Source organism: Eretmochelys imbricata, chromosome 24 (genome assembly GCF_965152235.1).
Source record: "Eretmochelys imbricata isolate rEreImb1 chromosome 24, rEreImb1.hap1, whole genome shotgun sequence".
Classification (NCBI taxonomy): Eukaryota; Metazoa; Chordata; order Testudines; family Cheloniidae; genus Eretmochelys; species Eretmochelys imbricata.
The window spans coordinates 8868217-8939115 of NC_135595.1; the positions used below are offsets into that span (position 1 = coordinate 8868217).

Consider the following 70899-nt stretch of genomic DNA (forward strand, 5'->3'; position numbering starts at 1 on the left):
AGCTAAAGGCAGCTTCCTTTGCTAGCCAGAGGAAGGACAGACATAGGGTGAAAGCACAAGACCGGGAGTTAGAGATTCTGCCCTATGGGAGTTCTTATCCGACCCTCATCACTGCAGTTGGGTATTAAGAGAGGTCACTCACAGCTGCTATGTGCAGTTTGATCTCTCTGACTCTCCCCAGAAGAGTTTAATTTAAGTGTTACTGTGTCCAAGATCTGAGTGATCTGGTAAAACTGAAGTTCTGTAAAAAACAGGGAGTTCAAGATTTTCATAATCCAGAAAGGATGTTCCTGAATTTGGCGGCACTAACCCCATGTTTGGCTTATTGAAAGTCTTTGTCCGTGCATCGTCACAGGGCCCTGACTGGGATTCCTACATGCTACTGTAATACTGAAGAGAAACGCTTTGCTTCAGCTTCTGCATTTGCTCAAGATACAGCTCGAATACTACCCCAGTCCAACTCCTAGCCCCACACAAAAATCTCAAGCCCCATTTAAGTGGCACTTTAAACTTCAACTAGCCTACTTGTAGGGGGTAGGGGTTGAAGGTCCAGTGCTGTAGATGCTCAAGCTAGTAACACAGTGGTAACTCCCGCTGTAACCGGATCCCAATGACCCATCAGCTGCTAAGCCGGTCACTCTGCCTGGCTCCAGAGGTGTTTCGCAAGATGGTTGCTCTCACTGGAGTGGAGTAGCAGGAATGCACCATTGCATTGAAGACCTTGCATCAGCATCCCCGGCTGTGAAATGCGAATCATTAGATTGTGCAGAACACAGTGAGACTGGAAGTTTCTGGGACTGGGAGGGTCTTTTCCTATGGGAGTACAGCACCTACTGGGTCCTGGTTCATCCCTGGTGTTCTTAGGTGCTATCTCAATGCAAACAGACCCTCCTCCAGTGAAAGGAGAGGGGCAGAGAACTGCTATTTTCAGGGTGGCTGTTTGGTTACTGATAGGATGTAACAGCAGGGAATTTGTTCATTATCTCTTTGCAGTTCAGATACAGAGCTGAATTGGTCCCATAACTGGGGAAACAAACGTAAGTGACATGCCCCTGCTGTAAGTCCCTTAAAGTGAGCACTGTTACACCAGGGATAAACTGGCCAGGACAGGTCGGACTTGAGCTCACCACTGCATCACGGTGAACACAGCCATTCAGATCAACTAAGTTAATTAGCACTTGATAACCCTCAATAATAATGTGTGCCAGGGCCGGCCCACAACATTTTGGCACCTGAGGCGGGGAGCTCAAATGATGGCCCCATGCCCCCACGCTTGGGCCAAAACTTTGAAATGCTGGGTCCTAGTGTTACAATAAAATTGTTTTAAATGTTGATGCTGCAAGGTATTTGTGTCCTTGTGTGCCCTCATTTGTCCATCTCCACCTGTTGTCTCATTTGATACTTAGATTGTCAGCTCTTTGGGGAAGTGACTGTATTTTTGTTCTGTGTTTGTACAGCGCCTAGCGCCCTGCGGTCTTGGTCCATGACTGGGGCTGCTAGTACAACACAAACAAAAATAAATACGAGATGCAGGGGAAAACTGCAATGAGATTAGCTTCAGCATGTATAAACTTTTAATTTTAAAATACAAGTTGAAGGGCATATGCAAGAGGAAAACAAAGTTACATAATAATCAGATCATCTCTCTCATATGCTGCTATACAAGCAATCAGAATCCACAGGGGCATGAAAGCCACTCTGCAATGAACGCTATCAGCATGGGACTTGAATCAATCCTTCCCCTCCCTGGTCTCAAATTCCTCTTACATTGGGTTTTATTTTAAAAAAGCAAGTTATCCTCGCAGGAGATCTCAGCAAGGATTCCCTCTCCCTCCCTCCCTCCCTCCCTCTGGCCCAGCCTCTGCAGAACGGCCTGTGGAGACCACCCGTAACCCAGGCTCATCCCTGCATGTTTCTTGGGGGGGACATGCAGGCGGCTTGTATCTCTGATTCAACTGCCAGGAGGGCAAAGCCTGGGGCCCACAAGAAAATTCGTCCAGCTTGGCAGCGAAATATCCTCTTGGTGTATAGAGCCACAGAGCCAGCCGGAAGGCAAGGCCCAGCCTCGCTCAGTCCTCACTGACCAGGCAGAAGAGGGGGAAACGGTGCCCCAGCTGCTGCGGGATCCCCACGCACATTGCGGGGTGACAATCGGACCACACAATTCTGCAGCTCCTTGGCTCTCGCTGCCGCAGAGTATCAATGGGCCCGTTACCCTAGGGCAGCCCTGGGAGAAGCGTCACTGACTTCCAGGTGGTTGTTCTGCATTTACAGCAGAGGGAGGGGGGAAATTCCAGCACTGAGCTGGTCCTGGCCTAGTGTCACTCACTCCAACCAGCCACACCCATGCCTGCTGCTAGGGTCTGTAATGAACGTCCGTGAGTCCCTTAGCAGCTCTGAAGCAGGGCTGGCTCCCATCAGGCTCCTGAAGTGGGAGGTATGTTAGATCTCAAAAAAACAAAAACAAAACAAACCCCAAAACTCTGCTGGGAGGACCATCTTCTTGCTCCATGAGCCACACAGCTCATCTATGGCTGTTTCTCGAGAGTCTCACGTCCCATTACTTTGACGGCTGGTGGGGGAAGGGAACCTTAAATTCCATCTCCTCATTCCACCCCTACAACCTCCCTTTTGAAGCTGCTGCTTCACTGAGCAGCTTGCCCGTAACAGTGCAAGGGGTGGGTCTCTGCATCCATCAATAGAGCCCCGATGAGGCATCTGCTGTCTAGGGAGACTACCCTGGGATCCAGAGGCTGGCCAGCTCTGGAGAAATGCTCTTGGTTAGTTCCCTCTCTGCAGCCCCCTCCGGATCAGGCGGGTTTGGAGGAGGAGCAAAGCCAGGCGCAGAAGGCGGGGGCTGCCTGCAACGAAACCCACCCAGGCCCTGCAGATGGAGAGTGAAACAGGACAGCCCTCAAAAGGTGCGGATGGCAACCTGGTTAGTGAAACCTTCGCTCCAGCTCCTTTGCAATGGGCACATTCCTACAGTCACAGAGCATCACAGGTTCAGGCTGTCGTCATGATACAGCTGCACCGATCCAGGGCTTTTTAGGGGGTAGGCTGTGTGTGTGTGTGTGTGGGGAAGATTCCCCCCACCCATCTGTGGGTGTTTTAATAATTGAAACAAAGTTTCCTTGTTAAGTGCCCAGTGTGAAGAGTCCCAATCAAAATCCAGAGAGAAAGAGACCCAACCCACCAAGATCAGCTGAAAATCCAGCTGTTTGAAAGCTGGGGTTGGATGCTCAGCTGGTGCAGATCTGCGGTCTTCCATCCACGGCAATGGAGCTACTCCCCTTCACGCCAGCAGACGATGTAGCCTTGATTCGTAAGTCAAGCCTTGATTCACCTGCTCTTCCTCAGTGGCGGCAGCCTCTAAACAAGAAAAAACTTGGCTCCCTGAGCAGATTCCTCCCCAAAACCTCATGGTGGAGAGCTGGAGCTGGTTGGGGTAGGCTGAGAGATTGCAAAGGTGTCTCTGAACCACTGCATCCCAGGAGAAGGTGACAGCACTGGCTTGTCGATGACCTGAGATGCATCTTGCAGAATTTATCTACTGAGTGTGTTTGTTTTCGGGGGGGATGTTCACCTGGAAACGCTAGAGCCAAACACCTTTTACATCTAGATCAGCAGCTTTGGGAGGTCCCAATTAGGGGCAGCTATTTAAATGGTCCAAGCAAGCCTCAGAGTGGCTCTCTGGGCTGCGTGACCAGCACGCTGCCATGGAGCAGATGAGAACTCCGAGGACTTGCTGTTCCCATGGCGTTTTGCGAACTGCCAGGCCCATAGCTGCAGACGTTCGAACCAAACATCAGGACAAAAAACAAGCATCCAAAGCACCGTCTCATCCGCGTGGCTACGGAGACCTGCTCTAGGGCAGCATGCCGAGCAAGGCAGGGCAAGCAAGCAAGGCCCCTGTTGGGAGCAGAAGGGCGTGAACACTAGTGGAAGCTGAAATCATGCAAGACAAGGCAATGGTTATATTTGGGCATTGGGGATTTTTGTTAGACCTTGAGCTCAGACCGAGCATCAGGGTGTATTTGTCACCTCCCTACCCCTGCTCCTGTCTCTTGCTGCCTCAGGCAGGGGGCATGTGCATGTTAAATCGGGTTATTTTAAAACATAGGCATGTTTAAATGTTCTACCCCCAAGTCCGCTTCCAAGCAGAAATTCACTGGACTAAGTTTCCCCCACTGGACACTCCCCATTAAGGCACGACGGTCAAGGCCTGACTTTCAAATTGCTCTGAAACCCCTGAGCTGGTGAAGTTTAAAAAGGTAACAGAGGGAGACTGAGATGTTAGCAGCTCAACCCACAACAGAAGCGGGGGGGGTCACACACTCAGTGGAAACGCCCCCCTGCCCCGCATATGTTCCCAATCTATAAAGCAGCACTTTAGGAACAGGTGCAAATTCAGCTACAAAACGAGGCTCAATGGGAGCTGAAAGGCAGGTTCGTTTCAAGGATACATAGGTCTCAAGCAGGGCTGGCCCAGTATTGTTCTTTCCTCTCTGAATAGGCTGGATGCATTACAGCCCAGCCCAGCTCACACTCCACTGATTACAACTGCAGCTGGGTGAGTGAAGCAGGAGCAGCGTTTGGGGACATGGAGGAGCTTGAAGGTGAGAGAATTTGGCTGCTCAGCCCATCAAGGCTAGTACAGCCCCTGCTTTTCATTAACATCCGCAGCACACGTGCTTCCAAAGGCAGGGGTTTGCTTTCCCTGGCTGGTTTATTGCCAAAAAACAGACGCAAGAAACTGCTGGAGAGGTGCAAGATAGGAGGGGCCCCCAGCAGGCAGACCCCAGGTGTTTGTTATTAACTGCATTGGAGACAGCCCTGGAGGCTGGATGTCCCTTTATACAGGACAGCAGAATGTGGACAGGATGGCCAGGCAGCCCTGCCCTGGATGGACCCCCAGGGTCATGCCTCATTTCATGATTGATCGCTCGGCTCAGACAGGTAGAGGCAAGCTCTCATGCTCATTAGTTTCAACAACAAAGTGCTATCATGTCAGATAAAAATCTCAGCTATTCCAAAACCTGTTTTACTTCTTCCTCCATGGGCCAGCTGCGACGGGATTAGTGTAATGTCACTGACAGCTGGGGACTGGACCGAGACCCGCCACTTCCTCTCACACAGGCCATGAACCCTTGGGGTCCCAGTCAACCTGGGCGATCTCAAACTTTTCCTGACCTACATCCCCATCCTTGGCCTCCTCCCCCAGAGCAGGGCCAACAGAAAGGGCCAAAAATGTGCCAACAGAATCCCTTGTGAAGCACACTAGCCCCATAGAGTTTCGCAAGCCTGAGGCTCCCACTCCCCATCCTCTGTCATTACGAAGTCAGAGCCATCCTTCAGCGCAGCCACGTGCTCACAAATGAAGAGAAGGGAAGAGCAGCACGTAGGCCCCACGGATTGATGGGCTGGCCAGGAATTTCTCTTTAACAGGGCGTGAGGAAATGAAAGCTGCAAAAGTCCTGGAAAAAGCAGCCGCTGGATTTTAGACCCAGGACTCCATGAGGTTGTCTGTAGACATTAAAGACACTCTCAGAGCAGAACCCAGCTTTCCCACACACCCGGACCGTCTCCTCAGACTCTGGTTGCTGACGGTAACCTACCACGCTTCCCCTTCTGGCAGAGAAAAGTGAACTCCCACGGTGCCTGAAGAGACAGGTTCACCTCTTGTTTATGAGCCACAGAATATCATCCTGCCTTATTGCACATCTGTTTCCACCCCGCACCCCCAGTATACAGACAAACATTTGGTTAAGATACGAAACATCTGGAATTTAAGCAGTGCCCTGAGAATCACAGAGAAAAACAGATTAAATAGAATTTTCTGGGGATCTTAACACCCAATTCTGCCCCACCCTCCCTCCCAATTTAAGCAGAAAACCTTCCTGCACATTGTTCTCAGTTCTTCTGCTCCTGGCTCCTCTCCAGTTAGCTGCTTTTTGGAAAGGACGCATGTGTCAGCCAACTCCAATCCAAGGATCGCTGGCCTCCAGGGTGTTGTTTTTCCTCCTAAAGGGACTGGAACGTCAGTGGATAGGGGACGCTCCCCCGTGGAATGACGCCCTGCACCTGCCTCTCAAGGAGCCCGAAGTAGTTCTGACTGTGGGGAAAAGGGCGCACCCCAGGAGCCAGTTAACGACCCGCGCTAGCTGCTAGCACGAGCTGGTCTGCAGGTTCCCCTCCGTCAGCAGCGAGGCGATGGAGGACGGGCCGTAGGCGCTGTCAAACTCCTCGTCCGAGCTCAGGCGGTCGTCGTCCAGGGAGGCCTCTGCAGCCGAGCGGGTGGCCTTGCGCCTGGGTGGGAAGAGGACGAGCCAGTGAATGGCTGCGGTTACCTGGCCCTGCTCTCTGGCCCCGGCTGGCTGATTCCCACTAGGGCCTAGAGCAACGGGGAGATCCCTGCTCTAAATCAGGAGCTCCCATCTGCCCACAGCCCTGATTGGACACCCTGCACCCCAAACACTGTGTTAGAGGGCAGCAATGAGATGAAAAGATCAATGAAATTCCGGAAAGGAACCGTTCCAAGCCTGCTGGGCTGAGACTTCCATGGAGCTGAGGCAGGTCAGTGCCCAGCCTTCGCTTGACTCTCAGCGGGACCGGGGCAGGATTGTTTGACTATCCCTGCACACCGCGCTACGGACTTCCCTTGGCCGCAGGCTCAGTGTGAACGACCCTCGCTAGGGCACTGGAGTATGGCTTAGATTATGGGCACACTGCTGCTCTGCTTCGGGGAGGTCGCTTAGACCAGATTCCTGCTCTCCGAGAGCAGATCTTCCTCGGCGCGCCCAGCGCAGAGCTATGCCTAGCTACAGGGCTGGAAGGAGGGCAGGGGACAGGCAGCCTGCGATTATTCCTCAAGGGGGAGTTTTCTATGGTCACATTTCTGCTGGAAGATGAGCCAGGGCTTCAGCCGGCCGCATAGGGAGACTGGTACGGAGAAGAGCTAAGTTGGGATGCGTATTGTTCCAGGAGCCCCTTACCTGTGGGGACCCCTAGGACACCAGGCTAAGGAGGGGATTCTGCAGCACACAGTTGGGACACACCTGACCACCCACCGCACCCACTGCCTACCAGGCCTCCTTCTCCAGGGCTTTGACGCGATTCTGCAGCTGCTCGTTGAGTTCGTGCTGCTCCTCCAGCTCCCGCTGCGCTTTCTTCCTGGCGCTTTCCAGGCGCTCGATCTCCTCCTCGGCCTCGTCCATCTGGCGCTTGAGCGCCTTGACGCGTAGGCTGAGCTGCGCGGGGCAGAGCAACGGGGGCGTAAGGGGAGGGGCATGTTGGCTTGTGGCGCTGGGAGGATGCCACCTAGACCCGGACACCCAGGGCAGTGCTGGAGGGACCTCACCCCCACCTCTACCCCTCTCCTCCTGCCCCAGGACGCTCCGGGCCTCTGCTAGCAGCAAGAGCCGTTCACAGCCACAGCAGTGTCCTGGTGCTGAAGGAGGGCAGAGCAAGCCGGGAACCAGCCATGCTCAGCCCCCTCTGGAGGTTGCAAGCAGGATAAGAGCCTAGACACACTAGGACTCGCAGGGACACATCCCACAGTCCTTAGCTCTGCGGTGAGCGGAGCTGCTCTAGATTCTTTCCCAGTGAATTGTGGGAGAACTTGTCTGGCCTTCAGGGCATAGGGGGGGGGATGTGGGGGGAATTGTGGGAAGGCAGTGGAGGTCTGTCAGCACTATCAGGCGTACAGCCTGCATCCTAATTTCGAAGTGGAACCTGAGCCCTCACCCGCACCCAGGCCGGCATGATCACCCTGACATCTGCTGGGAGAGCAATACAGCAATGCACAGACAATCCAAGAAGTTTCTGGAGAGTGTTGGGGACAACTTCCTGGTGCAAGTGCTGGAGGAACCAACTAGGGTCCGTCTTCCTCTTGACCTGCTGCTCACAAACAGGAAAGAATTGGTAGGGGAAGTAGAAGTGGGTGGCAACCAGGGCAGCAGTGACCACGAGATGGTCGAGTTCAGGATCCTGACAAAAGGAGAGCAGCAGAATACGGACCCTGGACTTCAGAAAAGCAGACTGGAAAAATCATGGAGCAGGTCTTCAAGGAATCCATTTTGAAGCACTTGGAGGAGAGGAAGGTGATCAGGAACAGTCAACATGGATTCACCAAGGACAAGCCATGCCTGACTAACCTGATTGCCTTCTATGATGAGATAACTGGCTGTGTGGCTATGAGGAAAACAGCGGATGTGATATATCTTTACTTTAGCAAAGCTTTTGATACGGTCTCCCACAGTATTCTTATCATCAAGTCTAAAAAGTATGGATTGGATGAATGGACTAGACAGGTCGATTGTCAGGCTCAACGAGTAGTTGATCAACGGCTCGATGTCTAGTTAGCAGCTAGACATCAAGTGGAGTGCCACAGGGGTCTGTCCTGGGGAGGGTTTTGTTCAACATCTTCATTAATTATCTGGATGATGGGATGGATTGCACCCTCAGCAAGTCTGCGAATGACACTAAGCTGGGGGGAGAGGTAGATAAGCTGAAGGGTAGGGATAGGGTCCAGAGTGACCTGCACAAATTGGAGGATTGGGCTAAAAGAAATCTGATGAGGTTCAACAACAACAAGTGCAGAGTCCTGAACTTAGGATGGAAGAATCCCATGCACTGCTACAGGGTGGGGACCAACTGGCTAAGCAGCAGTTCCTGAGAAAAGGACCAGGGATTACGGTGGATGAGAAGCTGGATATGAATCAGTCTTGTTGCCAAGAAGGCCAATGGCATATTGGGTTGTATTAGTAGGAGCATTGCCAGCAGATCCAGGGAAGTGATTATTCCCCTCTATTTGGCACTGGTGAGGCCACATCTGGAGTACTGCATCCAGTTTTGGGCCCCCCACTACAGAAGGGATGTGGACAAATTGGACAAAGTCCAGTGGGGACAATGAAAATTATTAGGGGGCTGGGGCAGATGACTTATGAGGAGAGGCTGAGGGAACTGGGCTTATTCAGTCTGCAGAAGAGAAGAGTGAGGGGGGATTTGATAGCAGCCTTCAACTACCTGAAAGGGGGTTCCAAAGAGGATGGAGCTCGGCTGTTCTCAGTGGTGGCAGATCACAGAACAAGGAGCAATGGTCTCAAGTTGCAGTGGGGAAGATCTAGGTTGGATATTAGGAAAGACTTTTTCACTAGGAGGGTGGTGAAGCACTGGAATGGGTTACCTAGGGTGGGTGGTGGAATCTCCATCCTTAGAGGTTTTTAAGGCCCGGCTTGACGAAGCTCTGCCTGGGATGATTTAGTTGGTGTTGGTCCTGCTTTGAGCAGGGGGTTGGACTAGATGACCTCACGAGGTCTCTTCAAGCTCTAATCTTCTATGATTCTGAAGCACCAAACTTGGGTGAGAGGGTTTTGTGGGAGGGGGACCAGGGTCCACACCTGGCTAAGAGCCCAGGCGAGCTCTGCAGGGAAGAGAGACTTTTAGAGGGTTAAGAAGCATCCAGGACAGGAAGGAAGATTTTTTTGTTTGAGTATGGAGTCAGCTCCATGGACAGAAGTAAGGTTTGTGGGGGGGGAAGGGGAGAAATAAAGATGCTCAGATACTGATCAGAATTCGTACAGTCTTCTAAGTTACTGTACGTGGGCTCCCTCTGCACCATGGACAGATGCTATCCTATCTCCTTACACTCCTATAGATCCATCCGCACTCCACTGTGCCATATGCATCAGCCACAGCTTGAGGAAACCAGGCGTGATGAGGACTTTCTCCACAAGGAATCTGGGTGGAGAAGATGCAAACTACTGTCCCACCAGTGTATTATGTGTGGAAGCTTCAGGCTCTGGGAACGCCACCCAAGACATGCTGTATGCAGGCAGATCTTGGCTAGTGGCTCAGTTTAGTCAGGCAACGAGAGGGGTGTTTTTGTTCCCTCACGTTTTGCTCTCAGCGAGCCACGGGGAGGCACGGTCAGTAGAACCTAAAGGATCTGCCCCCAACACCAAGAGAGCAGCTCAAGTAGGCCAAAGGGGGGAGCAGAGAACCGAAAACGAAGAGCAGGCTTGGGAGATATGATGGCAGACCAGCCGTAATTAGGCAAGACGGAGCGGCAACAGAGACCAGGAAGCTGAAGCGGATTCTTAAAATGCTTCTACAGGACTATTCTGCATGGGGTCTTCCCCCAAAACCCTGCCCCACATGCCCTAAAAGGACATGAGACGGGGAGACACCGAAATATTAGGCTGTAATCAGGATGGGGGGCGGGAGGGGCTTGATGAGGCAGAGAGAATGGGGTGGCTGCAGCTGGAAAGGGGGATGGCTCTTGCACCAAGAGGAGAAAGATGCTGCGTGAAGGAGCAGAGAGGAGATGTGTGGGAGATGAGCCAAGATCAGATCCGTGGGTCTGACCCATGGTTTCCATTGGTACCCAGATTGGATTGGCCAGTAGGAGAGCTCAGCCCTGAATTGGAGCCAAATCACTGTCTGAAAGCGCATATGCAAACACACATGCATGTACACACACACACACCACACACACACACACACACACACAGAGCTGAAGAGCTGATGTTCTAGAGTCTGTGCTATTCAGCAGCTGAGCTGGGATCAGCAGTGTAAAGGGTCACACACACACACACACACACACCCACCCCCCTACACCTCTCCGGCTGCACAGAGCCAACTTGGCTGAGATTTCCCCATTTGTCTGCCAAGCAGGTGCCAGAGGCTGTGGAAGCCATTTAAACAAATAAAAATTGGAAGACAAGAGTGGAGGGATGAGAGTGATGCCCCAGGGCAGCTCCAAGAGTCAGAGTGTGTGGGGTGGTCGGGGGTGGGGGGAAGACAATATAATGTCATCTACACACCTGGTCCTTCTGGTCATTCACATGCTGCCTTTCGTCGTCGATCTGGATCGTCAGCTCCTTCACTTTCCTTTCCAGTTTGCGGTTTGAGGACACCAGGACGTTCTTTTCCCTGAAAGCACATTGGGCACAGCTCAGCCGCTGCTCCGCTCAGACACACACAGGATCAGTTTACCTTATGGTGGCCCCCAGAAGCCCCTATTGAGACTGGAGCCCACTCTGGTGCTGGGTGCTGCACAGACAGCCCGTACCCCAGAGAGCTCACAGTCTGAACAGGGAAACTGAGACCCAGAGAGATAAAGCGCCTAGCTGAAGCTCACACAAGCAGTCAGAGACAGAGCTGAGATTTGAACCCAGAACCTCTGAGTCCCAGTGCAGCACCCTAACCACTAGGCCACCCCTTCCCTCTGCCCTTTGAGGGCAGCATGACTTGCGCCCACAATGACCTGGGACGAGCTACCTTCAAAAATTAGATTTGGCTCAAGAAAAATTACAAGGGTGCACGAGGATTTAGTTCTGGTTCAAGGTGCCAGGGTGACACGCCTGGAAGCAGACACCCTGTTTATCTACAACAGGGACAGCTCCAAGGCAGATAGCGCTGGGCACGCTTCCCCCAGACGCCACCAACAAGGTTATTACGCAATGCCAAGCACTACGTCAAGCCTACTGTGCACACAGGTCAGCGTCCAAGAGGGGTGGCTCTGACAATGCCAACCTGAGCTGGAGAAGAGTTGCCTGTGGATGGCTGAGTGTCTCAGTCCCCTTTTATACAGCAACGATCAGTGCCACACCTTCTGGATGATGTATTTTTCCACTGCATAACACTAGGCAGCAAACAATGAGCCGATTCAGCCATGTGAGTTACACCAATTAGGAATGCCTGTTTTTAAAACTCTAGTCTGAGATAGGGACACACCCCCTCTTCCCCCCCCCCCCCCACCAGGCAGTCTTTAGAGACTTGTCTACGTGAGAGACATGCATTTCAGCGGTTATTTTAAACCAAATTCTGTTAAAACACTCGGATTTCAATGTATTTACATTTTAAATAAAAAACGTTCACATTGGGGAACGCTCAAACTGAAACCAGGGCATCCACATGGGGGTTGAAGCGGTTTAGCTAAAATCAGTTTAAAAATTGGTATTAACTGAGTGTGACCCACCGCATAGATGGTTTTCTTTTCACCATTTTTTTAAACCTGGCAACGGCTGCTCTTGCTGTGGAGAGCCCTGTAGCAGGGGCTGTCCGCACAGCTGGTTTTTCTGCCTCCTGCCACTAGGGTAGTTCAAACCCAGCCAGAAGCACAGGTAAGTGAGGTACTGGCCCTCTCCTGCCAGCTAGGAGAAAGGCTTCTGATTCGATATGGCAGACAGCCTCCTCCACACCCGCACTGATTGGGAGTCAGTTCCAGGCTGCCACGCTTGGTACCAGACTGCTGCTGAACTCGCACGTGCCAGTTAAAGGGTTAACCGCACATTCTCGCGCCACTTTGCACGGGAATGTTGTTGACGCTAGATGATCATAATGGTCCCTTCTGACCTAAACATCTATGAATCTATGACACTTACGCAACCTCTGAGCTCTCCTGAAAGCGGTTACTACGAAATTGAGCCTGGGGAGGTGCCTGGGAGGCAGATCAGGCCGAGGTCTGTTTTGAAAAGGGGCGCGAGTGAGAGAAGTGGGGCTCAGGATGGAGAGGATTCTGGGCGTGAAGTCCCACGGAGCAACACCAGTATTACCAAATGAAACCCCTTCCTGAGGCTGCAAAGCAAGATCAGGGCACAGATGGGGCGAGAACCCATGCACTCCCCTGAAACTGCAGTTCTGTGCAAAGACCCTTGAGCTTTCTGGGTAGTGCATGTCGGGGTAGGGGTGGGTAAGCATTCCTATACACCAATACCAGCTCTGCTACAGACATCGGAGGAGTCACATGCCTGTTGTATGCCTCAGTTTCCCTATCTGTAAACTGGGGGTGGCGATTCCCTCCCTCTCTGTGCAGAGGGGCCGAGACACTTATACTGGTAAAACTTTCCAGTGTAAACCAAGGCTGGCTGTCAGTTCAGGGATGAATTTTTACTGATACGGTTATACTGGTGCAACCCCTAGTGCGGACACAGTTATACCATTATAGCTTATTCTCCTTTCCACAGAGGAACAGCTATCCTGGTCGAACTGCATCCGCTCTGGGGGGTGTGAAGGGAAGGGTTGTAGCTCTCTATACTGTTAGAGTGATATAACCTGTGTTTAGACAAGGGCTTAGCATTGAGTGCTTTGTGTTCTTCTGCCAGACGGGGCCAGGTCCAATTACTGTTTCCACATCTTTTACCTCTCTTCTGCCTGCAGCTTATCCTGCAGTTCCTGGATCCGCGACTCCAGCTGAGACAAACTGGCGCTCGGTTTCTGCAAGCCTTCCAAGCTGGCCAGTCGGCTTTTCAGGTCTTTGTTCTGATGGGAGAAATTACACCTGATTAGTCACCCAAGAAACCAACAGCCAGCAGCAGAGTGAGAAAGTTGGCCTTATAAACAAACAGAGAAAGAACGGAGCGTTATGTAAACCTCAGCAGTGAGTCAAGCTCTGCGAAATCCCTTTCACAAATAGGAAGCTTAATGCGTAGGGTTATATAATGGCAATCATTTTTCCTGCATTAAAAATGTTCCCAACTGAGCGTAGTTTAAAACTGTGTGTGGAATTCAAGCGCTCAAAACAGGTGAAGACAGTTCTTCTGCTCTGCAAAGCCAATGCTGTCAGAACATGCTGGCTGGGGATCACAGGCCAGGGAATAGCTTACATCTCCATTTAGGCTGTTCCTCCCAATGCTCCATCACAATCAGCAGGAAAAACCGCACACCTCCCCCACAGAATGGAGTTTACCTGCCCACAGTCCTGTACGGATACAGGTTTAGCAGCAAGCCAAAGCTCTCCTGGCGGGGACACAATCCAGTGCAGAACTCAGATATTAATGACCAGTGTATTTAATAGCTTCCTCAGCCCAAAGAGCTAAATTTGCCAGCTTCACCTCCTTCCCTAAGAGCCATCAGAGCTCCTCTAGCCTGCTCCACACGAAGCGACAGCAGAGACAACACCAATATTAAACACGCCTTGGTAACTGGCAACGTCCAGGAGGGAGAAATAAGGCTGAAAACTTTTGAAGAATGAGCTCGATGCACTGCAGGGAACTCTGTGACTTTTTGCACTACCTGAAGTCAGCAGCTCAAGCAGAGTGTTGTTTTGTCCCTGTTAATTACATGCAGAGAACAAGAACAGCTTGAAGGATTTGCTTTTTTGAGCCAGCACACGCTTGTGTAGCAGAGCATTTGGCAACACAAGTCCGGGCAGGTAGCTGCTGCGTGTTCACAGCAGTCCAGGCTGTAGTTTACCACCACGTTTTTAAAGAACTTTGGAATTAAGAGCCTATCTACGAATTAAGGTGCATCGCGGCAGGGAAAGCTGTCTAGGAGGCATCGGCGCGATTTCGTCTTAAGTCGCCCGGTTCCTCTAAAGCACGGGTCAATGAGTTCTGGGGTTCCAAATGGATTTGAACCATGAGTCAGTTCGGGTCTGCAGATAGACCCTGAAGATGTGGGCCTTGTAGTAAGATGAAGCCCTGAAACATAAACCCTTACATCAGAGGCCCGGTATGAGGCCTGAGGCCTAAGGCCTGAGGCCTGAACTAAAGTAATGGTCAAGACTTTGCTAATATAAAGCAAAGTTAAGCTGCGAGCCGGAGGCAGGCCCGGCTCACAGAAGCTGGCAAGGAAAGGGCTGATGTTGCAAAAATACACAAACCTACAAGGCACTGGATGCTAGAGAGATAAACATATGCTAGGACGGTACCAGAACACTCCGATACTTGCACATTCCACACAGATAACAAGGAACAGGTTGACTCATCCTAAAGACAAGGGCAAAAGAATACTATGATGGATAGAGTTGTTTTGTTCGAACCAACATGAACAAGGTGAGAGGCGGCACCTTACTGCATAGAGGGGTTGTACCTTGCTACGTACAAGGGTTGCACCTCAATGCGTCAGGAGTGATGTGTAACTTGTTTGTACCCGTGTATCAGAATGCACCCCTGAGGGGCTGTCTTTGTCCGGCCTAGGGGGCAGTGGAGTATCCCACCACGGACTAGCTGGTCCATTGTCGGGGGCTCATATTCGTACTATGTCCTGTAGTGTCTGTGGGGAACCATTCCTGTGCTTCATTTGACAATAAACCTGGCCAGGTGTCTGGGTACCTTATTGGAGTCCGTGGTCATTGGGGATTCTCTTGGGGTCTGCTGCGTCAGCGATCTGCAGAGCCAGGGCAGCACACAGAGGGAACACACGCACGCAGCCGACTGTTATCAACATTGAACAGAGCAGAGCACCACACCAGTGACGTCTGACGGCAGACCTCAGGTCTGTGTTTCTGCCCAGCCCCACTGCCGATTGCCCCGGCATAAGACTGGTGGAGATGCTCTGTGCCACATCCCCCCTAAGCGTGTCTAAGGAAGGAAGGGGCGAGGGCAAAGAACTCTGCCCTCCGGCTAGACGATGTTGCTACATGGGGCCCTGTTGCAGCCAAGGTGCATGTTAGAGCTGTCCTGGGTGCAGCTTTAGCTCCGGTAGCCTCAGTATCCAGAAGAGAGACAAAGCCACCGGCACCTCAGCCTCCACTCCAGCTCTGTGCCTAGCCAGGTCCCAGTCTCTGAACTCAAACCCCAAGAGTTTCTTGTGGATGGCAGGTGACAAAGCCTCCCACCCCAAGCCCTCCCTCTCCCTGCCTTCAGGAACGGCTCCTGGCAGCGAGGTCAGCATTCCGGGACGGCAGGAGAGAGCTGCCTCTTGGACCCCAATAGCTCAGGGCCTCCCTTCTCCTGGAAAGGCAAAGGGCATCAGCCTGCCCATAGAGGCCCCATCTCCATATCTACAAAGGAGCCAGGAGACCTGAGAATATTGACTGCACGACAACCTGCAACAAGAGCTCGCTGCACCCTTGCAACCAGGTTAAGAACAAACCCCAACAGCTTAACGCTTGAGCTCTGTTGCAGGGTTCTAGGCAGCACTAACGAGATGCCCTGGCTCACAGCCGTGGGGGAGGCAGGGGCCTTGGGAGGGTCACAGTGCTGGACAAAACACAGCGGACAGTTATTCTCAGAGTTAAGGCAGGGCAGAGAGTTACACAGCTGCTCTCCGGCAGTCCCTTGTGGCACAGGCTCGTACAACACCTCCATGGATTGCTGCAGAGTTTGCTTCCACTGAAGGCTGTTTGGGGCACTGTATTACACTGCAGCTGGGAGCAAGTCTCCTAGGCTGGGCACACAGATAGTTTAGTGCTTTGGCGGTCTCAGAGATCTGCTTTGCTATCTAGGACTCCCCACCCTCCTTTCGCCGACAGTCCCTGCATTTCACCTATAAATTCCTCTTCCCCTTTAAGTTTCAGAGTAGCAGCCGTGTTAGTCTGTATCCACAAAAAGAAAAGGAGGACTTGTGGCACCTTAGAGACTAACAAATTTATTTGAGCATAAACTTTCATGAGCTACAGCTTCCCCTTTAAGAATTAGGCCAAGCCCAAGGTTCTCAGCCTCCCAGGGCACACAGCTAGCCTCACTCCCCTGCAGGCGGGGAGAGGTTTATGGGAGTTCCAGGGGATTAGAAAATCATGTCCATTGAGAGCTCCAAGGTGCAACACGCCTGGGGCCCCCACCGAGCTGGGTGTGTGCAATAAACTGAAAATTAAGAGTGAAGATTAGGAGAGGAGACACCCCTTATTATCCTAGCCGCCTTTGGAATGCCACAGGAGGGATTGCAGAGCCGCTGGCAGGAGGCGCTGTCCCTGCTTGGAAAGGAGGTTAAACACTTCAGCCATTCGCAGCATTTTTCTGCTCATATTCCAGTAGCTCCCAGAGACACCAAACAGGGCCCACTGGAGCAGGGACTGTGTCACATCTGGCATAGAGATCATAGAATCATAGACTATCAGGGTTGGAAGGGACCTCAGGAGGTCATCTAGTCCAACCCCCTGCTCAAAGCAGGACCAATCCCCAAATTTTTGCCCTAGATCCCTAAATGGCCCCCTCAAGGATTGAACTCACAACCCTGGGTTTAGCAGGCCAATGCTCAAACCACTGAGCTATCCCTCCCACCCCCAATCATACAGTCATACTTTGGGATGCAGATGAGAGAGGGGGAAGAGAGGACTGGGATACAGACTCTTCTTTGCATAGACAGGCTGGGACCACAGCGTATATTTATTGTTTCTATTATGGTAACATGGCCCCTGATCCTTGACCGGGTTAGACGCTGGGCAGACGAGGAAGACAGACAGACCATCCCTTCCGCAGAGAGCTTGAGACTGAGATATCGAGAATGACACAACAGGTCACAGATTGCAAGGCCAGAAGGGACCAGGGTGATCACTTAGTCTGACCTCCTGTATGACCCAGAGAACTGCCCCCAAATAATTCCCAGAGCAGAGCTTTTAGAAAAACATCCAGTCTTGATTCAAAAAGTTGTCAGTGATGGAGAATCCACCATGACCCTTGGTAAATTGTTCCAGTGGTTAGTTACCCACCTGTTAAAAATTTACACCTTATTTCCAGTCTGAACTTGTCTAGCTTCAACGTCCAGCCATTAGATCGTCTTAGACCTTTCTCTGCTAGACTGAAGAGCCCATTATTAAATATTTGTTCCCCATGTGGGTGTTTTAATCTAGCCACCCCTTAACCTCTTTGTTAAGTTACCTAGTTTGTGCTCTTTGAGTCTATCACTCTCAGGCAGGTTTTCTAATCCTTTAATCGTTCATGTGGCTCTTCTCTGACCCCTCTGCAATTTATCAGCATTCTCCTTGAACTGTGGGTGCCAGAACTGGACACAGGATTCCAGCAGGAGTCGCATCAGTGCCCCGTACAGAGGTAAAATAACCTCCCGACTCCCACCTGAGATTCCCCCATTTATGCCTCCCAGGACTGCATTAGCCCTTTGGCGACAGCATCACACCAGGAGTTCACACTCAGCTGGTCACCCACCACGACTCCCAGATCTTTTTCAGAGTCGCTGCTTCCCCCAGGTGGATGAAATGGACGCAACGTGAGGATCAAACAACAGAACAAGCAGAGTTCAGCAGGTGTCCTGGCCTGACAGCACCAGACAGGAGGTGTCACTGCAGAGGCAGGTTTTGAGGGTGCTAACGAGAGGTGACAGCTTTATGAGATGGGGGTGGGGGTGGCATGGGAGACTGTGAAATAGCGTAGAAGGGGTTGGGGGACTTTTGTTGATAAAGAAAAACAAGCGGGACCAGTAGAGTCGGTCTTGCATAGAAAAAGTATGCCGGTGATGAGCTAAGACCATCACATTGTGGGCAGTAGCAATGGGGCAGACCTATTGCTCCAGGTGACCCCACTCCCCACCTGGGGCAGCATTCTCTCCAGCCTAGTTTTGAAACTCCCAAGCAAAGGAGGCTTCCACCCCTCTCCTTTGGGGACCCTTCCACTGCCAGATAGATCTCTGGGTGAGGAAGCTTTTCCAGGATCAGAGCAAGATGATCAACCAAGTCACAAGAGCAAGCTGGTCTAAATACATTTTCTAGTGTTGTCACTTGCGGGAGGGGGCAGACTTGCAAACCCTTGACGTCTCGGCATTTGCAAGAAACCACAAGAGCAGCCATTAGCTACCCAAGCAGACAGCAGGGCTAGCTCCAGGAGAGGCAGAGCCGTGCAGCAGCACATCCCAAACAGCACCAGCTGCCAGCATTGAAAGAGGTGTCCAAATCCCACATCCGGTCACAGCCTTACCTGCCTCTCCAGGGAGATCTTGTCGCACTCCAGGTCCTGCCGGCTGGAGCGCTCCTGCAGCAGCTCTGCACGCAGCTGGTCAATCTAGAGGAAGGAGGGTAGGTTTTGTTTAGGGGTTATTTCTGGTCAGAATGGTGTGTCTTTTCTCAGCCAGTGGCAGTTCTCTCCCTGGCAGACGGCTAAGATTCCTGAGGTCATTCATGGATACAGCCAGTCAGAGGACTGGCGGGACAGTTCAGGAACTTCCGAGTTCTAATCTTGGCTATTACACACGTCCCGAGTCCCTTCCCCACGGTGTGCCTCAGTTTCCCCACTTCTAGCCTGCCTTTCCTGTGGAGGGCTGTAAGGATTAGAGGCAGCACTGCATTTCAAGGGGGGCTGTACATTCCCAAAGCCAACAGAAGCTAGGCACAATTGGCATTTTTGGGGAAATCAAAGGCGCCAGGGCCGAATTCTCAGTTCAGCCCACGTCCCTCATGATCAACGGAGTCACACCAGTGGCAGTCTGGAGTGGCTGGCCCATAAAACATGACAAGTAGCGGGCACTGTGGTTCCATTACATTAATGTGGGTTCCGTGGGAGCTGAAAGCGACTGTACGAAGATTCCAGTTCTCTGTAGAACAGCCAGGGGGCCTCCGCCAGTGCCAGGGCCCCTTTGTGCCAGGCGCTGTACGAAGTCCCCCCCACAGAGTTCGGTCTGAGTAAGCAGGACAGAAGGCGTATCCCTGTTTTACAAACCGATACTAGAAGGCTGGGCTATCTAGATCAGCCACTAGGCCATGACATGGAAGACGTCAAACCCTCACCCATAGGCCCACCCTGCTTAAGCCACTGCTCCGTGCTAGGTCTTCAACTGAAACTTGCGGTCCTCAGGGGGATAAATCTTTGGTGGGTTGCAGGCCCGCATTGGCAACCGGCGGCAGGGACGGAACAAAGCATCATTAAAAAGGGAAACCATTCTCAGCTGCCGTCCATTCCCTGTGGCTGGTGTGAGCACATGGCCGTGCATGCTGCTGTGGCAGCTGGGTTCAGTGAGTTAGAGAAACCATGAATACCCAGGGACCTGGAAGAGATGCATGTACAGCAGGGTGCAGCCCAGCTTGAGATCATGGCTTGGCAGAGTCCCTGATGCTGGTTAATTGCGTACGAGACACTGTGCAGAGGCTGCAGCACGTTTCATCCCTAGCGAGATTAGATCATTGTTTACTCAGCAGCCAGATCTTTTCTATTTTCTTAACGTTCGCCAAGGTCAGGCGCAAGACTTGCTGCCAGCCCCCTTCCAACAATGCCCTTCCCTTTGCCAGGCAGGGCGGAGGCGGATCAGTGTGGATAGCCGAACCGACGGGCGTTTTCGCTGACGTGAGCGGAGACCATGCGGGGATGTTCTACACTGCAGCTGGGAGGTTCGGACTCCCGTTGGCGCTCTACGAACAGCTGTGTGAACACTGCGGACTCTCTAGCCCCTGAGTCTGAGCTTGGAGGACTGGCCCGAACCTCTGCCACAACGTCCACACTGCTATTCTGAGTGCAGTGGCCATGCCCCATTAGCACGAGTCTGTCCCAGCTGCAGTGTAGACTAAGGTTGCCAACTAGCTAATCACACAAACCCAAAATACCCTTGCCCCGCCCTTTCCTCAAGGCTATGCCCTGCACCACGCCTTCTCTGAGGCCCCACACCCCCACTCGCTTCATCCCCCCTCCCTCAGTTGCTCGCTCTCCCCCACCCTCACTCACTTTCACCGGGCTGGGGCCAAGGGGTTTGGAGTGTGGGAGGGGGCTCCGGGCGGGAGTTGGGGTGCAAGAGAGGGTTCAGGGTGCAGGCTCCAGCTGGGCGGCATTTACCTTGGGCGGCTCTTGGAAGCGATTGGCACATTTGGCTTCTAGGCTGAGGGGTGGCCAGGCAGCTCTGCACACTGCCCCTGCCTGCAGGCACCGCTCCGCAGCACCAATGGGTGGCGCTCAGGGCAGGGGCAGCACACGGAGCCACCCATTGGCTGTTTCTGGGAGCCGCGCAGCACCAGGGCAGGTAGGGATCCTGCCTTAGCCCTGCTGTGCTGCTGACCGGACTTTGGCCTATTAAAATCTCCCAGATTGCCTTTAATAGTCACCAGGAGATTGAGGCATATTCTGGGAGACTCCCGGCCAATCCTGGAGGGTTGGCAACTCTAATGTAGACACACCCGAAAGACCTGGCAGGAGAAGTTAGGCTCTTACTGCTGTTGCACATGGATAAATTTTCTTAAGACATCAGTGATCTGCAGGGCATTAGCAGTGCATCTCCTCTGCACCTACTGATGGATGTTAGCCATGCCCTCACATGGCACTAGGTGCTGCACAGATCACAGAAGAAAAGAGTCCCTGCCCCGAAGATCTTACAATCCAGGTATTGCAACCCATTTCTGTGCCTCACTTTCCCAGTCTGAAAATGCAGAGCTCAGACTTTGACGGCACCCAGATTAGTAAATGTTAAGGCCAGTAGGGACCATTATGATCTAGTCCAGTGGTTCTCAAGATTTTGAACTGGTGACCCCTTTCACATAGCCAGCCTCTGAGTGTGACCCCCCTTACAAATTAAAAACACTTTTAAATATATTTGACACCATTATAAATGCAGGAGGCAAAGCGGTGTTTGGGGTGGAGGCTGACAGCTCGCAACCCGTCATGTAATAACCTCGTGATCCCCTGAGAGGTCCCAACCCCCAGTTTGAGAACCCCTGATCTAGTCTGATGTCGCACATGAACGCCGGCCAGAGAACTTCACCCAATGTACCAAGCTAGAGCAGACCTCTGAGAAAGGGATATCCAGTCTTAACTTAAGCTGCATGCAATGGAGAATTTAGGACCATTTAGTAACAGGTATGTAGAGTCTGAATAACTGGCTACTTGGAGAGTACACCAGGGTTGTACCTTGCTCTAAGAAGCACTGAGTCTAACAGGCAGGCAGTCCCCAAACTTTTTGCAACTTCTCCATAGACCACTAATGGCTTAGCACGACAGAATAGCTGGCTTGGGGCTGACAGCTGGCTTTCAGATTGTATGCGTCAGAAATTAGAGAACAGACAAAACAGAGACTGCAATTCAAAAATATGTTCCCTGCACAGCACTTCCAGGTCTGGCTCTAATAAGAGTTAATAAGCCATAGATCAAAAGGAGAATTCTGTTCAGAAAATTTAAGCGCCAAGAAAGCCATTCCACCTGTATGTAGCCTGTTCTTTCTGTGCCATTAAAATAATCACCTTGCAATTCAAAATGCCCTTGCAGCGTCCATAGGGTTCTGCAATTTGGATTCAGAAACCAGCAACATAGGTAGAGATGGGAGCATTCGAAGGCCACCACAGAAACGAGTTACAGCAGGAACCCATAATTCAAGCAGGATAATGGGAAGGGGACTTATGCCAGTGGCAGAGCAGTTTGCAAAATGCAGAAGAGCAGCATCTGGTGGCAGCTGGAGCTTCTCATGAGCTCTTTATTTTTAAGAGGCTCCATCATCTCTTATGTTTTGTGCACACGTTAGAGGGTTTTGTTACTACAGGGATTCAAGCTACAAACGTGTTTTCAGAGCACTCTTAGGAGATGCTAAGATTGCTAGATGGAAAGCAATAGAGACCATGTCTGCAGGAGCTCAGAGGAGCTCCATCAACAGCCAACAGTCAGAACTAGTAGCATGTTTGTGAAGCAGGGAAGCCCTGCAAGAATGGGGAATATTTGCCCTAAGTCGTTGCTGTATTTGCCTATTTGGCAAGGATAGGAGGAGGCAGGGAAAGCAGAAAGATAAAAAAAAGCTCGCACTGAGCAAATATTTCTAGGAACAATCAAGAGGCAGTAGCTCCTAGTCAGAGGTTGCTTGAGAGGATGAAACTTAGTTTAGACATGAATCTACCCAGATTCTCCCGCCACCCCCCCACCAGTTCTGCAGATGGAGAAGCTGAGGAAAAAGGCAGGGGAAGGGATTCGTTCGTGATTGCACAGTGGATTCAGTCACAGAGCTAGGAAAAAGGATCCAGGACTCCTGATGCCTGGGTGTCCTAGCCACTGCATCACGGTGTCTGAACGGGACTAAAATAACAGCACCTATTGGGCATGGATAGCGCACTTGTATGTGTCCGTTGCAGTGAGGGAAGTTCTGCTTTAGTGCCCTTCGTGGAAGCAACTGACGCTACAGAGCGTCTACCTCAGTCACACGCCAACATGATGCTGGGGAACAGATTGGAGGAGAGAACCAAGAGCCAGACAGCTAAGCCCCGGTTCCACTGGCAAGTATGTCCACAGCAGAGAGCTTCCAGGAAGCAGTTACGGTAGCATCAGCAAGGCTAAGGGCTGCACTCTGCGCCCGGTGGGCTCCGTGCTGTGTTAGAGGCTAGCTTGGAAAGGAACGCTGAACAATTATAAATGAGGATCAGCGTCATAGGGCACTGTCTAGTTGCTGGAGCACCAGGGCTCTTGGGCAAGTCCCCACCTCTGTGCCTCAGTTTCCCCATCTGCAAAGGGAGGGGTTATTTGGTCATTGTTCATATTGCAGCAGCAGCGAGGAGCCCCAGGCATGGCTCAGCACTCCACTGTGCTCGGAGCTGTACCGGACACAGAACGAAGCGATGGCCCCTGCTTCAGAGAGCTTACAACGCAGGGCACTTAGAAGCCAAGAAGTGTGGGCCCTGCTAGTCTGTCAGCCAACCTTATTGAACACCCCAGGGGCTCCTTGCATCCCTCCCTCTCCCCCAAACTCCCTTTTTGGCCCCCTCTTCCCCCGATACCAGGGGCCTCAGTCTCTCCCCCATTGCAGGGACACTGTGCCCACCCTCCCCTTCCTCCCCACACCACGCCAGGTCTCCATTAACCTATTGGATGAAGCTGGGCTATGGTGTGGTTTTCAAACCCTTCCCTTTGGAGCACATTCCCCTACCTGGTCTCTGCTGCGGTTAATCCGGTCAGTCAACAGCTCCACCGTGTTCCTCTCCTCGTCCAGTTCCACCTCGAGGTGCTTGGATTTCTCCTGCGAGCAGAGCCCGGGTTATTCTAGCTTCAGATTCTGGGAAGGATGGGGGCTGGGGGTAGTGGTGAGCTGGAGCCGGTTCGCTGGAACTGGTTGTTAAACTTAGAAGCCCTTTTAGAACCGGTTCTAAAAGGGCTTCTAAATTTAACAACTGGCCAAAAGTGGTGCCTTAGGCGCCAGCTCCGTGGGGGCTCCGGGGCTGGAGCACCCACGGGGAAAATTTGGTGGGTGCAGCTCCCCTCCCAGCTCCCCTCCGCTCCGCCTCCGCCCCTGAATTACACCCCCGCCCTGCTTCCCGCGAATCAGCTGTTCACGCGGGAAGCCTGGGAGGACTGAGAAGCAAGTAGTGGTTTTGCGCTAGGCCCAGGGAGACAGAGCGGAGGTGAGCTGGGGCAGGGGGGGAGGGGGGAGTGAGGAGGAAACCGGTTGTTAAGATTTTGGCAGCTTATCACTGAGGGGAGGGGGTGTTTATGGGACACTACCACTCCCCACCCCAACCTTGGACCAGACAGAGGGCCATTCACACAGAGCGTTGTGGCACTCGCAGGAGTTATGGGCGCACTAAGACATCAGTGTGCTCAGAAATGGTGAAGCTAGGCAGTTAACCCCAAGAGTGCTGGAGTAAGGATAGGAACGTGATGGGGATTCAGTGGGAGAGCTCGGTAGGACCCCCAAGACCCTATTCCTGAAACGTGAGCCACATAAGTTGGTCCCCGGGCCTGTGCAGAGCCTCACTGCCTGCCACGGGGCTCTGAGAGCCTCAGGGGCGGCCCCTACAGAACAACCTGCAGGAAGGAGATTCCAAGCACCCTTTCCAGGAAGGGCTACTGATTTCAGGTGCCCAACAGGAGGCACCGTTGGCTGAATTGCCAAAACGCTGAGCGCCCAGAACTGGAGTCAGTGGCAGGTGGACCTCACTTTTTTCAGAGGTGCTGAGCAAGGATGCCTCAAGCCAGGCAACCAAAGATCAGTGGCTATTTTAATTTTGACGAGGCACTGACCCCAACCCATTAATTCCTGCTTCACAGAGCCACAACTTTCTAAGGACTCCTACGGGCCAGGTTGGGGAAGAGAAAGGGGCAGAAGGGCTTCAGATTTGGAAAGCCATTTATTCTCTGAGGCCAGACAGGAGATAGCTTGGCCCCCAGCACTTGCAATTGACTCTCTCTGAAGGGGGGCATTTGTCAGCCAACCTGGAGGGCAGGAGGGAGGGAGAGAGAGAGAGACCCCTCATGAAATCCCTTCTCCGGTGCACTGGAGATTTCAATGCAGACTGCAGCAGAGAGCCAGTTAAGCAACTTTAGGACCTGTCTGCCATGGGATTTGAACCATGCTTGGAAATAAGAGTCTGATCCCTCATTAAGTGTCACTGCCGATACGCTGGCTTCAAAACCATACAGTTTGCACGGACAACGCAGAAGGTTGAAGTGCATCTGAAGCCTTTCCTGAACTCAAACGTGGCTTGGAAAGTCATGATCTCCAGACACCATGTTCGAGGCTGCTTGGGTTCTGCTGTCTCTGCTCTGTTCCACACTGCCAAGCCATTTGATTTTTCTAAAAGATTGGTTTGGGTTGGATCTGCCTGGGAGCTTCATCTAAACATACTGGTGAACGAGGACTTGGATTTGATCCGAAAGTATTTAAAAGTTTTACCATAAGGTTTGTTGCGGATCACTACAGACCTGCACAAAGAATCTCAAGTCTGCTGTTGGCATTCAGATCAAAATAGCTGCTTTATAAATCCATAAATAAAGAACCCCAGAAACAGAACAAGTCTCTGCCATGAACAATTATGCTGCAAGGCTTGAAAGAGCTGAAACAAAATCAGTTACTTGGCAATTAAAGGTTTCAGAGTAACAGCCGAGTTAGTCTGTATTCGCAAAAAGAAAAGGAGTACTTGTGGCACCTTAGAGACTAACCAATTTATTTGAGCATGAAGTGAGCTGTAGCTCACGAAAGCTTATGCTCAAATAAATTGGTTAGTCTCTAAGGTGCCACAAGTCCTCCTTTTCTTTTGGCAATTAAAGAAAGTGTTAAACAAAAGGTCCAGTTTCCAAGTGAATGAGAGACTCTGAAGACAACTCTGCCCTCTGCTGTTAAAGGCAGGCTTTGTAGCTAGCAGGTTTTGTGCCACAGACAGCAGCAGATGCTCTCCTGGATTGACTGCATGCTTCCTTACTTGCTGTTAGATGTGGGCAAAACACCGGGGTAAACTGTCAGCTCTCCCTCAAAACAGAGTCCTCCTTGTCATTTCTAGCCACCCCGCTCCCAGAGTCCAGCTCCCTGCTGATTTGTCTCACCATTACACAGATGCACCAGCTGGCTACTCTTAAAAACTTACTTGGTGGCTTTTAGTCTAATGGCTACAAGCATCTGGTTTTAAAATCTCAGTTACAGCAGATATCGTTTGTTAGCAATTGCCTTTAACAGCACGAAGCCCGGTGCTGTTGCAAGAAAGTTTGATTATTGTTCTTGAGTACTTATTCAGAGCCTAAGATGTGGAGCTGAAAGAGTCCTTCTTAAAAACAGGTGAACATTTGGGCTCTACTAACTCTGATGGCTTCATGACCACTATGGGGAGGGGGGCAGGGTTACGTCACCAAACAAGTTAAAGAAGTATGGGCTGGATGAATGGACTATAAGGTGGATAGAAAGCTGGCTAGATTGTTGGGCTCAACGGGTAGTGATCAACGGCTCCATGTCTAGTTGGCAGCCGGTATCAAGTGGAGTGCCCCAAGGGTCGGTCCTGGAGCCGGTTTTGTTCAATATCTTCATTAACGATCCGGAGGATGGCGTGGACTGCACCCTCAGCAAGTTTGCAGATGACACTGAACTGGGAGGAGAGGTAGACACACTGGAGGGTAGGGATAGGATACAGAGGGACCTAGACAAATTAGAGGATTGGGCCAAAAGAAATCTGATGAGGTTCAACAAGGACAAGTGCAGAGTCCTGCACTTAGGACGGAAGAATCCAATGCACCGCTACAGACTAGGGACCGAATGGCTCGGCAGCAGTTCTGCAGAGAAGGACCTAGGGGTGACAGTGGACGAGAAGCTGGATATGAGTCAACAGTGTGCCCTTGTTGCCAAGAAGGCCAATGGCATTTTGGAGCGTATAAGTAGGGGCACTGCCAGCAGATCGAGGGACGTGATCGTTCCCCTCTATTCGACATTGGTGAGGCCTCACCTGGAGTACTGTGTCCAGTTTTGGGCCCCACACTACAAGAAGGATGTGGATAAATTGGAGAGAGTCCGGCGAAGGGCAACAAAAATGATTAGGGGACTGGAACACATGAGTTATGAGGAGAGGCTGAGGGGACTGGGATTGTTTAGTCTGAGGAAGAGAAGAATGAGGGGGGATTTGATAGCTGCTTTCAACTACCTGAAAGGGGATTCCAAAGAGAATGGATCTAGACTGTTCTCAGTGGTAGCAGATGACAAAAAGAGGAGTAATGGTCTCAAGTTGCAGTGGGGGAGGTTTAGGTTGGATTTTAGGAAAAACTTTTTCACTAGGAGGGTGGTGAAACACTGGAATGCGTTACCTAGGGAGGTGGTGGAATCTCCTTCCTTAGAAGTTTTTAAGGTCAGGCTTGACAAAGCCCTGGCTGGGATGATTTAGTTGGGGATTGGTCCTGCTTTGAGCAGGGGGTTGGACTAGATGACCTCCTGAGGTCCCTTCCAACCCTGAGATTCTATGATTCTATGTCACGAAAGGCCCCCCAACATGCAGTCAGTGGGAGTTTGGCCTAAGAAAAGGCTGTGGCAATCAGAACCTCAGCAGTCAGCATTAACCAACCTGCTGTTTGCACATGCTGGAGGAGAAAGCAGACCGTGTACTTACAGATGCTCTGGGGGAGAAAAAGCGTTTGACCAGCACCTGCATAGCTGTGGCACTAAAACAGGCCAATCCAGAGGCTTGGACTCCAGGGAACGCAGGCAGACCCGGAGATACAGCCCCCACCCACTGCATACTCATGGATTAGACTATAGGCCTGTGTCCCCCAGCTACGCCATTACTGGGGCTGCAAGCAGGAGAGGCAGCACTGGTATCAGGGTGCCAGGGCAGTCTAGTCACCAGATTGTTGCTGGGGGTCCCAGGCAGGGTGCCGGGGCTGGGGTGCGTCACACTGTTCAGTGCCATGCTAAAGGAGTTAGTTGCAGTTTCACGGTCGCGCCCATTCTGCGGCAGAACAGAGAACAATGCTACGTTCTGTGCATGGGAATTTAGTGCTGGTGAGATGTTCTGGAGGAAGATGGCACAGATAGGATTGTAGTAAGGTTGGCAGTGGAGATGGGGACTTGGTCATAAAGACTCTTCCCCTCCCAACCACTGCAGCCTTCCCAGGGGGACCCTCACCTGCCAGCACTTGAATAAGCAGGGCTTTGGAGCTGTGCTCTGGCTCCGCTCCAGCTCCAGCTCCGGGCTCCGCTCCGAAGCCCTGTGAATAAGAACTCCTGCATTCCCGTGAGCTCCCTGTGCCACAGGAGTTCAAAGCGGCACTAGGGTCAGGGAGAGCAAACGAACCTCCAGCGCTTTGACCTGTCGAGAGCGATCGCCCTGGGAGCGTTTCTTGGACTCCACCTCCTGCTCCAGGTTCTGCAGGCGCTGGGCCAGCACATCCTTATCCAGCACGGCGCTTTCCCGCTCAGCCTGGCTGTCCTGAAGTGCTTGCTTCAGCCGCGTGATCTGCGGGAAGAGACGGCGTCAGAGAGCTACCGCGCTACCCCGGCGTTCCCCTAGAGCCTGCAGAAAGCTGTACACGCCAGGCATCTGAAGATCTCCCCTAGTGACCACACAGGCTGGCTCACAGGTGTAGCAGCTGGACAAAGCAAAGGATCCTGGGGGAGGGGAGAAGCAAAGGCTGGGCCAGATAGGACCAGTGTGGTGCCAACCACTGAACGACCTCCTAGTGGCCTCCAGTGATACTGTGTGGTTGATGCTTGCAGCGCTAGCGAGCCCTGCAGACAGCCATGGCCAACCTGCTTCGGCTGGAGGAGAGGGAGAGAAAAGAGAAACAGCCCCCATTTCTGCACTGTGCAGCGAGAGGAGACTCTTCCCCCGCAACCAGCAGGCTCTGGTCTAAGGACACTTCTGGGCACCCACGCATAGTACCGGTGATCTGCTCTTTGCATAGCAGAGAAGACCCAGCTCTGTCATCAGGGTGATTAACAGATGTAGGAGGGGCCAGACACCACCAAGCTACATACTTCAGGTAGCGAGTGGCCCTCTGGATAGTGGCCAGCCTGCAGGAAAGGAACTGGAATGACTCTGGATTTGAAACAAAAAACCCACCCCCACACAAGCCAAGGAGGGGAATGCACCTCACACAGCACTCTAGCCTGTGCCCTACGTGTGGCCTGGAGCTGGTGATGCTGCAGCTGACCCAGAGCTTAGCCACAGCAGAGCTTCCCTCTTTGCACAGAGGGCTCTCAGCAGCTGGATTCGGAATAGCTGGGCAGAGCTCTCCAGCCCTGTGAGCGCACAACCCCACTCCACCCGCACACGCTGGGGCACTGGGCTCATGGGTTTCACAGGAAGCACCTTAGAGGTATCTGGTCTCAGGAAGGCCGAGATGCTGCAGTTTCACTCGGAAGGCGAGAATTACTCCAGCTTCGATCTGTCCAGTCTGCGCTCCCAGTCGGAACAGAGCAGACTGAACTAGAGAGAGATTCCACTACCTGTCACTCCTCTTAGCCCTGGAGGGCCAGCCCAGCTCCAGGGGAGGGAAACAGAGTCTGTCCCCAAGTCCCCCAAGCGATGCAAGAGGGAGGCAGACTCTTTCCTGGCTCACAAACGGAATTTGCTAAGTTCTGACTGCAGGATCTTTATTGCTGGCCATGTGGGAGCCAGACAGCGCCCAGCCCGACTCTGGTCCCTGCTGGCGCTTGCTGTTACAGATGCTCACCCCTTTACTTGTCTACTGAACAGATCTGATCTGGGATCGTTGGTGATACAGCCTCCGCGATGCCCTTGAGCACGGCCGACTTCAAGGACACAGCAGCCAGTCTCAGGTAGTGCAGTCTCTTCCACTGGAATTGGGGGCAAGGGAGCTCTTGTACTGTCTAGAGTTACATTGGCTGCTGCTCCTGCATTCTCCCATGTTCCAACAGGGCTACGCTCACCTTCGGATCAAGGCCTGAGCTGACCAGGCAGTTTGCCTGAGGCAGGGAAGGTGCGTGACTTGGTTACACTGGGTAATTTGAAAGTGGACGAGGGACGTTCGCATCTTCCCAGCGCTAGTGATTTCTGGCAAACACATCGTAGACACCCTCTCTAAAGACAGCCCCTGGCAGGTTGTGAGCAAGACGAAGCACCTGAGAGCCGGCAGCCTACCTCGTCCTGCAGCCGGCCCATGGTGAACTGCATCTTCTCCACCTCTGCACTGCGGTCCTTGGCCTGCTTCTGGGAATCTGCAACCTCCTTCCGTGACTTCTCCTTGTACTCCTCCAGCTGCGACTGCAGCATGGCCAGTGAGCTGTGGGACTCCTGAGCCATCTGGTCCAGCTAGAGCACAGGGGAAGGAGTACTTAGGAACCCACAATTAGCGCCCACAACCAACCACCTCCCCTGGGCCACATGGAGATCAATGATGCCATTGGAGCCACCTGGGGGGTCCCAGTTAACGTCCATGGGAGTGGAGGGAAGAGAGCCCTAGTAGGTTTAGAACCACCGTGAGGAGGAAGGGAAGGAAGTAAGAGGGTGTTCCCTGCAATACTGGTTAGTGGGCTGGACTTTCCCCTTTTTCTCCCAGACATTTGGTTTGAACAATAGAGCTGAGGCTGCTAGGAATGGTACTGATGTCCGAAGGAGATGGGCAAAGCTGAACTCAAAGCAGAGATTTTGCACAGAAATGCCTGTTAAACGCAGCTGGCTAACCCGGCTGGGGCCAGCAATATGAAGTCCTTGCAGGTCACCCAGCAGCACAGCTTAGATTTATACAGCACCTATCGCTGGGGTAATCCAGCCACCAGAGCTCATCATCCAGTGAATTTCATAAGCGAGCCTGGTGGGGCCAGAGGACTGCAAAATGAGTCACCTTGGATACCAGAGTTCACCCTACAACTCCCAAATCTTCTAGCACCCAGGACCTGCCAGGATGCTGCATCCCTTGGGGTCTCTAGTGAGCTGAGAAGTCGTAGTGGGTTTTATGGAGACTAACGAGACATTTTAGGAGGGCAAGAAAAGCTAGTCTGTACTAATATCCTCCCCAGCTGGTGGCTCAGCACCTTCCAGATGGCTCCATATTTCAGCTGGTTTCGCAAGGCATCTCCAGTTACTCTACTGGGCGAGCTCCCAATGCCACCCCTTGGCGAGCCAAGCCACGGCAGCACGAGCCACATGCACTCCAGCTAGCAGGCCAGCCCGCCGCCCCTGCAGAATCCCAGCCAAACGCCAAGCAACAGCTCTGTAAGCCTGGGCGACAAACGGAGTTGGCAGCCACGTGACACTGTGTAATGATCTGGCTGTTCCCTTACGTCAGGCCTCCCTTGCAGTGCTGGAGAGGCGTCACCCACTTTAATGCTCGCTTCCCGCAATGGCCAGTTATTGCTCCTCACTGCTTTATCTGTAACCTAGATTGGAAACTCCTAAAAATGGGGAGGCAGCATGGCCTAGTGGACAGCGCACTGGACTGGGACTCAGGAGACCGGGATTCTATTCCTAGCTCTGCGGCTGGGTGACCTTGGCCCAGTTACTTCCCTGCTCTGTGCCTCAGCTTCTCTATCTGCAAAATGGGGACAATGGTACAGGCCTCCTTTGGAATTTACTCATCAAGAGCACTAGATGAGAGCCAGGGATTATTAAAAGCGCTCTGCAGTCGCTGGGTTTGTGGTGCCTAGCGCAGTGGGGGCCACCCTCGTACAAGCTGATGAAATACTAGCTCACAAGAGGTTAAGAGAGCCTCTTCTAAAAAAACAGAAGTGTCAGAGCTTGTAGGACAGCTGCATGGCAACTCCTAGTCACATACCAGCTGCTCACAAGCTAGAACGATACACCCAAGAACCATCTCGTCCTGTGGCTAAGGATACCAGCTTGGAGGCAGGACCTTGTTCTCCCGCAAAAGGTTTCATGGGCTTCTGCTAGCATCTGAGATTAAAAGACTAAATCCTGTTCTAGCCAGAGGGAGAGGAAGCAGAAAGACTGTCCCGTGTGTGCTCTATTAAAGGGCTCCCAGACAGATCTCCGAGCACGAGCAAAATACAGTCACAGGCGGTGCTTGCTGCTGGCTGTGCCAAACGTGTTAGCTGGCGGGTGGGCAGGCCGGTCGCCTGACAGGGAGAAGAGAGGCTTCCCCTAGACCACCTCCCTACCTTGTGCGCTGGTACAGCCCAGCTCGGGTGCAGCCATCTGATCTGTTGGCAACACCAGTTGATGTCCAGAGTATTAAGCCCAAGGTCTCTGAAAGCTCCCGCCCAGCCAAAAGGATACCATGCTTGGGTGGAATGGAACAGTTTATGAACCTGATGCAACTTAGCGTTAATGTTTCAACGCAGCCAAGACCTGTTTGCAAGCAGGTTGCTGGCAGGGTGACCAGATGTCCCAATTTTATAGGCACAGTCCCAATATTCAGGATTGTGTCTTATATAGGCACTTATTACCCTCCGCCAGCTCCCGTCCGGATTTTTTACAGTTGCTATCTGGTCACCCTAGCTGCTGGACATATCAGAATCCCAGCCCTTTTCAAATAGAGGCCTCTCCCCTTATTGGTAGCAAATGCCACCAGTGTAAGATTTGGGGGGTTGGGGGAGGTTTAAACTCTGGGCCCTTGTGCAAGCTTCTCAGGACTAAGATGGCCGCATCCTACAGAGACTACATGTCCCAGCATGCAGTGCAATAACTTGATCCAAGCAGCCCTGGGAGAGCATGGGCAACACCTGGCCCCTCCCCCAGGCTTTAAGCCAGTGACATCAGCTGAGGAGTCTCACAAACCTCTCTGGTCAGCTTCTCTGTGGTCTTATCCAGCAGCCTCTTCTGCTCCTCCAGCTCATTCTTGGTCCTCCTCAGCTGTTCCTTCTGCTTCATCTCCTCCTGGTGCGAGGCGTTCAGCACTTGGTGCTCCTGAGATAGCCGGCTGAGACTCCTCTGGGCCTCTTCCAGGCGGCTCTCCAGAGACCTCTTGGCCATCAGCAGCTCCTGCTCCTGCTCTGCAGCCTCCTCCAAGGATACCTCCATCTGTCTGCGATCAGCCTGGAAGGGGAGGAGCTCTCAGAGAAACAGCCCAGCCCCTAACATCCCTGGGAGCTTTGTATTTGAATATCTCAGTCTGGACGGGGCAGCATGGTCCAATGGATGATGCTCAGGAGATGGGTGACCTGCGGGTGACCCTGGGCAAGGCCCTTCCCCTCTGTGTGGGCTGTAAGCTCACTGAGGCCTGGTCTACACGGCAGCAGGAGGTTGACAGAAGGCAGTTTACATCAATCTAATTATGTCAGAGTACACACTACAGCCTCGCTCCCGCCGATGGAAGTGCCCTGTTACACCAACAGAATAACTCCACCTCCACAAGAGGCGTAGGGCTTATGTCGGTGTAGTTAAGGCGACGCAGTGTCCTGTAGACACTGTATTACTTACATCTATTGGCTGTCATTCTTGTCAACTTCACAGCTCTGCTGGAGCCGTGAAATTGACAAGCCAGCTCCCCAGCAGGGCTGCTGCATGGTCTCCACTCCTGGCTCAGGCTCCCCCCTGGGCTTCTCAGCTCCCTGCTAGAAATGGGGCAGCCGACTGGACACCGGGCGCGGACCCCTTGGGCACTCTGCTCCCTGTCGGGAGCACAGCAGCTGACGGGACTCAGCCCCCCCCGCCACTGCCCCTCTAAAGTTGGTGAAAGTGCTCCTGGTGAGGACGTACACCACTGACGGAAAAAGGGCAGCGTGGACACGAGTCACAGGGCAGTGATTACTACAGTGGCTGTAACTCTATAGGCCGACTTAACTTTATAGTGTAGACATGCCCTGAAGCACTGACTTTCTTCAGGTCTGTGCAGCACCCAGCACCATGGGGCCTTCAAGGCGTTCCCCTGGGAAGGAAGCTGGGGAAGGAGGTGGGTCTGTGTGTACGGCAGTGCTGCTGCCCTCCTGTACCTCCAGCTTGGCGATCTTCTCCCTGAGCCTGGCCTCCGAGCCCTCCCAGTTCTCGGAGAAGTGCCTGTACTCCTTGACCTGCATCTCCAGGCCCAGGATCTTCCTCCTCAAGTCGTCATTCTCCTCCTGCGTCTCCCGCAGAGCGGACTCCATGGCCTTCCTCATCTGCTCCGTGGCCTCCTTCTCACTCTCCACGGCCACCTTCACCTGCACGCCGGGCAAGAAAACATGCACAGGTGAGTCCAGGGCCAGATCCGGACACCATCCGCTGGCACGTGGGAAGCCGGCGCTCACAGGAGCTGGTCTCCAAAGGCTTCTGTCCAGCGGAGGGCAAATGGGCTCTCAGGTGTAGATCTTTGGACAGAGGATGCCCGTTCCCCTGTGGCCCCACGCACAGTGAGCGGGCGCCTCTGCAAGAGCTGGCACCTCTCGCTTGCTGGGTCACCGGGGTGGGAAATGGAGCCTCGGACGGAACTCCAAGGATATGGAGGCGGCAAGCAGCCAGACACGCGCAAGGGGCATTGTGGGCTCAGAGGTTTGCTGCTGTCACAGCGATAAAGGGCAGGTCTCGGGGCAGGGTGCAGGAAAGCAAGCTGTGCAGAAGGTGCCCCAGATCTGTGTCCTGGGTACAGTCCTGTGCCCCACACCCCTGAGCTGCAATAGTCACTGCCCACCGGTGCCAGTTACCCAGGCTTGCAGCCTTCAGCATGCCTGGCTTGAGATCAGGCAGGGATAGGCATTCCCAGGGGTCCTCTGCTATAGGGGGTCCGAGCTGGGAGACCCAGGGCTCTTGCCTTGGCAGCTTCGTCGTAGTCCTTCCTGAGCTGCTGCAAGTTCTTCTGGAACTGCTGCTTTAGCTGTTCTACCTCCATGTCACGGCTGGCCACCTCTTCCTGGAGTGCCCCCTTCAGGGCGGCCAGCTCCCGCTCCCTCTGGTGGACCAGCTCGTCCTGGGCCTGCTTCTCTGAAGCCAGCTCCCTCAGCTCCTCTTGGGCTTGACGCAGCTTCTGCAGGAGGAGGAGGAGGAGAGTTGCTGACAGGCTTTAAAGAGCATCGAATACACGCGCCAAGCTCTGGGAGTCCCGGCAGTGCTCATGAGGTAGCCGGAGGTCTAACAGAGAGGGAACTGGGCTCCCAGAGACCCTGCTACCCTCAGCTTAGCAGTGGTCCCAGTTAAGACCACTGCGTTGTGGTAGCTAGGCCTGGGCAGGAAGTGTTTTTTCCTGTCCCCATTTGGGGGGAGGGGGAGGGGGTCGGGGAGGGAAAGAAAAACTTTCTGTCAGAAGATTCCCAACCTGCTCTAGCCATAACCCCCTGGGCTCTGGGCAGCAGAGAGTAGTGGGGCAAGCTCTGACCACTTCCTTACCCTGCCCTCTATGCCAACAGCTACACCAGTGGTACAGTGGCCCCATGTGCCATGGGGATCTCAGGGAGCTCATTTTAAGGCACCTTTCTGCTACCAGAGTGGCCTGAAGAGGCCTTGGCATCCGTGAAAACCGGGCCCCAACCTTCAGGTAGTTCACACAGCTGCTCTATGAGCCAAGAGCCACCTTCCTTCTGACCACGCTCTGCCCATCATACCTTCTTCAGGGCTTCTACTTGGCCAGCATCCACGGTGCTGTTCCTGACCTGGTCCACCTCCACCCGCATGGCCGAGAACCGCTCCCGCAGCTCCCGCAGCTCCTCCTCGAACTCCTCCCGCTCCTGTTTCACCTGCATGAGCCTGCATGCGGGAAGAGAAGTAGTGCCAGGTGGGCTCCCCATTGCCCCATGGAAGAACCATGGGGAGTCTGACCCTGTGGGAAGCTGGGCTGAGTGGGAAGAAAGCCTACGAAGGTCACCAGGAGGGGTGCACTGAGACTTAGGTGGCTGGCCGCATGCCCTGTGCACACCAGCCAAGCCTGAGCTACACGACCCCCTATCCTCCCTTGGGTAACGTTGTGACAGGATCAGAGAGGCACCGTGCGGCTCCTTGCTGGGCTCCACATCAGCAATGCCAGTGCCTGTAAGCCTGTCCACCGACCGCATCACGGCTTCTGCCAGTGAGCCCAGGCCAAGAATCCTGCCTTGATTCTCCCTGGAATGACACCCTAGAGCCAGGTCGGGAGACATCCCCCAGTTATCTTTCCTGGATTTACAGGAAAGGCGTTTGAGGGGGAGGGATAGCTCAGTGGTTTGAGCACTGACCTGCTAAACCCAGGGTTGTGAGTTCAATCTTTGAGGGGGCCATTTAGGGATCTGGCGCAAAAATTGGGGATTGGTCCTGCTTTGAGTAGGGGGTTGGACTATATGATCTCCTGAGGTCCCTTCCAACCCTGATATTCTATGATTCTATGACTGGATAAGATGGAGCAGCCGAACCCTTTAGGACCACTCTAGCCTGTGGGCAGATCGGCCCTAGCTAACCATGCCCAGTCACAGCTGCGATCCTGGGATGCACACGGCGCATCAGTGAGAGCTCACTCCTGCTTGGTGCTGCGCAGCTCCTCCTTGTTCTTCTGGAACATCTCCCTCCAGTGGCCGGTCTCCTCGTTGCTCTCCTCCAGCTCCTTCTGGAGCTTCCTCACTATCGAGTTGATTTTCTGCCTCTCGATCTCTAGACTGGCTTGGTCCTAGGAACAGGAATGAAGCTGTCAAGCATTTGCTGTTGGGTTGGGTGCATTTACTGCAAGTAGGCTGGGAAAGTTATGCCTTGGTAGAAACCTCTGCAAAACTTACACAGGGTTCCTTACAGCTTTCCGTATACTTAGTGGAGGCTTCCAACGCACACCCAGCCTAGATCCTGTCCTTTGTTACATTAGGGTCATCTGCAGTAGCTTCTCTAAAATCTAGGGAGCTCCTCCAACTGGATACTAGCATAACACACCAGAATTCAGCACCACGGAGAGACATATTCGAGCCATCGCTTAAGCAAGTGATTTGAGCACCCACATATAGCGCTCGGTCAATGGATTCAGAAGTTCAGTGCTGGGGGAGGAGGAGCGCTAAGTAACGTGCCCCTTTTCTCTGGCGGTTCACAGTGCTTTGCACACACCGACCAAGGCATCAGCTGAGCCGTTGCACCAGTTTAAGTTGAGCTGGGACCTCTTTTAAACCAGCTTTCATTAAATCAGTGCAGAAGGCTGCATGGACGCTGATTTTGGTCAGCTGTGCGGAGCAGAAATAAATCAGGTTCTGACCAAAATGAGCATCCACTGAGATGTCTGAACCAGCTAGAAAGCGGTTTAAGAGAGATCACACCGTAAGTTAAAACTGGTGCAACTTTCTGGTATAGCCCAGAGCCTCCCCGTCACTGAGCAGGGACATGCAGTGCCCATGGCCACACCACCCCTCGAGGATACTTTAGGACAGGAAGCAAAGGTCGTAGCCCACTGAAAAGCAAGGGGGGAGGGCATTTAAGGGAAGCGGGCCACAGCTATAATTTTCTACGTCTTCTAAATCCAGTCTGTAAAATGAGCAAGCCTTAATCTCCTAGCAGACGCCAGCAGTTCCCCCAGCGTGTTCGCTTTACGCTTCCATTTCACGCGTCTGTGGCTTTACCTGAGACACGTCCTCCATGTTTCGCCTCAGCTGGTCCATGTCGTGCTGGTACTGCTGTGTCACCCGGTCCAGCTCCTTGTCGTGATTCGCCACCTCCTCCTTCAGGGCTCCTTTCAGCGCCGTCAGCTCCCGCTCCCGCAGGCGCAGATGTTCTTCTTGCTTCTGTTTGGCATTGAGGACCTCCTCCAACTCCTCTCTGGTTTCCAGAAGCTCCTGAGGGGAGGGGAGGGACAGAGATGCTTTCCCCACCTGGAGCTATGCTATACACGTCTAGCAGTGCTGTAGAGAGGCAGTCTTGGCCAGTGGAGCACACTGGACTGGGACTCTGGCAATCTGGGTTCCCTTCCCAGCTCTGCCCCCAGCCTGCAGGGTGACCTTGGGCAAGTTACTGTGCCTTGGTGCCTCAGTTTCCCCATCTGCTCAGTGGGGATAATGAGACTGACCTCCTGTATCCAGTGCGGAGGGCGCTAGGGATTATTGGTGGAATGCTGATTCAGGGAGAGGCCCTGCTCCCCCAGTGCTGTAATTCAGCGCAGCACCGTCGGCTTCAACGGCCGCATCTATTTACCCCTACTGAGAAGCGCAGTCAGGATCCAAGACGCATGATGAGGTGGGGAGAGTCATGTACCTTCATGAGCTCGTCTCGGTCTGCAGAATCCACTGAGGTTTTCCGCAGCCTGTCCAGCTCCTCGTGCATCCCCATTAGCTGCTCTTCTGCGTCTCCCAGTTTGTCCTCTGCCTGCTCTCTGGCAGCTTTCACTTCCGTCAGCCTAGAGGAGACCCGGTGAGCCTGTTTACAGCCAGCCAGGGAGGAGCCTGGTCTCAGCACAGTACAGCCACAGCCCCACATACAATTCTGGCCCAGACACCAGGGGTCCTAGTGGGTAGGGCTCTGGGCTGGGAGTCAGGAGACCTGAGTTCAATTCCCAGCCTTGGCCACAGACTTCCTGTGGGACTTTGGGCAAGTCATTCCATCTACCCTGTGCCTCAGTTCTCCAGCTGTACAATGGAGATAATACCTCAAGCAGGGGCTGAGAGGACAAAGCCATTAATGGCCTTGAGGCAGTTAGGATCAGCTAGATAAGGCAAGTCACTTCTTCCTCAGTTTCTCCATCTATAAAACAGGGATGCCCACAACCTAACTCAGGTGGGAAGGGCTTATTAATGATGGAGAGCACGGTATCCATAGCGAAGAGCGTTAGCGCTCTGCCAGGACCTGCGTAGCCCACCCCAGACACAAGAAGTGGCTCCTACTCTTGCAAGCGGCTTTTCAGCTCCTGCATCGTCTTCTCCAAGTCTTCCTTGAGGAGCCTGCCCTCATCCTGCGCCTCCGCCAGCCGGCTCTCCAGGTTCCGAGCAGCACTGCTCCTGGCATGCTCCCTGGCCTGCTCCGCTTTCTGGCGGAGCTGGGAGAGGGGAGAATAGAGCATTAGCGGCCACGGAAGAGGGAGAGGCTAGGATTTAACGGGATGCTGCCACCAGCTAACTTCAGAGAATGTTTCTCGTGGCATCCCGCAAACGGATCCTCAGCTGGCGTAAGTCAGTCCACTGACTTCACCGGAACTGGGCCAGCCGAGGATCTGGTTCTAAGGGGATTAGGCACCTCACTCCTAATTTGCGGGGAGGGAAGGAGGTAAAAAAGGGATGAGTTTGTGCAGGGAACTGGTTAGGGGTAGGCAGAGATAGAACCCACCCCACAACCCGCAGGCAGCCCTACAGCTGATATTCCAGTCGAAGAGTAAAGGGTACACAGTACTTACAGCCACTGGACCAATGTAATTACAGAGTCACTAGCCAAGTCTCCCCCCAAACCTCCCCACTCCATGCTGGGGTGTATGGTGACAGCACAGAGTTCACCCCCCCTCCCCACCCAAAGCAGTGGAAGGGTGGCAGCTCCATAGGGCCGGCAGCCTTCCACCACCCTCCTGGCAATGCAGGAGTTGACTGTCCAGTGCATCTAACCGACCAGGTACCGGTGTCACCTTTGTCTCTTCATCTAGTTTCTCCTGCAGCTCCTCCACCTTCCTCTTCAGCTCACTGTTCTGGGAAATGGATGCTCTCGCGTCCTCAGGAGGCACCACCTGTTAAACAAAGAGGGGGCTCTGTCTAACACAAGCACCCTGGAGATGCTGCCTGAAGTCAATTATTGGAGAGGAAGGACAGTCTTGTGGTTAAGACACTGACTGGGATGGCACTCTGGAGCCCTGGGTTCAAGTCCCAGCTCCACCAGAATTCCTCTGTGACCCTTGGCAAATCACTTGGCCTCCCTGTGCCTCAGTTCCCCACCTGTACAATGGGGACAACAGCCTAGCTCCACCTTCTGGGTCTTGGGAGGATGAATTGATTGACGAATGTGTGGTGCTCTGATATTGTGGTGATGGGGGGCCAGGTAAGTACCCAAGACAGGCCTGTAAAACAGGGGTGGGGATCTTCCTTTCTCTTTCCTATGTACATGACAAGCACTTCACTTCGAGGACCACGTGTCTGTACAGCACCTAGCAAAACGGGGCCTTGATCTCAGTCTCTTCTGATAGTGGTAACACTGATACAGGGTACCTTTAGTAATATCTAGGTACTTTTACAGCCCTCCATCATGACAGACTTTGGGCACCTCACAGTCTTAGTGTACTGATCCTCACAAACCCCGCTGTGAGACAGGGCAGAGCTAGTATCCCCAGGGTGCATACGGGGAAACTGAGGCATGGAGAGGCGCAAGGACTTGCCCGAGGTCACACCCGCAGCCTGTGGTGGGGCCAGGACTAGGACCCAGATCTCCTTAGTGCCAATCTAGTGGTCTCCGGTTTTTCTCCCCTCAGTGCTCAAGTAGTTCAGGCCATCAATTTTAAACTTCCTTTAAGTTAAGAGTTAAAAATGACAGTATCATTCTCAGCAGCAGTTTTTTGTTTTTGTTTTTAAACCTGACACGAGCAAGCTGCCCTCTGATGCCAACATCGAAAGATATCGATCCACGTCCTGCCAGAGGTATGTTGGGCCTCAAGTCGGAGGCTCTGAAATGCCAGGTTTAATCAAGATCGCAGCCATTTCAGGCAAGCTCCAAGCACAGCAGGAAGGAGCCAGCACCAAATGAGCTGTGAGAATGGTGGAGTTGGCAAAATGGGTTCAGATCCCTTTTAACATGGAATATGAAACAGGAACTGCGCTCCCTGTTAAGTTAACATCTCCAGCAGCATCAGAGCTGATGCCTGAAAGGAAGCCATGTTGCTTTCATAGACAGATAATTCTCAGAATGAAAGAGTCATTTCTGTCTGCTTCCCTGGAGAAGATGACAAACAAAACAAAAAACCAAGTCCAGGGCCACAGCAGCGTCCACAGGAAAAACTGATCTCTTCCAGCGAATGGGATAATGTAAACAACACACCCCCCCCAGAATCCCAGCCCCAAAATTTTCATTCTTGCTTCAAACTGCTCAAGGTTGCAGTTCAGAAAGGATAAAAATATTGAGCCCTAGAGAGCAAAGCATTTGTCAGATCACTGACTTGTCAAGCCTGGAATCCAACCCCCAGCTGGGGCCAATTGTCGATGGCTTAACGAAAGGTGAAAAGCCCACAATGCATCTGACCACGCTGCGTATTGGGGGTTTCCCGTGAGGGGTGGAGGGGGAGGGAGCTCAGCCCCTTGGTGCGGGTCAGGAGAAGAGGGTAGTGTCTACAGTGCAGCTGTAAGTTTCCAGCTTGGGGCAGCATGCCTGGGCTAGCTTTGACTGAGTGAGTGCACTAAAAATGGCAGCGTTGCCACAGCAACCAACGCAAGCTGCCCGGAGAACAATCCCATGTGAAACAATAGCTAAGTAGGAGGATTGTTAGCCTCTCCCGCGGCCCACACCACCCTGGCATGCTGCTATTTTTATTGCACTAACTTGACTGGAGCTAGCAGGTGTACGTCTCTCTGACCAGGGAATTACACTTCCAGCTGCAGTGCAGATGTACACTAAGAGACGGCAGTCATCCTGCCCAATCAGTACCACCCTGGTTTGATAATACGGGGGTGAAAAATTTACCCTTCTGCTGAGAGCCGGGTGCCCCATAAGTCTTATAGGGCTTTTGCACTGGACTCTGTCCAGGGGTGAATGTCATTCTTTGCAAAATAAGGGGAGACTGATATGGAGACTTACAGTGAGCGCTTGGATCTTCTCAAACATCAGGTTGGTTTTTCTCTTCAGTGAGCTTTCACTTTCTTTGCTCCTGAAAAAGAAACAAGCAAATACCAACAAAGAAAATCATTCAGGTTAAAAGGGACACAGCCACAAGAGTCGGGGGGAGGAAAAGCAAAGCAGCGTTTAAGGCACTCGCCTATGACTCTGGAGACTTAGATTTGAATCTCTGCTCTGCCACAGGATCTATGTGATCGTGGGCAAGTCAGTTAACCCCTCCATGCCTCAGTTTCCCCATCTGAACAAGGGAGATAATTGCTCTTCACTGCCTCATAGGGGCATTGAGAGGATGAAATACATTAAAGGTTGTGAAGTGCTCAGATACTTGGCCCCTGTTACCAAAGTAAGTATTTAAGAGACATACACACTTCTGTCCAGATTTTTTAACTTAATGTTGTTGCAGGTAACACTTATGATGAGCACCTCTGGGGCAAGTTAGAGGAAAGTTCGATTCACCGCTCCCCACAGTTTATGAGGCCCATAATATATGAATTGAAGGTAAAGGGGTAAGTCCCTCTTTACAAGAAGCCATGGGAGTGAAAATCTGAAAGTGAGTGTTTCAGTCAAGTATCCACAAGACAGGGAAGGGGAAGGAGAGAGGTCATCTTTAAACCCTTACTTTCCCATAGAGAATCCTTTTAGTGATTAAGTTCAGCAGATCAGCTGCCTCATTTGCCCTGTACTCCCACCCACCTGGGGACTTCCCAGAGAACAGACACTATCCACCTCCACAGGATTATTTAAAACAGAAGGCGACGCCCCTAGGAATTAATTCCCTTTGTCGGCTCCAAGGTTGCCATGTGCACAATTTGCACCTTTCTAGAGTTGCTACCGTTTAGCCAAGAGGCTTACAGTTGTTAGTGTGTGGGCTAAGCTGTAGTTCAAGGGTTCTTAAGCATACACTCCCGCAAGATGCCCAGGGCACTAGACTCCTATCCCAGGGCTGGATTGAAAGGAACAGAGATTTATTTAAAGGACCAATTTTCCTACACATCTGGGGCCAGATTTTCTACACTCAGATTCCAAGGCCAGAAGGGCCCATTGTGATCAGCTAGTCTGAGCCCCTGTGTAACAGACTTGGTAGAAAGGCTCCTGTTTAGGATAGATTTTCCTAGCGAGAGCTATGGGGCAGAGTTCACTTGAGAAACACCACCCCCTTGAGAGAAATGTGGGGCCCTGATGCATCACGTTTGCTGGGGCCCCACCTCCTCCCATTTCACTTTATTTATACAGATGTTTGGGGGGGAGCCCTGAGCTCAGGGCCCCAGTACAATTGTGCCCCCTTTTTTCCCCCCGCCTCTGGTCAGCCCTGATCCCACCCCCAAGATGATGCAGCAAGTCTTTGTATTGTTTCAGAAACCTTTTTCACTAGAGTGAGTTTATGCAGCATTGTTGGAGTCGTATTGGTCCCAGGATATGAGAGAAACACGGGGGCGGGAGGGAATATCTTATTGGACCAACTTCTGTGAGAGAGCTGTAAGCATGAAAGCGTGTGCCTCTCACCAACAGAAGTTGGTCCAATAAAAGATATTCCCTCCCTCACCTTGTCACCCATAGTTTATGGCAGTGAAGCACTCAATGCCTCCAGTCCCCCATGCTCCAACGGAGCCAGCTGCACATCAGATGCGGATATCCTGTCTAACACTGGACCCACAAGCGCTCGGCCCAACACTCACCCATCCTTCAGAATACTGTAAATCAGTTCCTTGGTGTACTCGCTGCTCCCAGGCGGAGAGACTCCCTGCTGGTCTTTCAGAAGGTCTGGAGTGGACTTAAGCTGCTAATGAGACAGGACAAGCATCACCAGATGCTCATTGCACAGCAGTAGGACCTGCCAGACGGGATCAGACCAATGGGCCCATCTAGCCTGGTATCCCGTCTGATGCGAGCCAGCACCAGCTGATTCAGAGCAATGCGCAAGCCAACCCCACCACTCCCTTTATGGAATAACCTACCCACAAAGTAAGTTTCTTCTTAAGCCCAGACAATGAGTGCTTGGTTTATACCCTGAAGCAGGAAGATCTGCATCCACCTATGATGTTGTCACTCTGCTCCCTATATTAGGAGAGGACAACAGCAGCAGTTTTGCAAGCAAACGTGGCTGGGATCTGATATAACTAGGTGTAGGTGGCAGTTAGGTTGTGGCCCTTAAGGGCCTAGTGAATTTCCGAGTCAAATGCACCTCGGGACCTACACTCCCAGCATTGAACTCTAGTGCATAAAGCACTTGGAAATAGGCCAGCTGGGAACAGCATTCCTTAAGGAGGAGGAGCAGCAGCTTCCTCATTGGGGTAGGACGAGCCCGAAGATGGAGCATGCCGATTTCAGGTTGAATAACCACACTGCTGCAGCCACCACCAGCGTCTGGCATCGCAGGGCACGTCTACACTGCGACTGCAGCGCAAAGCTAGTGGGAACCGCAGCAGCAAAGTCTCAGCAAGACGAGCGGGTGGCCTGACTCTGTCCCCAGGGTGCCAGGTGAAGCTGGCCTGTGCAGCAATTACTGCCATCACACCTCCCGACTGCAGTGCAGGCATATCCTGAGATCAGGGACCAATGGCATCACCCAGGCAGTGAACTTGAGGCCCAGAGAGCTAATTAAAGCTCCATCCTGAGCATTGACAGCATGTGGTTTGCTGGGCTGTCAAGAAGTCAAGCGCATCGCTACTCCCATTGGCTACTCCTGTGCTTAGAGTGAAATAGGTGCTGAAGCACGGCCAGCGTGCCGAGCAGGACTGAGCCCCAAACGAAGAGTTACCTGCACTTCGGATTGCACTTGACTTTGCTGCTGCTCAACCACAGGCTCCTCCAAGCTTTTATGGGTCCAGTCTCGCATCAGCTGGACCTTCACTGAGTTTTCCTTCAGATCTTCCGGGAGCGCTCGGTTCAGGCTGCCGGTGCGAGAGGCATTGGCCGCACCAGGCGGTTTGGCAGCCAGGCCCTTTGGCCCTTCTGTGAGGCGATCCTGGAGCTGGGCGGAGCTCAGCTCTCTGGAATCGGCCGTGTCGTAGTAGGACACCCTGCCTTCAAGACTCTGTGACCGCTTCCTCTCCTCCAGGGAGATCCGGCTTCTCCTGGCAGCTCGGCCCCTCTGCTGAACCTTCCCGTCAAACTTCGTGATCAGGGAATCCACTGAGGACAGGGGCTTCGTGTCAATGTCACTTTGGTCAGCTGGCTGCCGAGGACCGGAGGACTCTGGGTCTGGTGATCGCTGCTTGCCTACAAACCTTCGTCCAGAAGCTGGATGGGATTCCCGGCTGGGGCCAGTCCTTTTCCTGCCTGCAATGTCCAGCGTGCTGCTGCTCTTCGTACTGGCTGGAGACTGGGATCGGTAGGTGCCCCTGGTCTGCATGCTGAGGGGGCTTGGGCCATAGGCCTCCTCTGAACTGGGGCTTAAGAGAGAGCTGTGAGATTGAGTCCTCCTCAGCTCCTCCCCAAAACGCCTCTGGGGTGGCAGCTGTTTGGAGCCGCCCTGAGGGGATGAGGAGCCATCCTGGCTGTAGGAATGAGCTGCCTCAGCGCTGACAGGCCTCGTCTCCCTTGGGTAGCGCTGGGAGCTCAGCTCCTCGTCAGAGGTGCTGTACTGGGAATGTCTGGCCACGTACCGGCTTTCCGGCAAATCAGAATCAGAACTGATGGAGCCCGGGCCTTCCCTGAGAGAGTTAGGGGGCAGCTGCTCAGGCCACTGGCTGTGAGCAGGGTTCCCGTATTTACTCTCGCTTTTGATCTGCACCCCGAAGGAGTCCTCTCCTTTCGCCCCACTGTTCAGGACCACAAAGGGCTGCCCATCAATGCCCTGGACCCTCACCGCAACCCCATAGGAGCCTGGCTTGGAATGCTTAGGCCTGATGTTTTGGGGCTTCTTCATTTCCTTCAGGTCATCTATGAATCGGATCTGAACTCCGTAGTCCATGGGGTTTGGCTTCTCGGCCATAGCTCCATTCACATGCTGCTCCATCCCCGGGGGTTAAAAGCACTCCAGCCTCCTGCAAGGGAAAGAGGAGAACACTCTTATGCCACTGGCACAGCTGGGTTTAAGTAGGGAGCCAGGAGCAGCTGCTGGCAAGGCTGCACTTGAGGAAACTGGGCTTATAGATTCCAAGGCCAAAAGGGACCATTGTGATCATCCAGTCAGCCCTCCTGAATCACAGAGGCCAGATCTTTTAGAGGAATATCCAATCTGGATTTAAAAATTGCCCACGATGAAGAATCCACCATGACCCTTAGTAAATTATTCCAGTGGTTACTCTCACTGTTAAAAACCACACGCACACACACACACCCACCCCTTATTTCCTGGCTGAATTTGTCTAGCTTCAGCTTCCAACTATTGCCTCATGTTCAACCTTTCTCTGCTAGATTGAAGAGCCCACTATTAAATGTTTGTTCCCCACGAAGGTACTTGTAGGCTATGATGGGGCACCTGCCCCACACTGGGCTCTAAGGGGTTAACAGAGCCCATGGGAGGCTGCGCAGAAGGCAGCCAAACAGAGAAGGGCTGAGGGGAGCAGCCAAGCAGGCCCATATAAAAAGGGAGCTGCAGGGCAGAGGAGGGGAGTTCTCTGCTGGGACCCCAGAGAGGAAGGATGGTGTCTCTGGAGGGCTGAGACAACTGCCAGCATCATGGACAAAGCAGTGCTGCTAGCAGGGACCAGGGGAAGTGAGAGAGACACTGGCTGGCTGCGGCCCTGAGGCAAGGGCAAAGAGGATGCTGGCGCCACGGGGAAGTAGCCAAACAATTCGCTGCAGTAGCCACTAAGGGAAGTGGCTGAACAGCGGACTGCAGGTCCCCCGGAAGGGGGGAGCACAGCGTGTGGCATAGCCGAGGTCTGTGTTGCTGAAGAGGACGCTGCGGTCCTTGGAAAGATGTGGGTCCTAGAGCAGGAGTGATGGTGGCAAGACATCACCTGAAGAGGTCACTGAGCTAATTCCCAAGACAGCCAGCAGGAGGCACCACAGTGGTGAGTGAACCCCATTACATAGGCTAATCAAGTCCACCCCTAAACTTCCTCTTTGTTAAGCTAAAGAGCTCAACCACCACAAAGGCATGTGATTAACTTCGTGAAAGCAGAGCATAACCCACCAGAGCAGGCAGGCACACTCTCTCTCTCAATGCTATTCAAATGTGGAATGCTTTGTCGATAGAGTTTATTTACACTGGAGATAAGGAGCCGTGTTCAAGAGATTAAAGTTCGGCACTCCTAATATGTGTCTCCTTTTATTACTGAAAAACATGTACAAGCAGAAGGTGCACTGGGCAGGACCCTTTAAAAGCAGAACCAGAAATGCAAGGTGCTCAAAGCAGAGAGTGATCCAACGCCAGATCAGGGCCTAAGCAAAGCTGTGAAGGAAGCAGAGCTCCACAAATCGGTCTTCAACCACACTGATGCCCTTCGAGGATCAGGGCCTATGTGACTTGCCCAAGGACACAGCAAGTCAGCAACAGAGCCATGAATAGAACCCAGGAGTGCCAACTCCCTTTCCCTCTCTATCCAACAGACACCCCTTAAATAAATAAATTAACACACGCTTCTCAAGTGCAAGATTTTGTTGTTTCCAATATCGGGGGGGGGGGGGCGTATTTTACTGCAGAACCTGAGACAACACTGAAAATTCCTTTTTACTTGTCACACTAGCAGTGCATCTCATGCAAGGATTAGCCATGCTGGAGATTAATAGCTTTCTGAAGTTTGTAAGCACAGCATTTTTCTTTCAAAAATCTCCCCCACTCCCCAAAAGCAGACAAACACGCAATTGTTAAAATCTTATGAGACACTAAACCAAAAAAGCATACAACAGGCAAGAAGCCTCAGCCTCAAGTCTGAGCCGAGCTGCATTTTTAGGACAGAGCAGTTTCACACACAACGAAAGACTGTTATCCTGACACTGAGTTCATGCCATCTTTCTGGTCACCAGCATTCCAGATGCAACCCATCCTGTTCTCCTTCTCCGATCAAAATCCCAATCAGCCGCACAGCTCAAGTGCCTACAGTCTCGGGTTCCTGTTAAAAAATATGCAGCGTCAGCAAATACACCCTGCACATGCTTACTTGGGAAAGTAGAGGAGAAAAGCAGGATACGATCTTAGAGAAATCGTGTGTGTGTGTTGCAAACTCTGAAGACCAGACTACCCACCTCTTCTGGCTTGCTTGCCTAAGAAGCACCAGCAGAGTGCTGCATACCTGCTGCAATTGAAGGTTAGCACCTCTGTTGGGTCCAAAAGCAGATGCCCGACATCCACAAGAGACCTGAATAAGAACACCACTGCACCCAGTCACCGGCATCCGATCTAAGCTAGTGTCCCCAGCACTTCGGTAGCCGTAAGACTCCCATTTGGTGGGAACAGATATTAGCAGTGACATATTGAGCACAAAAGTGATGTAACACTCATCAGTCCCAGGGGCAGCCTGCATGGAGAGAGTCTTTTGCTCCCCATTGGATGCAGTGAGCCTCACTGCATCAATTTCCTTCGCAATATGTTAGATAATCAATTACCATAAGCTACACGGACTGCTTCACCGTAGGCACGGGCAGGCGGCCGGCAGCACGTAATGGGAATGACAGCCTGCCTGAATTCTCTCCAGCATGTAACTGACCGGCAGTCAGGGCATCTGTAGGCATGTTTGATTTGCCTCCGCTCCAGCTGTCTGACAGCCAAGCAGGTTACCTGTTTGAGCTCCCAGGGCTCCTTCTATCCTTGATCGGCAGAGCAGCTTGGAGACTGCCCTTCCAGCTGGACGAAAAGCGTGATTCTGCTCTAGCGTACCTCGATACCAAGTTGTTGCCCCAATGGAAGAGGAGAGGGGAGATATAGGCGCCTACCTCACTGCCTTTGAGAAGTCTTGCAGTTTGACCCTGGCTGATGCTGTGGACCGGCCCCGCTGTTTCACCCGGTATTCGTCCCAAAGCCATAGAGGCGTACAGCCAGATGGCTAGAGTTGATACTGGGGACTGTGAACAGTTCACAAAAGCTTACGTTTGAATTGACATCTGAGGCTTATAGGAAAAGGCTTCGGGGTGTGTAAGAGACCCCAGGTGTGACCCTATATGGAAGCCACCACTCTGATGGGAGAATCTGTCCATGTCCTCAAGAAGCAGTAGCTAAGTCGATGGAAGAATTCTTCTGTTGACCTAGCACCATCTACGCAGGGACTTAGGTCAGCATAGCTAGATTTTTCACACCCCTGAGTGACACAGCTGAGTTGATGTAAATTTTCTAGCCTAGTGTCAACCAGCCCTAAGTCATCAGAGTGACCAGTGATTTCAGGCAGGTGCTCTGTACTTTAACAATCTGGGCCCCTTTAAGATGTTTCCAATTGGGATCCTCACCTGCCCCCCCAAAACCTCCCCAAAAATTGTTAAAAGCAACCAAGACAAGTTGTATTAGCTGTTGTGGTGGAACATAGGGAGTGTGGGAGGGGGAATCTCAGGCAGTGAGGCCCTAAAGCCACCTTACCCCTCTGTATACAGGTTTTCACAGGATCACTTCACAAGCAGCGTCGCTTATACATTTTGTACAAGGGTAGAGAGATTGCACGAGTCTGGAAGACACCGTAGTCATCAGGATGTGCCCCAGACACGGACAAGCAAGCACATACACAGAGGGTGCAAGCAGTGGAGATATCCCATACAAATACGTGTTTTGGGAGGCAGTGTAGCCTCATGGAAGAGCATTGGAACAGGATTGCTGAGACCTGGGTTGTACCCCCAGCTCGACCCCGGAACTTCTGGGTGATCTTCGACAAGTCATGTCCCTGTTCTGTGCCTCAGTTTCCCCAATCTGTAAAATACGGGTATGGACACTGGCCTCCTGTAAAGCGCTTGAAAGCTAGGGATGAAGAGAGCTGGGGATTATTAGAATTATGAGAAAAGCAAAATGCCAAACACTGCTCCTTTTCATCTAGCGCTGTTCACATCTTTGTCTTTCAGTATCACCCAGGTCACATCAGGCCCCACTGTGCTGGATCCAAGTGCTTTATGAAGATGGGCACTATTTCTTGTACCTCTCGTCACTTATTGTACAAGTGGAGAAGCCAACACAGAGGGACAGATTCTTCCCCTCTGAGGTGTGAGCAGTTCCCAGTGAGATCGCCTGTAACTGTGCACATACATTGAAGAGGCAAACTTTGCTTCACGTAAGGTGACACAGCAAGTCGGGGACAGAACCCAGGAGTCCCTGCACTAACCACTACACCATGGTTCCCAGTCCACATCTGGACTGGAAGTGGAGGGTAGTATCCCTTTAAATGGTTTGAGAGCCCTCCGGTAGTGCTCACTGTGTGCTATATTTAAGAAGCTGCAGGAAGCCAGTCCGAGCAGGAGCATACGAGTAGCTAGGTCGGGCATATTTGTGTATATTCAGTAAGCACAATTATTAGTCATACCCATATGTGTTCTTCAGCTTCTAATAATACGTTCACAGCTATTTTAAAAGGACACACACTACAGGAGCCCAGCAGTCCCAATTCACAGCCTCCACAATCTAACGGTTAGGACTGGACTCTTTCCCGAAGGCTTTTTGTTTGTGTGGGTGTGGGTGAAGACTTGCAGAAATCTTTCTGCCAATTACAGTACCAGTCTCAGTGTTTGGTTCATCCTCTTTGCGGAAATTCAGAATTAAGGTTTACAACTCACCCTTAAATTGGTCCATATCATGCCGGGGGGGCGGAGGGGGGAGAGGAGACAGGAAATAATCTCCAGTCTATATGCTCATAAATGTGATAACTCCATAGTTACACCTGTTTCACACAGAGTGCTAAATCTAGCCTGAGGTCTTCAGCATGACACGTACCAGACATTGACCATCACTAGACAACTCGCCCTCTGCAACATACAGAGAGTGTCAAGATACCGGATCCCCCTACACTCCGTGTCCTGAGCTTGTGATCCACACAGACTGTAGGAGCATTGAAATAACGAGATTGATTTTATCCAGGGGAGTTTATCCCTAGCATCTGTAAATATACCCAGATCACAAGCAGATAGCAAATACCCTTAATCAATCCTATTATTTTCATATTTCCAGGCTAGACGATGCAGAGCATCAACAAGATGCAGCAGTATCTTACCAGTTGGTCTTAGATCTTCCTCTCTGAATGCATGGGAGGAAAGACCCTGTAAAGCAGAGGGATACTAAACACCTAGTGAGAGACATCTCTGTGATGGGATGGTGCAGGGGGACGGACCATATCAAGGATTCAGAACAGCTGTTTCAAGACTCTCCAGCCACCTAGTGACTAGAAGAAGGAACAAGATCTGGCAAAAGCAACTGATATAAGAGAGGAGCAACAGGAGCCTGGCTGATCACAGCAAGTAGGAAGCGGTGGGTGGCTTTTGTAACAGGAAAAGAACAGATGCTGCAGCACATCAAGGCGGAATGGACACAGTGCAGTCAGGTCGGAGATAGCCCTGCTTGTAGGTGCCAATCCTAGCCTCAAGATTCAGCCAGACGGAGCATGATGTGCCACTGCACAAAAGAAAGAGCAACCGGTACGGGAGGCATCAGCTGTGCTGACCTATAACAGCCTCTATAAAAAGTACACATGGTAAGTCTGACAGAGGCAGGGGGAGAAGAGAGAATGAATAACGTAAGAGACACTACCCAGGAAGCAGAAAGGCAATAAAGTTGGAGGATACCAGATTCCAGGAACTAGTGCCTGGGGGAAGCAGAGGTAACATCACTATTACAGTGTGCAAAAAAAACACTAATCAAGCAAAACACATGGTTGGAATGTTAACACTGCCTCTAGCTCACAAACCCAGATCTCCCTAGCTTGCACCTTGTAACTCCCGTATGTTTCTTGCATACAACCACGTTTAGTCAGAGGCAGGGACTAGAGACTTACATAGGTTGTAAGCTTTTGGGGGCAGGGGCTTTCTTTATACAGCGCCTAGCACAGTGGGGTCCTGATCTATGATGGGGGCTCTTAGGTGCCACCTGAATAGAGTTAGTATAAGAGTATGCTGCATCTGAATCACACCCTGTCCTAAGTGGAGGTGGGTGAGTCATGGTAAATGTTTAATCTGTCAGGAATTCTTACAGTCCAACTCAGCTGATAAAGGGGCTCGAGAAACAGCATATCTGGACTCCGCTCCCACACGAAAAAGGGGAAGAGCAGTCCTGAGAGAAACCCAGCCCAAACGCTGTCCCAAAGGAGGGATTTTAGTGTGTACAAGATAGTACACATCAAAACGGAGGGGGGAGGAGTAGAGTGTTGTACGCAGTTACATTAAACTGAGCACTGTGCTCACCCAGCTATGGCCAAGCTAGAGCTTTATGACACAATTGCATCTTAACTCTACCCTGCAATAGCCTCTCCAGTGCTTGCTGGGTTAGCACCAGTGTTGAGTAATTCTGCAAGGAGGCTAGAACTTGGGACTCCAATCTCTCAGGGTACATCTCTGCAGCAGCTGGGAGGGGCTATTCCCAGCTCGGGCAGACATACACACACAAGCTCCGCTTGGTTTAGCACACTATGGCGGCAGCAGCATGGGTGGTGGCTCTGACTAGCTGCCAGAGTGCTGTCCCGCCCGCCCGGCCCCCTGGGTATGTATTCAGGCAGCTAGCCCGAGCCAGTGGCCCAAGCCAGTGGCCACACAGCTATGTCTAGTGAGAAGAGCTAGCACATGTACACCCACCTGAGCTGGGGAATCACACCTGTCAGCTGCTGTATAGACATACCTCCAGCTGGAAGCCCTTGAAGGACTAAAGCCTAAACTGGATTTCATGCAAGCCATTTCAGTGTTATACTGCAGGGATTAATTTGGCCCATAGAGTTAAGATAAGGAAGTAAAGACAACACTGGAAGGGCAACTGGACGCTGCTAATGGGTCTTCACACACACACACACACCCCCCAACCTGGAGCTGTTGAATCACTGTTTTACTGATGGAAAGAGGCCAACTTCTGCTCATGGAGATAGCAACACAATAGTACCTTTGGTAACAGGTTAACCCAAAAGGGTATTTTGCAACTGGCAGAAAGAGAATGGAAAACATTAAAAAAAAAAAAAAAAAAAAGAGGGGGGGGGCTACATAAATCCTCTTAATTCAAAAAGGAAATCTAGAGGCTGAACTTCTGCAAGATGTGGGAAAATGCATCTAGATGATCACACAGCTCAGTGTTTGTAATTTAGACCTTACGGCTATTGAAGAAACAGCTGTCTCTCACACAGTTAGGGCCCTACCAAATCACGGATTGTGAAATCTGGTCTCCTCTGTGAAAGTTGGCTATTGTAGAGGGCTTGTGGTACTGCTGCCCTTACTTCTGCGCTGCCTTCAGAGCTGGGTGGCCAGAGAGCGGGGTCTGCTGGCCAGGCACCCAGCCCAAAAGGCAGAGCCACCGCCAGCAGTCACACAGAAGGAAGGGTGGCATGGTATGATATTGCCACCCTTACTTCTCTGCTGCTGCTGGCCTAGCCTATTCCTATTATTCCTAGCCAGCAGCTGCCACTCTCTGGCCACCCAGCTCTGAAGGCAGCACAGAAGTAACGGTGGCTATACCGTGATTGAAACCCCCCCCTCCAGAATAGGCTTGCAACACCCCACCCTCTCTACACCCTGTGACCCTCTTTTGAATCAGGACCCCCCATGGTTACACCACCAAGAAATTTAAGATTTAAATATCTAAAACTCTGAAATTCAAGTTTTTGAAAATGCTAGGACTGTGAAATTTACCAAAACGGACCATGAATTTGTCAGGGCCCTACATATGGGAAGTGTTGTTTAAGATAAGTCTCAAGTCTTGGAATAGTCTAAGGAATTGGCCAGATAGACCACACCCAGAGTGACATCACTGAGATATACCCTCCTATTTTAACTAGCACAATGGAAAGAAATGGTTACTATTTCCTCCTGTTACCTTCCACAAAGTTTTAAGCCACTTCCAGTGTGGGCCCACAAGAATTGCAATCCATCTGAAATTTGCTGTCACATGTTTAGATACAGTTGTCTACACATATCACATGAGACCTGGCCCTATTCTACACAGCCTTTTCCCAGCATATACCTGCCCAGACAGAGCGTGGTGTCAGAAAAGTAGCCACCCTTCATTCCAAAGGTATGAGTGATCTTAAGGCCACACAAAAAAACTGCATCACATACTACATTTAAAATGTGCAAGGCGGAAAACACTGTAGAATCGGTGACTAGAACTTGTGGCCATTCCTTGAAGTGTGTGCTGGCCAAGAGGTCAGAACCATGAGAGAGTTTAACAAAAAAACTCCACAAAAAAGTACTCGAAATGAGTCAGCATCATGCAGCGTTCCAACGTCACACAGGATTTGCCTGCAGGTGCTGCAGACAGAATGGAATCTCAGGTATACAACCCACTTCGCAGCCATTGCACAACTTTCGGCAGTGAAAGGTAAATAATGATTAAAAGGCAAGACACGTACTCCACAGGAAGACAAATATGTCCGTTTTCCTTCTTGACAATAGAGAAGGTTTTCCTTATTAACCAATGCTTATTAAATGTATCGTTTTAGAGGCACTCTCTCTTCTCTTTGTTAAGAAAGAAACTATAGCCTGTTTTGGGAGAAACTAGGGCTACAGTGCCTTGTTATTTCACATTCAATGGCTATAGAGGGGACAAGAGAAATTCTACATAGCAGTTTCCCCCTGCTGCACCCCCTAGTTGTCACAAGATTAGAAGACGCATTGCATTGGCAGGCCTGGAAGTCAGGATTCTTGGGTTCTATCCCCATCAACTTGCTGGGTGGCCTTGGGCAAGTCTCTTCCTCTCTTAATGACAGGTTTCAGAGTAGCAGCCATGTTAGTCTGTATCCGGAAAAAGAAAAGGAGGACTTGTGGCACCTTAGAGACTAACAGATTTATCTGAGCATAAGCTTTCGTGAGCGACAGCTCACTTTCCACTGTATGCATCCGATGAAGTGAGCTGTCGCTCACGAAAGCTTATGCTAAATAAATCTGTTAGTCTCTAAGGTGCCACAGGTACTCCTTTTCTCTTCCTTTCTGCATCTCAGGGTAGGTTTATTCGGCAATAAAACACCTGCGCCTGGCCCATATCAGCTGACTTGGGCTGGCTGTAGGGTTATAAAATTGCAGTGTAGGCCTTGGGGCTTGGACTGAAACCCAAGTGTCAACACTGTCATTATATAGCCCCACAGCCCAGGCCAGACCAGAGTCAGCTGATATGGGCCTGGCACAGGTGCTTCATTGCAGTGTAAACACACCCTCAGTTCACCCCCACCCCCAATCTGAGAATGAGGATAACACTAACATTATAAAAATGCATTTGAGATCTGCAGGTGAGACTAGATGCAAAAGAATCTCAAAACGTGCATACGCATCTAACAACGCAGCTCTTTCATCCCACAAGCAAGGAAGAAAAAAAAAAAAAGAGTCCATAGTTAATGATCAACCACCAAGATAATGGAAAAGTTTCCCCTAACCTCTACTTTCACTTCATATTCCCTACACACTGTCCCACAAGCCAACTAAACACATTTTAATGCTTCCGATTTATTAATTGACAGTAAAAGTATCTTTGATGCCACATTCATAGATATTTAGGTCAGAAGGGACCATTATGATCATCTAGTCTGACTTCCTGCACAACGCAGGCCACAGAATTTCAGCCACCCCTCCTGCGAAAAACCTCTCACCTATGCCTGAGCTATTGAAGTCCTCAAATCGTGGTTTAAAGACTTCAAGGAGCAGAAAGAAAAGGAGTACTTGTGGCACCTTAGAGACTAACCAATTTATTTGAGCATAAGCTTTCGTGAGCTACAGCTCACTTCATCGGATGCATACTGTGGAAACTGCAGAAGACATTATATACACAGAGACCATGAAACAATACCTCCTCCCACCCCACTGTCCTGCTGGTAATAGCTTATCTAAAGTGATCACTCTCCTTACAATGTGTATGATAATCAAGGTGGGCCATTTCCACCACAAATCCAGGTTTTCTCACCCCCCCCCTTCCAAAAACCACACATACTAACTCACTCTCCTGCTGGTAATAGCTTATCCAAAGTGACCACTCTCCCTACAATAAGAAAAGGAGTACTTGTGGCACCTTAGAGACTAACCAATTTATTTGAGCATAAGCTTTCGTGACCTACAGCTACTTCTGAGCTGTAGCTCACGAAAACTTATGCTCAAATAAATTGGTTAGTCTCTAAGGTGCCACAAGTACTCTTTCTTTTTGCGAATACAGACTAACACGGCTGTTACTCTGAAATCTCCCTACAATGTGCATGATAATCAAGGTGGGCCATTTCCAGCACAAATCCAAGTTTAACCAGAACGTCGGGGGGGAGGGGGGGAGGGTAGGAAAAAACAAGGGAAAATAGGCTACCTTGCATAATGACTTAGCCACTCCCAGTCTCTATTTAAGCCTAAATTAATAGTATCCAATTTGCAAATGAATTCCAATTCAGCAGTTTCTCGCTGGAGTCAGGATTTGAAGTTTTTTTGGTTGTAAGATAGCGACCTTCACGTCCGTGATTCCGTGACCAGAGAAACTGAAGTGTTCTCCGACTGGTTTATGAATGTTATAATTCTTGACATCTGATTTGTGTCCATTTATTCTTCTATGTAGAGACTGTCCAGTTTGACCAATGTACATGGCAGAGGGGCATTGCTGGCACATGATGGCATATATCACATTGGTGGATGTGCAGGTGAACGAGCCTCTGATAGTGTGGCTGATGTTATTAGGCCCTGTGATGGTGTCCCCTGAATAGATATGTGGGCACAGTTGGCAACGGGCTTTGTTGCAAGGATAGGTTCCTGGGTTAGTGGTTCTGTTGTGTGGTATTTGCTTCAGGTTGGGGGGCTGTCTGTAGGCAAGGACTGGCCTGCCTCCCAAGATTTGTGAGAGTGTTGGGTCATCCTTCAGGATAGGTCGTAGATCCTTAATAATGCGTTGGAGGGGTTTTAGTTGGGGGCTGAAGGTGACGGCTAGTGGCGTTCTGTTATTTTCTTTGTTAGGCCTGTCCTGTAGTAGGTGACTTCTGGGAACTCTTCTGGCTCTATCAATCTGTTTCTTCACTTCCGCAGGTGGGTATTGTAGTTGTAAGAATGCTTGATAGAGATCTTGTAGGTGTTTGTCTGAGGGGTTGGAGCAAATGCGGTTGTATCGCAGAGCTTGGCTTATGCTCATATAAATTGGTTAGTCTCTAAGGTGCCACAAGTACTCCTTTTCTTTTTGCGAATACAGACTAACACGGCTGTTACTCTGAAACCTTTCAAGGAGCAGAGAATCCTCCAGCAAGTGACCCATGCCCCATGCTACAGAGGAAGGCTAAAAACCTCCAGGGCCTCTGCCAAACTGCCCTGGAGGAAAATTCCTTCCTGACCCCAAAGATTTCAATCAGCTGAACCCTGAGCATATGGGCAAGATTCACCAGCCAGACACCCAGGACCAATTCCTACCATTCCAGCGAATGCAGGAGGAGATGTCTAAGCAGCTATGCAACATTTTTCGCCGTCCAGAAAACATGCTTCTACAGCTGCAGTCCCCCTCCTATACAGGAGGCAAGCTACGATGATTTTGCTGCAAACTGTTTTATTTATGCCTACGCATAACTTATTAAGCAGGTGGAAAAAAGCCTCCGTTATTATGTTAAAGAAAAAAAAATGGTTAAGAAGCTTATTGAAATGCTAACCCTTACAAGAGGGGGCAGGGACATAAAAACTCTACCAGAGGAAGCCATAATAGATACATTCTTTACACCGAAAAAGTTTCCAATGAAGCATCGGCCATAGGTATGCTGGTATTTTGGAGTGACTTTTGAAAAGGCTTATGTGATTGTGGCCTGGTATACATGGCGGCGGGGCAGAAGGAAGGGAATCGATCTAAGTTTTGCAACTTCAGCTACGTGAATAACGTAGCCGAAGTCAACGTACTTAGATCTACTCACCGCAGTGCCCTCACTGGGGGTGAGTCGACTGCTGCCACTCCCCCATCGATTCCGCCTGCGCCTCTCGCAGCGCTGGAGTACAGGAGTCGATGGGAGAGCGCTCGGGAGTCGATTTATCGCGTCTAGACTAGATGCGATAAATCGACCCCAGCTGGATCGATCGCTGCCCGCCAATCCAGCGGGTAGTATAGACATACCCTTTGAGAAGTCAGTGGGACGTGTGCTGTTTCATTTAGGGCTTATCTACACAGGGAAGTTTTACCAGTAGAATCCACCATGTGAACACACTTATTCCAGAAGAGTGGGTTTCCCACCACCAGTTTAGGTTCAAATCCCTTCCCAAATGACATAAACTGAAAGGATACCCTCTTATTCCAGAATAAGAGTTATACCAGTATAATTTATTAAACAATCCTTAATAGGAATTGGAAAAGTCCCTCCCCCCACAAAAGAAAATAGTGACTAAGACACTGGCAAATTACAAATCAATTGTAAAAAGGAGGTGCTAAGAAGCTACCACCATTTTAGATTATGGGTTAAATTTTCAAAAGAACCCAGGTGATTAGGAGCCCACGGGTATGTCTACATTACAGCTGTTACAATGGCAGCTATGCCACCGTAGCGTAGACACTTGCTACACCATTGGAAGGTGTTTTTCCTGTCAGCTCAGTTAATCCTCCTCTCTGAAAGGCGCAAGCTAGGTCAATGGAAGAATTCTTCTGTTGACCTTAATGCGTCTACACCAGTTGTTAGGTTGATCTTACTACAGCGCTCAGGTCACAAAATTTTTCACAGCCCTGAGTGACGTAACTAGGTCGATCTAACTTTTAAGTATAGACCAGGCCTAAGCCCCACCGACTTTCAGTGGCACTTCAGAGCCCCAAGACCTACCTACCATTTTGAAAGGGGGTAGATTTGCTACAGAATTAAGTGACCGTGCTACTGCAGTGTAGACGTATCCTGAAGTCACTTTTAAAAATGGGACTCTCGTTCTTTTGAAAATTTTACCCTACGACAGGGTAGGCTGGGAGATTTTTTTTTTTAATTTTATTTAAATTATAAGTTTTTTATTTTTTAAAAATAAACCTGTTTAAAATGAAAACTGAATTTAATACAAAATATATTAAGGTCTAATCTTGTTATAATCTCTTAAAATATTTAAGTTAAAAAGATAAATATGCTGTTTTGTCTCTTTAAATTACAGTTACCATCCTAACGCAGCTTGACCCACATCACGAGCAAAAGTTAATTTAGTAAATATATCATTCACTATTTTCTAACACACTAACACGTACAAGAATCTGAAAATATTAAGCTATATTATTGCTTATATAAATGTATCTATTTATAGCATACTCTCCTAGAGAGCAAAAAATTGTACCAAATCTAGTGCAAAGATACTATTTAGTAGTAAATCAACATTATTTTAATGGTTATATCAACCAATATTCTTTAGAAAATAATTGAAGTACAAATAGAAAAGCTGATTAAAGTTTATGAGTTAAATCAAGGTTTTCCTTGAAATCAATCCACACTGCCTTATACTAGCTGGATTTTAAGAAGCCAAATTTAGTAGTCCCCGTTTGTTCTTTTTACCCATTTTCTGCATTTCATTCAACCTGGATAGTGAAGATTGATCCCAAAATATGGAAATAGATTGGTCATTTGCCTGATGCTGGAATATCTGAATTGCAAGACAGAGAAAATGCAGGGTTTTTAAAACCCAAACATGATTTCCTTATTGATTTAGAACCTGATCCTACAGAGACTTGTGCATAAAGATAACCACATACATGAGAACAGTCTTGGTTTGGGCCCCTGTTCAGCAAAAGCTTTGAAGTTGGTAGGAGTCCAATGTCTTTAAAAGCTTTGCTAAAACAGGGCCTGGAGCCATAAGTAGTTAATACTCCAAATAGTCGCTCTTCAGATACTTCCTGCCTAGGTATGCACAGTTAGAAAGACTAATTCCAACATCCTAGATACGTGTGAGATGCCAGATTTAAGAAATAAATATTTAACTTAATAGTAGAATAAAACAAACTGTTACATGAATTGCATCATGTCAAAATTCCCACAGATTTCTGTTCCTGTTAACCTTCCATTTGTCAATTTCAAAACAAATCGTGCTTTTGAAAACAGTTATTCAGATTCACACAGACCCACCAGTAAATATTTAATGGCGGACATAAATACTGGAGTAAGGAACTGTTCCTCAGAGCTTGTAATGAATCTGCACCTGGCTGTTTTTCCAGTACAGTGCCAAGGTATTTTAGAATACTAATGTGCATGTCGCTGGTTTGGTGTTCGGGGATTTGGCCTTTCTGAAAGTTAACCCCTTCGTTTTAAAAGAAATGCAAAAGAGTGAGGAAAAGTAGTCAGACCTAGAATAATCTTTAAAATTATATCAGGAAATTCAATCCCCTCCTCCCCCCCAAAAAATGATGTTCCATAATACACTTCTTTTTATTATTTCAAGTACTTTTGTTTGGAGTTAGAAAGTCGCCTGAAGAGCCTGCAACCCAAAACGAACATGACAGCATTTGTGCTAATGCAAAAAGAAAAAGGAGTACTTGTGGCACCTTAGAGACTAACCAATTTATTTGAGCATAAGCTTTCGTGAGCTACAGCTCACTTCATCGGATGCATACTGTGGAAAGTATAGAAGATCTTTTTATAAACACAAAGCATGAAAAAAATGGGTGTTTACCACTACAAAAGGTTTTCTCTCCCCCCACCCCACTCTCCTGCTGGTAATAGCTTATCTAAAGTGATCACTCTCCTTACAATGTGTATGATAATCAAGTTGGGCCATTTCCAGCATAAGATAAGCTATTACCAGCAGGAGAGTGGGGTGGGGGGAGAGAAAACCTTTTGTAGTGGTAAACACCCATTTTTTCATGCTTTGAGTGTATAAAAAGATCTTCTATACTTTCCACAGTATGCATCCGATGAAGTGAGCTGTAGCTCATGAAAGCTTATGCTCAAATAAATTGGTTCGTCTCTAAGGTGCCACAAGTACTCCTTTTTTTTTTTGCGAATACAGACTAACACAGCTGTTACTCTGAAACCTGTGCTAATGCAGTGATTTTCAACCTGTAGTCCACAGACTACATCTCCATTTGAAAATGTTTAGGGGTCCACAAACGAAAAAAAGGTTGAAAACCATTGTGTTAGTGCATGAGTATCAGAGACTGAAACTAACACCTGTCCTGGATCATTACTGTTCAGACTAAAACATGATGAAAAGCAAAACCAAATCGGCTGTTTTTCTCATAACACTTTATTAAATTCTTCCAGTTAGTAGTCTAAGGACTTTTAAAAAAATCACACATGGTATGTGTGGGGGATTTTTGCATTTTTTAAAAAACATGTAGGAATATCTAAGGAAGACAGATCGCTCCTAAATCTGAAAATTGTACCCATGATCTAAGAGCCCCATTGACTTTCAGCAACATTAGGGGCCCAAGTCACTTAAGTGGTTCTGAAAATTTCAACCTATACCAGCAACATGACACATACCTTGACAGCATTTTGAATGTTTTACTTGTATATTGTTTGCCTGTTTGCATATTGAGGGTCACGGTGAGCAGCACTGTAATCCATGAAAAGCCCTACAGATGTCAATGGGCTACTCAACCCACGAGAATGGCCTTACTGGGTCAGACCAATGGTCCTTCTAGCCCAGCATCCTCTCTTCCAACAGTGGCCAATGCCACGTGCTTCAGAGGAAATGGACAGAACAGAGCAATTATAAAGTGATCCATCCCTTGGCGCCCCGATCCCAGCATCTGGCCATCAGAGGCTTAGGGATACCAAGAGCATGGGGTTGCATCCCTGACCAACTTGGCTAATAGCCATCGATGGACCCATCCTCAATTAATTTAGCTAATGCTTTTTTAAACCCATTTATACTTTTGGCCTTCACAACGCCCCCTGGCAACAAGTTCCACAGGTTGACCATGTGCTGGGTGAAGAAATACTTCCTTTTGTTAGTTATGCAGCCTATTAATTTCATTGTGTGACCCCCGGTTCTTGAGTTATGTAAAGGGATAACTAACACTTCCTTATTCACTTTCTCCACATTATTCATGATTTTAATAAACCTGTATCATATCTTTCCCCAATTCTAATATATCTTTTTTGAGATGGGGAGACCAGAACCACACACAATATTCAAGGTAAAAAGGAGTACTTGTGGCACCTTAGAGACTAACCAATTTATTTGAGCATGAGCTTTCGTGAGCTACAGCTCACTTCATCAGATGCATACAGTGGAAATTGCAGCAGACTTTATATATACACAGAGAATATGAAACAATACCTCCTCCCACCCCACTGTCCTGCTGGTAATAGCTTATCTAAAGTAATCTTCAGGTTAGGCCATTTCCAGCACAAATCCAGGTTTTCTCACCCTCCACCCCCCCACACAAATTCACTCTCCTGCTGGTGATAGCCCATCCAGGAGAGTGAATTTGTGTGGGGGGGTGGAGGGTGAGAAAACCTGGATTTGTGCTGGAAATGGCCTAACCTGAAGATTACTTTAGATAAGCTATTACCAGCAGGACAGTGGGGTGGGAGGAGGTATTGTTTCATATTCTCTGTGTATATATAAAGTCTGCTGCAATTTCCACGGTATGCATCTGATGAAGTGAGCTGTAGCTCACGAAAGCTCATGCTCAAATAAATTGGTTAGTCTCTAAGGTGCCACAAGTACTCCTTTTCTTTTTGCGAATACAGACTAACACGGCTGTTACTCTGAAAAATATTCAAGGTGTGGGCATACCATGGCATTATGATATTTTCTGTCTTATTATCCATCCCTTTCCTAATGGTTCCTAACATTCTGTTAGCCTTTTTGACTGCTGTCACACATTGAGCAGATGTTTTCAGAGAACTATCCACAATGACTCCCAAGATCTTTCTTGAGTGGCAACAGCTAATGTATAGCTGAGATTATGTTTTCCAGTGTGCATTACTTTGCAATTATCAAGCAAACATTTCAGCACCAGGTCATTGGATTATAAGCCCTTTGGCACAATGACTCAGAATCCTATTCTCCAATGCCCTGCACTTTTTAATCAGTCACACCACAGAAAAATACACATATAAATACTACCCCTTTATAGCATTTGTAATTCACTTGGCAATGTGCAGGGCAGTAGAGAATGAATCTCTCTCTCTTCTTATGTTTGTACATCTCCTAGCACCCAAGATGTGCTACCACAATAGGAAGCAACTACACTGCAGTATATTAAGATTAAGGGGAAAGTAACCAATACACAGACCAGTTAGTTTTTTCAATCAATCAAGGCCTTGAGGCCCAAGAGAGATCCTGCAAGTAACTCTTAGCCCCATAATTATCATGTGTTCTCCTAAGTGACAAAGAATTGTCAACAGGAATAGCCACACGAACAGCACTTTAAACTACTATAACTCTTTAAACAGAAACAGAGCCTATTCAAAACCAGACCAACTGGTTGGAGGGGAGGGGGTGAAATGAAGAAAAAGAAATCTCCACAACCAACCTGTTAATGTATTCTAAAACGAAGGTTGCTACATTAGGCTAAAGATAAAGAGTTATTATTGAAGACAGCTGCTGAGGGCCAATTTAAAAGCATTATGTAAAAAGGGAAAAAGCGAAGGGAGATGCCCACTTTGAAATAGCTGCCCAAGCATGAAGCACAGCCTAACCAACTTTCAACACTGCACATTACTCCGGATCAGTTGGTTTGATGTCTGACTTCAGTAGCCAAACAAGAATGACAACAACCAGCAGCACATTCTCCTTCCTTGGAGCTGGAGGCAGGAGTGGAAGGGATATCTGAACTGTGGAAACAAACCCGGCAAGTAACTAGGGAATGAAGAACATAGCAGGATTCCATCTCTGGGGCAGCGGGGGAAGAAAACCAAGTGCACTGTCCACAGAGAGAATGGACTGAATTAAAATAAAAAAAAATACACCATTGGCTTGGGTAAGAGTTAAAGGCACTTAGCATCTTGCAGGATTGGATCCCAGTCCTCTCTTTTTCTGTCTCTCTGCCTCCCAGGTCAGGAAATAATATTGTGGTATTGGATTATGACAATTCCTAGCTCTTATATAGCTCTTGTTGTCAGTAGATCTCAAAAGTGCTTTACAAAGGAGATCAGCAACATTATCTCCACTTTATGGAAAGGAGTATCGAGGCACAGGGACAGGAAGTGACTTGCCCAAGGTCACCCAGCAAAACAGTGGCAGAGCCAAGAATTGAAACGCCGTCTCCTGAGTGACAGTGCAATGAACTACCCACTAAGCCACACTGCCTTCCATGATGCATCACATAATCCCACTCTCAGCCTCTAGATACCAGCAAATGTGATAGGAGACTAGGGAGTAGTTTTTCTTTTAAAGAGAAACACATTTTAAATATGTTAGTATTATTGTTTTATGACGGTAAAACTTCAAAGACCCAACGGAGATCAGAACCCCCCTATGCTAAGTGTGATGTAGCTCTATAATTAGAGACACTCCCCTCCCCCAAGGAGTTCACAATCAAGATAGAGGAAGGGTTATTATCCCTAGGAGGTCCTATGCACAAGACTAAGCAACTTGCCCAGCATCACATAGGAAGTCAGTGGCACAGCACGAACTAAACCCAAATGTCTCGAGTCCTACCCACTACCTTCATCACTAAGCCATCCATCCCCTCTCCTCTTAGAGGTGAAAAATTCCCCAACAACTCACGCCATCAACCGGGGTTTGTGGCAGTAATAAAACCCTTGACAGGAGCACTGTTTTATTACATAAGCAAGAGCCCTATATTCCTAATTATTGTGTATAAACAAACAGATCCCATGCTGAAGGGTGCAGTCTAATTAGACAGAACAGGACTACATGATGGAATATGTCATCCTTCAGCACAGTTTCTTAACTGAAGGTCCTTGACAGAAATGGAACACAATAAATTAAAAGAGTACAAGATTTTAAGCCCGAGCAATCTGTAAATCATGGTTTGGAAACACACACTTGGGAGCAGACAGCCATTCCACAGAAACAATCATTCTGCAAAGACACCTATCTCTTTTGGTTTGAGAATGGATTGTATTTTTAAAGTGCCCTGTCAGGACATCTTTTTACACAGCTACAAAATAAATGCCACAAGATTTAGTATGAGAACAATACAGTCATGGCACTGATAGCTGAACCTAACGTATTAACACAATGGGAAGGAATTGCCTTTTAAAAAGCCTCAAGCCTATAAAGATTAAAAGAATTCCAGCATAGTATTCACGTTGTAATCAGCTGCTGAATGTAAATAAATAAATAAATAAATAAATAAATAATCTAGGGCTCAGATTTTTCTTCTGATTGAAGAAAAAAAACAAAAAACAAACTTACTGGTAAAAATACCATCCTTCAGAATGAATGTTAAAGAAGGGCAGGGCAGAGCAGTGTAAGAAACTGCACATTAAATTTTAAAGATGCTGCATTACACAAATTTTGCAACCAGAGGTGAAACCCAAATTATAGCGCTTTAAGATAGTAAGGCAAACTGACAATCAAAATTCACAAAATTTGCTGGGTCCAAGACACTTTTTCAAATCAAGGCTTCCCCTGAAGACATTTATCCCCTCCTTCCCTGCAATTTGAGACCTCACCAGGAGTCTTCGCATAAAACAAGACAATGACTCATGTCAAGTTAGGATTATCTCAACACTTAGTACAGTCAAGGGTTTGGTTTTGGTTTTGGGGGGGTGGGGGGGGGGGAAGAAAAGATAAGCAGAAAGATTAAACTGGACAACTCCAACCATTCACTTGTCATGCAGTTACACACAGCTTCTATGTTTAGGCCAGTGGCACTTAGCTCTTAGAGGGAAACTCACTTTGTGAGAACTGAGCTACTAAACACTTAAACATTTACAATACGACTAGTGCAAAAAGTTCATTGCCAACTCCTAATTAATTACAATCACCCTCCATTAGAGCAGCTAAAACAGAAGTTCTCATTTGCTTTACATGGCAACTGACATAAATACAGAATTCTTCTGTCCAGTGAGGTATAACAGGCTGAGACATTAAGGGTTTGTTTACACAACAGTTTTCACAAAGCCTAATCTTGTTCCTTCATCTTCAGTGAAAAGTTTGTTTGGATGTGAAGTATTTCCATCACACACACCATAAGAGACTGGTGAGGGGTGCTCAGAAATAGCAGCATTGTTCTGAATGCATGGGAACCAGAGAGTGAAACTGAGTAATGAGTTTCAATGTTTGCTGGAGTTTCGATCAGCTTGGGGAGGGGAGAGGAGGGATGCAGCCTGAACACTAGCAAACTGCACGTGCAATTTTAAGAACCCTTTGGATTTTAATCATTTCAGGTATTGTCAGCGACACAGGGAAAGGATTCTTGTGCGTTCTTACTGTGTCCCTCTACAGAGGGAACGCAACAGTGTCCAGGTCAGCGTCACAAGAGATTATATTCAATTCAGCATGAGAAGATACACACAGGTCTACAAGTAGGGGGCCACAGACCATTTGCTCACCACCGCTTGGAGAACGGTACTACCCACAATTAAGTTGGGATTTAAACTCAGCTACTAGTAACTGGTTAGATTACATTTTTCTACTGGGCATGGGGCTATTTGTTTGCTTTAGGTCATGGTGATTTAATGCTGCTCATATCTTTCATCCTGACAAACCTGGAGTCCGAAGTCCCCGTTTAGCCACCGATCAGGGCCAAGCTGTGTGGAAGTAGCCAGGGATTCAGCCAGAATCCCTGCCAACGGGCCTCACCAGCAGACAGACCCTCGTGGGGGCCCTCAAGTTCAGTCTCCATGTCTCATGCAGCCTCTCTGCTGAGGCTACTAACACAGCAGCCTGTTGTGGCCATCCAGGATGGAAATTTTGCTAAGCACCTGGCCGCTAGGAACTGGACGGAAAGCCCGTCACACAAGGGCCACTGAATGGCCATGGCTTCTAGTCACTTCCAGCCTGGGCTGGATTTGAGCAGGGGTCCTGGGGGTGAAGGGCTCCAGATACCTCCCACTCCCTCAAGCCAGTCAATTCCCCCTCCCCCCCCCCCAATCTCCAGCTGCTGTCACAAGCCTTGTAACACATCTGTGGTGTTATACACACACTCTCCAGCGGGACTTTATCTGGGTGGGAAAACCTCAGTGGATGATGATGCTTCTCGGGGAATAATGGGGAGAAGCTGGGGCTTGGGAAGGGTGAAGCGGGTGTCTCTTCCTAGGGAGAGTAACTAGAACAGGGACACAACAAGAGGGAGCCCTATACGAGGAGGGAGGACACACCAGGGGAAGGGGGGGGTGTCTTATGGGGCAGGGGAAGGTGCGTGTGTTGGGGGAGGGAGGTAAGCACATGCACATCACGGAGAATTAGGGGTTTCCCACCAAAGGATGAAGGGCTGTTATAGGGGCACATGCTATAGGAGGGAGCTCCTAATAGGAGAAGTCACTATAGAGGGAGTATGGGTCCCCAGGGGAAGAGTCCTTATACAGGCAGCCACCACAGAGGGAGCTCCCTATAGGGGCAGTCATTATGGGGGCGGGTGCTATATGGGTCCCGAAGAGAAGAGAAGCCCTGTACAGGGAAGCCCTGTGGGACAAGGGGTCACTATAGGGAACCAGCAAGTCCCCAGGAGGCAGGGAGGCCCCTTCGGCAGGCAAGCGCCTATAGAAGCAGCAGCTATAGGGGAAGGCAGCCCCCTCTAGGGGCAGGGCGGGTCCCAGGGGGCAGAGCCCCTATAGAAACCGTAGCTGCGGAGGAAGGCAACGCCCCACAGGGGCAGGGGGCCCCCGCACTCACCGTGCCCAGGCCGCTCCCCGCCGCGAGCGCTCCTCACCTCCGCGCCCCACCGCAACCTGTTACCTTCGCCCAGGCCCCGCCCCCGGCCCCTGCCATTGGCCCGGGCTCCGGCCAGACCCGCCCCCCTCCCCTCCGCGGTGAGACAGCCACGCCCCTACTGCGCGCCACCCCGCCCCCGTTGGCCCGCGGCCAGCTCGGGGGGGCCCGGGGGGCAGGAGAGGTCATGTGACTCCCCCAGGAGAGAGGGGGCGCGCCGCCATCTTGGCGAGGGTGAGGTTCGAAGGACGCGTTAGCAACAAGCCCCGCCCCGCGCACCCCCCCCCACCTCACGAGGCTCCTCCCGAGCTAGCGCCCCTCTGGCTTTAGCAGCCTCCCCCCCGACCTGGGTAGCCCCCCTCAGTGTCCCCCCCACCCTGCTCAGCCTCCCCACCCACTGCACGTCCCCCAGTACCCCCCTCAAGCCTGGGAAACCCCCCCCCGCACCCTCAGTGTCCCCCCCCTCCCTGATCAGCCCCCGCAGGCCTGGGCAACCCCCTCCCCACTCCCTCAGTGTCGTCCCCCCAACCCTGATCAGCCTCCCCAGCCCCTGCACGTCCCCCACTGCCCCCCCAGGCCTGGGCAACCCACTCCCTCAGTGTCCCCCCACCCTGATCAGCCTTCCCACCCACTGCACATCCCCCAGTGCCCCCCTCAAGCCTGGGCAGCCCCCCCAACCCTGATCAGCCTCCCCAGCGCCTGCACATCCCCCACTGCCCCCCCAGGCCTGGGCAACCCACTCCCTCAGTGTCCCCCCACCCTGATCAGCCTTCCCACCATCTGCATGTCCCCCAGTGCCTCCCTCAGGCTTAAGCAGCTGCCCCTACCCCCTGTGTTCCCCCCTGGCCTGGGTAGCCCCCTGCCTCTACACTCCCCCCAATATCCCCTGGCCTGGGCAGTTCCCCTTACTCTGTTCTTCCCCCAGTGCCCCCCTCAGGCTAGTGCTCCCTTCAGTTTGGGTGGCTTTCCCATCCCCCCTCTTCTCCCTCCCCACTGCCCCCCAGTTTGCCTCTTATGCTCCTGTTCTTACCCAATGCCCCTCCTAGCCTGGACAGCTCCCCCACCCCTCTCTACTCCTGAATGCCCCCTCCCAGGCCTAGGACTGGATCCACCCCCTAGAGCCCTCCACCAGATAGGCCTAGGCAGAGCAGCTCCCCACCCTGCCCCATGTCTTCCTCCACTTCAGATCTGTGCCTAGGCACTTCCCTGCACCCCTCTCTCTGATGTTCCCTATAGAGGCTTGGGCAATTTCCCCCTGTATCTCTTCTATTCCTGGAGATGGGAAGGTTCCTCCCATCTCCCTGAACCACTCTCCCCAGTGTCCCCCAGACAGGCCTGGGGAAGAACAGCTATCCTAATGCCCCCTCCTCAGTGTCCTTCCCACCAACTCCACCCCCAACATTCCTAACACAGGCCCTGGGCATCCCTGCATCTATTCCCATGACTCTGTCTCTTTCCTCCTCTCACTTTCCCTTTCTCTCTTCTGCTGCCCGTCTCCCTCCACAGTTCGATGGGAGCAATTTGTGGGCTTCTTCATCTCCAGGGTAGTGAAGTAATGGTCTCAAATTGCAGTGGGGGAGGTTTAGGTTGGATATTAGGAAAAACTTTTTCACTAGGAGGGTGGTGAAATACTGGAATGTGTTACCTAGGGAGGTGGTGGAATCTCCTTCCTTTGACAGGTTTCAGAACAACAGCCATGTTAGTCCGTATCCACAAAAAGAACAGGAGTGCGGGCACCGAAAGGTCAGGCTTGACAAAGCCCTGGCTGGGATAATTTAGTTGGGGATTGGTCCTGCTTTGAGCAGGAGGTTGGACTAGATGACCTCCTGAGGTCCCTTCCAACCCTGATATTCTAGGTTTCTAAGGTGCCCAAGGCACTGTTAAAAAAAAAGGCATACTAGTGGCACCTTAGAGACTAACCAATTTATTGGAGCATAAGCTTTCGTGAGCTACAGTTCACTTCAAGGCACTGTTGGTGCTGTGCAAAATATAATGCTCCTTTCTCACTGTGACATAAGGAAGCTGGACTAAATCAATCTCTCTCCTCTGATTTCTTAGCTTGCTGTACTGCCTTTCAGCTCCATGAGCTTCATGACTTTATCTGCACAGTACCCCTGAAATGCAGATTCCCCCCATCCCAGGAAATGGGTACAGTGCTCCACATAACAATGAGGCAAGGGGAAGTTTTTATTGTGGGTCACTTCTGTACTCTTATAGCACTTCTTTCCTTCATTCCCTCCCCCTTGTTTCTCTTTTTTCTCTGCCAGGACTCATGTGGTATAAGTATGTCAGATATAAGTACTGAAGATCAGGGATAACTGGGTGAAATCTCCTGGCCCGTGTTATACAGGAGGTCAGATGAGATAGAATGGGCCTTTCTGGCCTTAGAATCTATTGGGGGGGGGGTCTACATTACAAATTTATATCAGTGCAACTGCAGCACAGCTGGTGAAAATGCTTTGAACCAGTGGTTCTTAACCTTTACTGCAGCCTGCACCGCTTTGGTTCTCAAAATATGTTCTTGCACCTCTTATCAAAAATCGTTGAAGTAGGTCAGTTCTTTAAACCTAGATATATTTGTTTATATATTAACGATTACTGTAATATATAATGTTAATAAATACTAAATATATAATGTTAAATAAATACTATTAATAAATATGTTAATAAATAGGTTTGATGAAACAAAGTAGTTGTACTTACGTGCTGGGGCTTAATTTGTATTTTCGATGATTTACCTTCTAAAAAAAATCTGGCATGTCTCGCACCCCCAGAAAGGGCATCTCGCACCCCCAGTTAAGAACCACTGCTTTAAACCAACAGGAGAGACCGCTCCCGTTGGCTTAAAAACCCCACCTCCACGAGAGGCGGTTGCTAAGTTGGCGGGAGAAGCTGTCCCGCCAACATAGCGCTGTCTACACTGGGGGTTAAGGTCGGTATAACTATGTCGCTTAGGGGTCTGGGTTTTTCATACTCCTGCGCAACATAGTTATATGGAAGAATGTAGTATAGACCAAGCCTAATGAATCTAAGGCCACGCCTACGCTTACAACCTTACAGCGGCACAGACACAGCTGTGCCGCTGTAAGATCACTCCTGTAGTCGCGTTACGTGGGTGGGAGCGAGCTCTCCCTTCGACATAGTTAAACCAGCTCGATGAGCTGTGCACACCAGCGCTTATGCTGGCAAAACTTATGTTGCTCAGGGGCGCGGGTTTTGTGCTAGTGTAGACATGGCCTAAGATAAATCCAACACCTTCTCACCACCACCGTGGTGACCCGAAGGGTTGCTTTTTTAGTTTGGGTTTGTACCTGCATGCAGTATTTTGAACTCTTGCGATTTTTATGACAAGTCGCACTGTATTTGGAGTGTTTCTTAAAGCCCCAGTTCCTGGCAACCTGCAGTTAGGTGAGGTTCTCCAGCCTTTTTTTTTTTTAATTAAACACACACACCAAAGGCTAATTTCTAACCCTCAAGATTACACGTAAAAGCTTGGAAACATGACCTGAGTGTGACTCTAAATGCTCCAAAAACAGAAGGCAACTTGTAAAAAAAAAACTATTTTAAAAAAATCTCCTGATTTTTAAGCGAATGTTGTGATTTTTGTTTTGTTTTTATAGCCTGATTCATGATTTGTAAAATTCTCCCACCAAAGGGCTGAGGCTCCCACCCCGCCCTATTTAAGGTAAGAAATAATGCCGTTGATCTCAAGATCTCAAAGTGCTTTGCACACATTCATTTACAGTATTGCTAATTCAGTAATGATAATCCCTAGCTTTTATATAGCGCTTTTG

At 50.4% G+C, this 70899-nt stretch overlaps 1 protein-coding gene across 2 annotated transcripts; it reads right to left on the reverse strand.

The window, feature by feature from the left end:
* Nucleotides 1–5906: 5906 nt before the first annotated feature.
* On the reverse strand, nt 5907–45359 carry CGN (cingulin). 2 transcript variants are annotated; one of them, XM_077841001.1, is made up of 20 exons: nt 44139–45359; nt 43057–43157; nt 41342–41411; nt 39192–39290; nt 38464–38615; nt 37838–37979; nt 37210–37422; nt 36133–36281; nt 35251–35392; nt 34464–34676; nt 33670–33876; nt 32516–32773; nt 29921–30091; nt 28112–28273; nt 23497–23586; nt 18597–18680; nt 13148–13266; nt 10827–10935; nt 7087–7250; nt 5907–6309 (listed from the first exon to the last, which is right to left on the reverse strand). In XM_077841001.1, the coding sequence occupies exons 1-20, from the start codon at nt 45336–45338 to the stop codon at nt 6168–6170; spliced, it is 3987 nt and encodes a 1328-aa protein (XP_077697127.1). In that variant the 5' UTR covers nt 45339–45359; the 3' UTR covers nt 5907–6167. The 2 variants fall into 2 exon arrangements, with proteins under 2 accessions (XP_077697127.1, XP_077697126.1); XM_077841000.1 differs by having other exon boundaries at nt 43057–43160.
* Between the last annotated feature and the right edge of the window lie 25540 nt (nt 45360–70899).

What these genes read in the sequence shown, in the direction of transcription:
- CGN (XM_077841000.1), bottom strand. Translation starts at nt 45,338, where the DNA reads ATGGAGCAGCATGTGAATGGAGCTATGGCCGAGAAGCCAAACCCCATG. An exon ending in CAGAGAAGCTGACCAGAGAG is followed by an intron (nt 30,092 to 32,515) that starts GTTTGTGAGACT and finishes CCTGTGCTCTAG; the next exon opens with CTGGACCAGATGGCTCAGGA. An exon ending in GACAGGTCAAAGCGCTGGAG is followed by an intron (nt 23,587 to 28,111) that starts GTTCGTTTGCTC and finishes CTCTGCTCGCAG; the next exon opens with GAGAAATCCAAGCACCTCGA.